Here is a 60,948-nt window from a genome sequence, read left to right as displayed (position 1 = left end):
GTACGAAAGTGGGTGCGCTCTCATGCCGCGGTGCACATAGTTAGTCCGACCTCGCCGGGCGAAGGGCAGCCGCACTGATTTATAAACCCAGCCACGGCTTCTCCTTCGAGCTCCTCCCTAAAGCAATCTTCTAGGCCTAACTTTGGCGCAATGCCCAATGAGCCTGCTGGGCCTTATGGTCCTGCATATCCACGCCCAAGGCCAAGCAGGCCCACTGGACAACGCCCAATTTTTTTTTATGTTGTTTTGTTTCCTTTCTGCTTTATTTATTTTCTTCTATTTATTTTTGAGTAGTTTTTTTTCTATATTTAGAGTTTCTTGGTGAATATTTCTGCTTTAGGTACAAAAAATTACAAAGTTTCTTTGTGAATATTTTTGCTGTATTTAGAGAGTGTCCAGTTTGTACACGAAGTGAATCTAGTTTTTGTCGTAACCCTCTCTACTTTTTTACACATGCCATGTAGGTGAAATGATGATATCATGCCAAGTTTCAACATTTTCAGAGTTCATTTATAGTGCTTTACAATTTCAGGGTCATTTAGCTCAAAACAAATCATTTAATGCATGAAAAATAGCAAATGAAGGCACAAAGGGTTGAAAGTTGACGACATGGATGTGAATGGTGCATAATCAAGCACAAAATGTCTGGAGTTGTAATAAGTTTAAAAAAATGAAGTGCCTTTGTAACAGATGAGTTTTCGTCCGAAACCCTGATTATTTCGAAAGAGAGTGTGTAGTTTGTACACGAAGTGCATCCAGTTTTTGTCGTAACCCTCTCTACTTTTTTGCACATGCTATGTGGGTGAAATGATGATACCATGCCAAGTTTCAAACTTTTCAGAGTTCATTTGTAGTGCTTTTCAATTTCAGGGTCATTTAGCTCAAAACAAATCAGTAAATGCATGAAAATAGCAAATGAAGGCACAAAGGGTTGAACATTGACGACGTGGCTTTGAATGGTGCATAATGAACGCACAAAAAGTCTAGAGTTGTAATAAGTTTAAAAAATGAAGTGCCTTTGTAACAAATGAGTTTTCGTCTGAAACCCTGATACTTCGAAAGAGAGTGTCTAGTTTATACACGAAGTGCATCCAGTTTTTGTCGTAACCCTCTCTACTTTTTTGCACATGCTATGTGGGTGAAATGATGATACTATGCCAAGTTTAAAACTTTTCAGAGTTCATTTGTAGTGCTTTTCAATTTTAGGGTCATTTAGCTCAAAACAAATCAGTAAATGCATGAAAAATAGGAAATGAAGGAAGAAATGGTTGAAAGTTGATGACGTGGCTTTGAATGGTGCATACTGAACGCAAAAAAGTCTGGAGTTGTCATAAGTTTAAAAAATGAAGTGCCTTTGTAACAGATGAGTTTTCGTTCGAAACCCTGATACTTCTAAAGAGATTGTCCACTTTGTACACGAAGTGCACCCAGTTTTTGTCGTAACCCTCTCTACTTTTTTGCACATGCTATGTCGGTGAAATGATGATACCATGCCAAGTTTCAACCTTTTCAGAGTTCATTTGTAGTGCTTTTCAATTTCAAGGTCATTTAGCTCAAAACAAATCAGTAAATGCATGAAAAATAGAAAATGAAGGCAGAAAAGGTTGAAAGTTGATGACGTGGCTTTGCATGGTGCATACTGAACACAAAAAAGTCTAGAGTTTTAAAAACATGTAAAAATATACATAAAAAATACATTAATCATTAATGATCTTTTTGTGTAGAATCTGAATTGTCAATAGGAATCTTCCCCGGTTTAAGAACCTGCGAAGATTCCTATTGCGGCCACAGATCCTACACATAGAGTTCAATGAAGACCAAGTGGTTGTGATAGTTTGAGCAGTAACATATTTAAGGTGGTAAAAACCCTCTTAGGGTAGCGAGGTGGGACTAAAAAACCGCTGCATGGCGAAACTTTAGTACCGGTTTGTGACATGAACCAGTACTAAAAGGGGCTGGTGGGGCCACAGCCTGCCACAGACTCTTTAATACCGGTTCGTGGCACGAATCGGTACTAATGAGCGCTGCCCACCAAGCCGTTTGAACCGGCACTAATGGTCACATTAGTGCCGGTTCAGCTACAAACCGGGACTAATGTGCTTCACATTAGGCCCTTTTTCTACTAGTGAAAGGTCGTAATTTGCTTACACGAAATGGTCGTAAAGCAAACAACGCTGCTCCGTTGCCTTATTTCCAGCTAATAGCGACCAATATAGATGGTCATAGCCTTATAAATTGTGGTGCATTGGTATGACTAGGCGTCACCTCATCAGTTTTGCCTATGTGTCATGTCTATGTATCAATCTTTGCCCTCGGTTGTGAAGCAGCCTATATTTCTATCATTCCCAAAATACCCAAAAAATGGGCATTCTTTAATATCAAAATCATTGCCTCATGACAATATTCAGCTCCATTTGCCTGGTAAATCTTCCTCGGCAAATTTTCAAAGTTTCTATTCAACTAAAACCGTTGTGAAGGAAGTACTAGCTAGGAATATCCTAATGAGCTGAATTTTTGCCACACCTTCTATATTCCCAAATTATAGCTCTCCACAAAAATTAAGCCCCATCTAGCAATCCATGTGAGCACACCATCCAATCTTCACGTCTGGTAATATTTTCAGTTTGTGAAGCAACTATATTTTATGTTAATTTATAATTGTTGAACATTTACCAGGACATGACCCTACCCATATAACCCCCCTCCACCAAATTTTAGCTCATTTAATCTAGCCAATTTCCCTCAACATTTTTCCCAATTTTCTGTTCAATGGAGAGCCCTGTGAAGGAAGTACCATTTTTATTTATCCAAATGGTATGAAATTTTTACAGTGCCTTCATAGGCCCAAATTATCATCCTCCTCTAAATTCCAGATCAATCTATTCATTAATTTGAGTCCAGATTCAAAATTCATATTTCTGTCTAGTGTGGTACTTTGCAAAGCAAGTGACACCTAGGCTCCTCCATTTGAGCTCCAAATTTTCCAAGAAAGTTTCCTTAGTAGATGATCATCCTCGGCCAAACCTCGGGCCCGTTGGCCATGTGCATTTTCCCTACCACTAATCAAAAACTTGGCTGCTAATTCATGTTTGAGCTTAGTTCAGTCTCCTCGTGAGATTATTCGATTGCCTTCTTCTTCCTAACACCTACTTTTGGAGTGTCCAACCCACTAGACATTCCTAGGCCGCCCAGAACGCGTGGCAATGCCACGGTCACGCGTGACCACTTAGCGGGCATGCGAGTTTAAGCACTCTGGAGTTGGGGCCCTCGACCACCGTCGAAACCTCAATGTATCACCACAAAACCATGTATTTCTAATTAAATAGATATTTATGTACCTATAAATGATTTTTGGGGAAAAGAAAGAGCAAACTATGAGGCGGCTGCAGTTCAAATTTGACCCGCTTCCTACTGAATCGACGGAAATTTGTCTTTTTCACTAGAGGTGTATAAAAACATTTGACAACCAACCATTTTCTCAATTGTACATTAAATATGGCCTAATATATTATAAAAATTATATGGTCCCATTTTGCAACAAATATATCGTAGGTCCTCCACAAAAAAACTCATTTTGGGCACTCGAAAAATGGAAAATGAATTTTTCGTCCAAAGAAAATGAAAACTTCCTTAGGCAACATTATTTGCCATTTCAATATGCACCCTTGTGCACAATATGAGGTCATTTGAACAAACTATGCCATGAATGTGGCCATAAGATTGACCATTTGGCTTGAAAGCCATGAATCTTCACACATGATAGTCCATTTCTAAAAAATACTATTTTTTAAAAGAATTGCCTTATTACAAGTTTATTATTTTTCGTGGTAACTTGGTCACATATAATGACACAATGAGAAGGTTTTCTAATTTTTTGATTTTCTTTTAATTTTTTATGCCCTTTTCAAAATGCGGTCAAAACGGCGGGCATGACCGTTCCTAGCTAGTGGTTGAATCTTGGAAAACTTTTGGTGTTTCTCTGATTAAATAGATACTTATGTATCTAGAAATGATTTTTGGAAAAAATAAAGAGCAAACTATGAGGCAGCTGCAGTTCAAATTTGACCCCCTTCCTACTGAATCGGCGGAATTTTTTTTTCCGCCAGTGGTGGATCAAATATTTTGACACCCAACCATTTGGTCAATTGTGCATTTAATATGGCCTAGTATTTTAGAAAAAATTGATTTGGTCCCATTTTGCAACAAATATATGGTAGGTCATTCATAAAAAAAAACTCATTTTTGACACTCGAAAAATGGAAAATTCATAATAACCATATATTGTACTTTTACATGTTTAATATGATGTGGTCTGCATTAGAAAATAAGAGAATACTCTATCTATCCTTGTATACAATGTAAAAAGGTATTGGGTTCATTGTCTCTTCTTGGCTGCATTTTATGCAACAAGACTTATACATTGTATTCGGTACTCCATCCGTAAAGAAATATTAGCAAAAATGCTCGTGAGTTGCAACGGGAAAAATAAATCTTCGCACACGACTGCATAACACGGGTAATGCTAGTTATTTATATGCATAAAAAAGTCATACTGGACAATTATATATAGGCATATTAAACTATAGAGGTGATCAACAAAAGTAACTTGATGTAGTAAAATTGCTTAATTTTCCCGTGATTCCCAAGAGGGATAATAGAACACAGGGAGAATTTTCCGCCTTTTATTATTATGAAAAAGTTCAACAACCCATGTATTAGTATGAGCCAATTACGTAGATCCTATAATATATAATTTTTGAGAAATTTATTACTTTTCTCATTTCATTTTTATCCAGAGTTATAAATATAACAGTGTCACCTCGTCATCTAGCAAACTTTGGCATCATTTAAATATAATCTTTTAAGTGAAGCGCCAAATAGAATGTTCAGATTTGTTTCATCTTAGATGAGCAATGGAATTTTATAGGGGTGGCTATTCGGTATAGGAAAATGCAATGGGTGCAAATACAAATTTAAATGTAATGCAACCAAAAAAAAAAAAACTCCCAGGACCAGATTTTCTTACCAAATTCATTCTTAACTAACGATATACACCTGCAAGTATTCCATGTCAATAGAAATCCTTTACCTAAAAAAAAACTGCTATGGTCTAGCATCTCTATTTCATAATTTTGACACAATAGCTCGGTTCAGTCAGTATGAACAGAAAACTTCAGATATTTAGCACTGGTGATGTAAGAAAAAGTCATAAAACTCAGATTTGTTTTCCATTCACTCATGGTGGACGAATAGATAAGATGTGCTGATGAGGGATAAAGAAAAGAATAAAAAAAAGGATGAAGCCTACCTTCTCCTAGTACCATAGCGGAGTGGCATAGTTGATGATTTGAATTGCAGGTCTTATTTTATTTCTGTCAACATAGGCACATAATAAAATTAGGAGGTGCATGCGTCCGATTCTGACTGGGTTGTTTTGAATTGCAAGGTGAGAAGCACGATCTGGCTAGAGAACTTGTTTGAAGCCGTGGTAGGTGGAGATGTGGTTCCAGAACTGATGACACGGACCTATCTCAAGCAGACAGCGCTCGACCGCGAGCTTTTTTTGCTGGTGGTGCGAGCGTCTCAGTGATGACAACATCATCACGGGTCTCAGGAGCAAGCTAGCCGAGGCACTTGCGCTCCTCCACGTCGGCTGTGCCCAGGGTTCGATGCTCACATTGGCGAGTAACAATGGCGGGTGTTCGTCTTGCAACTGTTGTCTCACGGCGGCATCGTGCTGAGTTGGTGTGCAGCCGAGGAAGACCGGAAGAATGTAACATTTGCCGCCAGCAAACGTGGAGCGCAGAGCGCACAGCCAGGCGAACATTGCTGCCGGCAACAATCGCAGCGAGACGCACAAGGATGAAAATGCATGCACTGAGCACACATCGTCCAGGAGGTCTGACGGCAAGGAGTACAGGCCAGGCCCAAGCAGCTACCGTGACGCCGGGATGAATATATGGGGCAAATCATAGTCCACGATGTCCTCGTGGATGAACGTGTACTCGTCGTCCTCGCTCCATGGTATCATTACTGGGCGAGGAAGCCGGGTAGGAAGGACAGGTGGGCACGCGCAGCTCTCGTCATGGCAGCACAACATGGTGGCGGCGACAGACGGGGGGTTCGCCGGAGCGGCCCTTGGCAGGATTCCAGAGTTTGAGAGTTGCCGGATTTTAATCACGATGGTGCGGTGGAAGGACGAGCGCAACTTCAAAGTTTGGGAGATGCAAATAGTTCGTTGCGCTCGGCCGAGATGATGCAATCAAGGTGGCGGCCGCGATAGTCATCCTCTCGCGTTCCAGGATGCGCGGGGACGTCTTATCAGGAATCCCGCCGTTGTCCCAGCAGGGGGTTGTAGCCGGCGAAGCAGTCGTAGCTTGAGCCGCCCCGATCATACGATTCTAGACGAAATACTATATGGATGTATATATTGACACATACATCTTCATGTACTGTAGGAACTATCGGTCCCTTGCACTGGATGTGTAATACGACTTGGACACGGACTCTTTTTTTGAGCTTTCTTGGACACGGACTTGGTAAGCAATTCCAATGACAACTAATGAAACGTGAGGGCCATGAAGTTTGAGAATAGGTTTAGGGTTTCCCGTGGGGCAAAGCCTCTCCACATCTTTCTATTTATAATGATCAGCATATACAAGTTACATACGTACATAATACGTGTACATGACACGCCAGACCTATTTTAACATACCCCTCAATCTGAACTTCTACTCTGTACAAGGTTTAGATTGGTACTAAATCGGTCTAGCATCTGTCGAGTGGCTAATTTGGTAAATACATCAGCCAGCTGATCATTAGAAGAAATGAACCTGACCTCAAGAGCTCCAGAAGCAACATGCTCACGCACAAAGTGGAAATCGATCTCAATATGCTTGGTGCGTGCACGGAAGACTGGGTTGGCAGTCAGATATGTGGCTCTCAAATTATCACACCATAGAATAGGAACACGCTGCTGGGAAACACCAAGCTCCTTGAGTAGTGATTCTAGCCAGATGGCCTCAGCAGCCCCATTTGCCAAAGCTTTGTACTCAGCCTCCGTACTAGATCTCGACACCGTCGGTTGCTTCTTAGAGCTCCAGGAGATGAGATTCGGGCCAACAAAGATGGCAAAGCCTCCAGTGGATCGTCGATCATCAGGACACCTAGCCCTGTCTGCGTCAGTGAAAATACTAATGCTGGTGGAGACAGCCTTCCGAAACTTCAGTCCAGTCTGCAAAGTTCCCTTTACATAGCGCAGAATGCGCTTAACAGCTTCCCAATGAACATCAGTGGGCTGTGAGAGAAACTGGCATACCTTGTTCACTGCAAACGAAATATCTGGGCGAGTGAGAGTCAAATACTGCAAACCACCAACGACACTGCGATACCGGAAAGAATCATCGGCACCAAGAGGCTTTCCAGACACCCGTGCAAGCTGGTCAGAGGTAGACAATGGTGTGGAAGTGGGCTTACAATTCTCCATGTTCACACGGTGTAAAAGATCCATGGCATACTTCTGTTGTGTCAAGGTCATCCCCCCTGAATTGTACGACGCTTCCAAGCCAAGAAAGTACTCCAACGGCCCAAGATCCTTGATAGGAAAAGTGGCCGCAAGTGAATGAACAAGACCGTCAACTGCACATGGAGAAGAGCCAGCAATAACGATATCATCCACGTAGACAAGCATATAGATCTGAACATCCCGATGGCGGAAGAAAAACAGAGAGGCGTCAGCTCGAGAGGGAACAAAACCCAACTGGAGAAGACGAGAACTGAGCCAAGCATACCATGCGCGAGGAGACTGTTTAAGTCCATAGAGAGGCCGCTGCAACTTGCACACATGAGAGGGATACCGAGCGTCCTCAAAACCTGGTGGCTGCTGCATGTAGACCTCCTCAGACAAGTAGCCATGAAGGAAAGCGTTGCTAACATCAATCTGTCGGAGGATCCAGCCGCGAGACACAGCAAGAGCAAGTACCAGTCGAACGGTGGCTGACTTGACAACCGGACTGAACGTATCACCATAGTCAATGCCAAGCTGCTGTGTGAACCCACGCGCGACCAAACGAGCTTTATACTTATCAATGGAGCCATCCGAGCGATGCTTAGTCTTGAAGATCCACTTGCTCCCAACGACATTAACACCACACGGACGAGGCACAAGAACCCAAGTTCTGTTACGATGAAGGGCGTCGAGCTCATCCATCATTGCTGTGCGCCAAGCATGCTCACGGAGGGCATCACGGTGAGAGACGGGCACAGCGTGAAAAGCACGGCGACGAGGGTCGTAGCGGACAGTTCCATCAGTTGGGACAAGCGCACGACGAGTATGATCTTGGGTACGCGTGACCATGGGGTGACCCGGAGCAGCTGGAGGCGTCGCGGTCGAGGGGACAGGGCTGCCCTCAACAGAAGGCGACGCGAGCTGGTCGGACGGCGAGGAGGGAGCAACAGCCTCCTGCACCGATGGGCCCGGGGAGGCCGGCGACGATGGGCCCGGGGAGGCCAGCACGGTTGATGACGGGGCAACCGACGAGCCGAGTGACGCGGCCGGGGAGGTCGGTGCGTCTGCAGCGGGCTGACCAGCCGAGCGGCCCGAGGCGAGCGGACGCGTCGCGGATGGTGGGCCGGGCGACGAGGCAGCGGACGGGCCGGGCGACATGCATGCGCCATGTACGTCGATCGCTGAGGAAGGAGCGGCGTCCTGGGTTGCCTGCACAGTAGCAATAGTGCCTGGAACAGGCGGATCAGTAGACAGGTAGGATAAGTCATATTTACGCATATGGTCACCCGTAACCGGCTCATTGGAAGGAAACGAGGGAACGTCAGCCAAGCAGGAGATATCGACGGTGACCCCAGGGGTGGCATATGGAAACACAGACTCATCAAACACAACATCACGGAGATGTAGATACGGCCCGTGGAACGGTCGAGACATTTGTACCCCTTATGCAGCTGGCTATAGCCTAAGAACACACACATAGTGGACCGAAAAGCAAGCTTGTGGGCGTTATATTTGCGCAAGCTAGGCCAGCACGCACACCCAAAGGTGCGGAGAAAGGTATAATCAGGTTGGACCTTAAGGAGACGGAACAAGGGTGTATCTTGTCGGAGAACAGGTGTAGGCATGCGATTAATCAGGTAACATGCAGTAAGGAAAGCTTCGTCCCAATACCGTAAAGGGAGAGACGAATGAGCCAGTAAGGCCAGACCTGTTTTCCACAAGATGACGGTGTTTGCGTTCAGCAATCCCGTTTTGCTGAGAGGTGTGTGGGCAGGACACACGATGAGAGATCCCAGTGCGTTGGAAATAGCGGTGTAATTTGTGGTACTCGCCACCCCAGTCTGACTGAACGGATATGATTTTCGTGTGAAGAAGACGCTCAACATGAGCCTGAAAGGCATAAAATACTTGCTCAACGTCAGACTTGTGCTTAAGGAGATATATCCAAGTGAAACGTGAATAATCATCGACAAAACTCACATAATACTTATAGCCTCCGGAAGAGGCAAGGGCAGGCCCCCAAACATCAGAATGAATTAACTCAAGAGGCATAGTAGAAACATGAGTGGATAAAATATATGGTAATTGTCTACTCTTAGCACGCTGACAAGCATCACACACTGAAAAATGACGTTCAGAAGAACACACTAAATCATTGCTCTTAACAATGTTTTGAACAATATTATTCGAAGGATGACCGAGACGCTGATGCCACTGGGACGGAGTGGTCTTGACACTGAGAGACGCTTGACGAGTGGAGGAAGACGACGCGCGACCAAACGGGATGGGGTAGAGGCCGCCACGACTTCTACCGCGAAGAAGAATTTTCTTCGTGGCCGTGTCCTTAACAAGGAAAAAGGAACGGTGAAATTCCACAAAAACATCATTATCAAGAACAAGTCGATAAACAGACAAAAGATGTTGATGTGTATGTGGAAGACGAAGAATATTTCGTAAGCGAAGGGATGAACCGGGTATAGTGGAGTGACCAATATGCGAAATAGACAAACCTGCACCATTCGCTACTTGCACTTGATCCTTCCCGCCATAGCGCTCATGGAAGTGAAGACGATCGAGGTCACTCATCAGGTGGTCCGTCGCGCCGGTGTCCAGGATCCAGTGCGGCGGTTCATGCGTGACGGAGGAGTTGGAGGCAGAGTTGGCGGCGCGGTGGTCGCGGTCATAGTGGCTGCGACAGTCCGACGCCTCATGTCCCCAGTTCTTACATATCTGGCACCTAGGGCGCCAGCGACGGCGGCCACCCCCATTGCCTCCTCCATTGTGGCCGTTGCCGCCGGTGTTGCCGTTGTTACGGCCAGGGGGACCGCCCTGGGCGTTGCCGTAGCTCGCCGATCCAGGCGAAAGAGAGACAGCGGAGGAGCGGCCGCCACTTGGGCGTCCGGAACCGGGCACACGACCGGCGTGGTCGTGATAGGCCGGTCGGGAGGCGGCGTTCGCGGAGGACTGCCAGTCCTCAACTTCCGATTGCTGCTGTTGTAGAGCATCATAGTGGAGGACGCTGGAGTAGAACGCCGGAAATGTGACAGGCACGCTGGCGAAGTTCATCGAAGCAGCGATGGGGTTGAACGCCGAGCCGAGCCCGGTCAACATGTAGTCGATGATCTCGTCATCGCGAAGAGGAGAACCGGCGGTGGCCATCGAATCGGCGAGAGATTTAACCTTCTGCATGTACTCACCGGCGGGTCTATCTCCTTTGCGTAGCGCCTGAATCTGACGCCGAAGGTTGCGCACGCCAGCGCTGTTCTCGGCGGCGAACATGGTGTGCACGGCAGCCCATGCCGTAGCCGCCGTCCTGCAGCCGATCAGCTGCGCGGAGATCTCCACGCTCATGGAGCCGAGGAGGTGACCGAGGACCTTTTGATCAAGAGTTCACCACTGCTCGTATTCGGGGTTGGTGATGGTACGAGCAGCGTCACCGGTGCCTGTCGTCACGGTCGACTCCGGCGCCTTGGCCGAGCCATCGAGGAACCCGTGGAGGCGTACGCCGGCGAAGTTGGGAAGGGCGAGAGCCCTCCACAGCATGAAATTACTGCGATCAAGAGAGACCGCGATGGGCGGAAGGACGGGAGCGGGAGCCGACGCCGAGGGTGGAGCGATGACGGGGGCGGACGTGGTGGTGAGCAGAGGCGGACCACGGAAAAAATTTAAGGTGGGGCGAAGTCTCATTAAGAACACATTAACAATGCACACTACAAACGAATAACCAAATACATTCTCTTTCACTATAGCTTCAAGAGAATCTGAAGTTTGTTCTTCCACTTGTTCTGTTTGTATCAAATTTTCATGCTCTAGTTCCACATAACTCACTTGATCTTGATGAGTGGCATGTGCCGAAACATTGACACTTTTACGGGTACTTGGGTTCAATTTCAAGCTTCTGCCACTACCAAGCACTTCAAAATATCTTTTCAAATCTGCAATTCACAACCAGAGTGTTCACAACATTAATATGTAACTACAATCTGCTTGAATTTAAGGCTTAAAACTACTGTGAAAATTTGCTACAAAAATTTCAAAAAAATTGAGAAATTATCTCCTCCCCTTTCCTTTGGATTTGCTATTCCTCTTCCTTTCCATCTTCTGGCAGTCTGGTCGGAACTGCGCCGGACTCAGAAGTGGCCGGACGCCCGGACGGCCGTTGCTGCTGCTGCCGCTAGGCGCCTAGGCCCTTGCTAGAGCCGCCGCTTGCGCCACTGTCGCTTGCTTCCACGGTGCCGCCGTCCTCTAGCTCCCCATCCTGCCGCCGCGGTTGCCTGCCCTGCCATCGGCTGCGCCGCCCGGTCCTGGGCTCCTGGCGACCTGGCCAGACGCCGCCGCCGCGCTAGATTAGGGATTAGAGTTTTTGCGTGGCGTCGCGTGCAGAGAACAGAGGAGTGGTCGAGTGTGTTGCGTCTCTTCTCGCGTGTACGCTCGAAACCTGGCTGGCTGCCTCGGCTGTTGGCCCATCAGGCCGCTCGCTGCATCGGCCCATCAGGTATTGGCAGCGTCAACGGAACGTATTCTGCTAGCGATCGATGCATAGTAGTTATAATTTTTTTTGCTCAAAATTAAGGTATGTCGGGCGCCATACCCTGCCCACCGGAGAGGTCCGCCAGTGGTGGTGAGGGCGAAGGTGGAGGACGTGATCATCGCGGCGGCCGATGGGGAGGACATATCGGCGGCGGGGGACTTGGACATCGCGGCGGCCGTGAGGAGAGGCTGGCGGCGGCGGCGGAGGGAGGAGAGGCGGCGGCGGCTAGGTAGGCTCTAATACCAAGTTTGAGAATAGGTTTAGGGTTTCCCGTGGGGCAAAGCCTCTCCACGTCTTTCTATTTATAATGATCAGCATATACAAGTTACATACGTACATAATACGTGTACATGACACGCATGACCTATTTTAACACATGATGGACTGTTGGTTACTTGTCAGCCGTATACACCTTGGAATAAAATTGTTGTCAAGCCTGGTGCATCTAAATAGGTATATTTATCTGTTAAATCCCAGCCATCAATATTTATGACTAACCCAAAATCAACGGATATAAAGGGGTAACATATGGAGAACTATGAAAGCTTCCATCTTTTAATATTAGATAGAGATAGAGATATATAAGAGCGTTTAGATTTATACATTTGCTCTTATATTTGTTTAGAGGGAGTACAATACAGTAAACAACAATATGAAGCCGTTTCGATGCATGCCATAGGATGACATGATTCGAATGATTTTGTTTCCCTTTAAGGATTTTAGGCATCGTTAAAGTTGTCGTACTGTAATTGAAAGCAAATTTTTGATGATTTTATGCTGGAAAAATCACTTTACAAATTAATATGCACGCTAGTTAGACAATATCATATTTAAGGTGTTGGGATATGAATGTTAGCAATGGTCATATTTACAAACCACTAGAGTTTAACCCTTTGTATTTCTGACTGCACTAAAGAAGAATTGAGAGAACATAAACTCATATAACATTGGAGGGAAATATTTTGTTAATGCACGAGCCGGGTTACCTTCCTTGAATTGGTATCTGGACTTACGCTATATATAAAGGTTAAGAAGAGCAATTCCAAACCTGTGCAGATGCACGGGTTGACGACTAGTTACTAGTATTAATAACGATGTTATCATTATGTTTTAGATCACATTACACACGTACATATTGGCGACCGTACTATGCCAGACGCACACGTGAGCGGCAGCACGCACGCTTGCATCTGGCTTATTGTAGGGACGCCCAAATTAAGAGTGCTTAAGCAAAGACATGCATGCCTGCAGCATGATATTCTCTATCGATCTTATTGGAATCTATAGGATAGATCGACTTTGGTTGCATGCATGATTACTTAGTTGCAGTAGCTGTTGTGAACGGGCATCCTGTAAACCTGCTTTCCCCCGTAGCTAGGCTGCTTCTGCTCGCGGTGCTCGTGGTACGCGTAGCCACCGGCGCCGGCCGCCGCCACCCCTGCCAGGCCGGCCTCGATCTGGTGCTTCCGCGCGTGCGCCGGGTCCTTCTTCGCCTCATACCCCTCATACTGTACCACATGAAACGATCATTCATGCTGATGATTAGATGGGTTAATTACAATTGGTAGTATGTGATGTTGACCTACAGTAATTAGGTACTACTCCTACTAATTACCAGGGCGAAGGCACCGGCGGCGAGGGCGCCGGCCTCGCCTACGCGCTCCATATTCTTGTGCTGCGTCACCTCCTTCTTGTAGTACCCCTGCCCCTGGTCGCCTCCGCCGAAGGACTCGGTGGTGGTGGTGTACGACATGGTCCCACCGTTGTTCTGCCCGTAGCCGTGACCCTGCCCATACCCGGGCCTGACGGAGTCGAAGCACTCGTCGGTGGTGGTGGTGTACACGGTCCTGCCACCGCCGCCGCCATGCCCGTACATGCTGGAGTCGACCCCAGTGTTGTTGAAGTACATGTTGGTCCCGCCATTGCCATGGCTCTGACCGTGGCCATAGCCGGTACCATGGCCGAGCTTGCCAGCGTCGTAGCACTCCTCGGTGGTGGTGGAGTACACGGTCCTGCCGCCGTCGAAGGACTCCTCGGTGTTGGAGTAGGACATGGGCCTGCCGCCGTTGTAGTAGGCGGCCATTCTAAGAGCGGATGGTGAGCTAAGCTAGCTAGTGTGATGGATACTCGTACGTGTTGATGCTTGCTTCCTTGCTTGGCTGTCACAAATGTGCCGTGGAAGGGGCATATTTATAGCGTGGCGACTGGTGAGTGACAGCGAAGATGGACGGTGGAGATGAATTGGAGAGGAAAGCTAATTATTCCATGATCGCCTCTATTATTGGAATCTCAAATTGTGACTACAGTTGAGCATCGTTTTGTCGCTGCCGACTGGTGTTATATACACAGCCTTGATATGCAAAATTGCAAAGGTTCGTCTCATCAAGTGGTTTCCTCTCTTTTGGGAAAGAGTATGGGATAATTGGACAACCGGAGCATTTCTTTGCAGCACTCAGGAAAGTTATTCTTCTTTCCGCTCCTTTCAACAGAGCATTCATATCTCCATCTCTAGAACCAAAATGAAAATGTGCTTATGTATAGTGACTCTCTTTCTCGTCACATATGCTTCTTATTAACAGTTCAGCGGATGAGTATGAGGAACTGTTAACAAACATACTGTAAAAAATATTACTTTTTGTAAATTTATTGGTTCATGTGTTTATTCGTTTGATGCCTTTGGTAAATGAGACTAAGCATGCATAAGGATGAGTTCTATTGATTAATATACCAAAACTATTAGACTCAGATGTGCCATTTGTTTTTGGAGAAAGCAAAGGCTAACGAGTTAGCTTAGAGATCGTTGGATAAATTAGGGATTTTTTATTGCTTTAATCTAGAAATATATCATGAACATGGCATTCACAATATTAAGCCAGTACTAATATTTAACCATGTAAGCCCATACTAATGTATACTGCATATACATCTATGTAAATAGCAACTACGGCTAACACAGGAATAAACATGAGAGAGATAATGGATTATACCCTTTGTTCGGCCAGGTCAAAGCCGTCGTGGCGGTGGCAGTATTCTCGGCAACCTTCTTTTTGGACTTGTTGGTCTCACTCATGGTGATGTCGAAGGCGATGAGGATGTAGTCAAATTAGTGGAAGAAGAGGAACATCGGTGAGCAGTCATGTCGGAGACACTCCCCAAAAGTCTAGTGACCCTTCTCCCAATGAAGGATCGAAAAGGGCGAGGTCCGGGTGACCTGCTCTTCCGTACAGTCATGCACGCGACTAATATGATGGGATCTCCGGAAGCTACAATAGCGTGTGGAAGGGCGGTGGGTTGTGCGTGATAATGCAAATGTGATCTGATAGGCGGCCGTGGTCGGGAGACGTGGGCTAGACACATCTATTAGTTGGCAACAGCCCACAATCTGACGTCTTAGATTCGTGCCGTGTCCGTTAAGGTCTGAACTTGGCTTGTTCAGCAAATACGACCAGCAGGCAAGGTGAGGCGTGCAGGCAGTGACCAGTCATCTTCTTAAGCTTCAACGACATGTGTTGACGTATATATAATTTGATGCCTAGTCTCTTCTATCAGATCGGTCTATTGGTTGCATTGGCTAGAACATGCACTTCTACATGGTATCAGAGCTAAGAGGTCTTGAGTTCAAGACCCGGCTGGCGCAATTATATTGCAGCCCACTATCACATTCGGGGTTGCCTTCCCACTGAACTACCACATTCAAAAAAGTGATCGAAAACTTCAATTTAGTACTAATTTTGTGACAAAAACTACCATTTTCTTAAAATGGCCAGTTTAGACGATTCAAACACGATTGTGACAGAAGGGGCCCGCTTGTCATGGCTGATGTGGCGGAAATCGTCAACTCCGTTTATTTTGACTGTCATGTTGACCGTTATGACGGGTGGGGCCCACATGTCATCTTCTCCCTCCTCTTTCCCTGTCTGACGTTTTAACAAACACTTCATGTACATCATCCGACAAAAGGAGTGACCGGTGATGTCGTTCAAGCACGCATGTCTGGTGCGGCCATGGGCGCCACCACGACCATTGGCGGGGTGCTCCCCTACACCACCATCCGGAGCAGCATCCCATGGTCGAGCATGGCGTCACCGCTCCGCCGTCGTCGCATCCACCCAGCCCGTCGCCGGAGTGGTCCGTCCATGCCAAAGGTCTCCTCCGCGCGAAAGAAGCCGGCTCCGGCGCCCTCAGGCCAGTGCTCGCATGCGCCACCCATGGGCACCACCTCTCCTATGCTCCGCGCTCTCCTCGACAGCGGGCCCATGCTCTGTTTCACCACGCGGGCATGAACACCAGGTGTTCGTTGAAATGCCTAAGAAAGAAAAAGGATGAGGAAGAAGAAGGTAGATGCTGACATGTGGGACCCACATGTAATAATGGTCAATCTAATAGTCGAAATAAACGGTGTTGACTTTGTCGCCACGTCGGCACTGACATGTGGGTCCCGCATGTCATAAATAGGTTTAAAATCGTAAAAACAGTCATCAACTCGACTTGGTAGTTTTTTTGTCACAAAATTAGTACTAAACTGGAGTTTTCGGTCAATTTTCTGAATGTGGAAGTTCAGTGGGACGGCAACCCCAAATGTGGTAGTTTTTTGTCAAATACTCCAATAACTCAGACCAAAAGGAAACAAGAGATTATAAAATCATCTTTTAAGAAGCATACTAAGAAAACACAGGTACTATGCCACAATCTACTTAATATTTGGCAGAAAATGCCACATTCAACTTGAATGAACATTTAACAGCACAGATTCTAAGTCACAACTCAAAAAAAAACTGAAGTAAAATTTAGTTGTTCATAATTATATATATGATACAATTGGAGATACAAATTTTCCATGCCAATGGTGAATATAGCGAATGGTAACCAGAGGCTCATATATAATTTCACAACAAAGGATTTTTCACACAAAAGGCATTCTGAAAGAGATCCATGGTAGGTTTGCAGTTCCTGATGTCTATACACGGGGCTTCGTGTTGTTTAGCTTCGACGGAGGAATTTACACTAGGATGAAAATTTTCACTCAAGTTATGTATGTCAAAAGCATAGGTAGTTTAACTACCAGGAATAAATATTGCTCTGAAAACCGGGTCCCCAATGTACTACCTACGACTCGTTGTAAAGCAACTCATTCATGTACGCCATCACATGAATGCCCCATGATACCTTCCACTCTCGGCGTTGAGAACAAGATGCCAACATCACCGGAAATTATTCTGCCCATCAATAGGTAAGTTCTATTTTTGAGAAATCTCCAAAATGTCTTTAGTTTTGTGATTTTATATAATCTGAAATAACACATCGAAACAAGAAAAAAAATCATCTATGATACTACTCTATCATACTATGCATTATGAACCTACTATCATACATTATTATTATATGCATGATACTAGTATATATGATACTCCTCACTATGAGTAGACTAAGGGCACGGCCACAATGTAGTCTTGGTAGTCACCAAGGAGTATCTCGTGCAGTCTTGGTAGTCACCAAGGAGTATCTCGTGCAAAGCAACTGGTTTCTCCTTGGTGCATGTGTTGTGTGCGTGGCGCGACTTCCTGGCTGTGATGAAGGCCAGGAGGAGATATGTAGGCTGTGTTTGTTTGGGTTTTAGAGAGCAGTTTCCGGTAGAAATAAGCTAAAGCTGTAACAAACAGCTAAAACGGGGCAGTTTTTAGCTGATAGTCAAAAACGGTTTCAGGTCTTTTTACGTGGTATAGGGCGAAGCGAGGCCAGTCATGCTTTCACCAGGAAACTGATTTCCCTCGGTCAAATTTCCACCGACGCCCTTGACAGTTCAGCGCAATTACGAAAGGAATGCCATCGAGCCCTGTTTCAATCGATCCATTCGTCTTGTCTCCCTCATCGCAAGCCCACGCACGAACAGAGACAGCAAGGGGGAGAGGAACCTAGGGTTCCGCCGCCGCCGCAAGAGCCGCCGCCGCGGCCTCCACTCGCCGTTGCCCGCCGCCGCCTCCTCCACTCGCCGTCGCCCGCCGCCGCCTCCTCCACTCGCCGTCAGTAGCCGCCGCCTCCACTCGTCCTCGCCCACCGCAAGAGCCGCCGCCGCCGCCTCCACTCGCCGTTGCCCGCCGCCGCATCCTCCACTCGCCGTCGCCCGCCGCCGCCTCCTCCACTCGCCGTTGCCCACCGCCGCCTCCTCCACTCGCTGTCAGTAGCCGCCACCTCCACTCGTCCTCGCCCACCGCAAGAGACGCCATCGCCGCGGCAAGAGCCGTCGCCGCGTCCACTCGCCGTCTTCGCCGATCCCCTTCACCGTCCAACGCATGGCCTTCTCATCCACCACCGGAGAACGACACCCACTCCCTCGAGCAACGATGTCGTTGTCAGTTGGGGTGAGATTTTCTTGGCAGAAATTTCTGTTCTTTGTGGATGCCCTGCTTGATTGATATGCTGCATATTGCTTGATGTGGATGCTCTGGTTGATTGAGGCTTCATACATGATGCTGATATTTGATGCATAGTTGTTGTTCATTGATGGGTAAATTAATATTTGAAGCTTGTTGTGGATGCTCTGCTTGCTGGATGTACATGTAGATGCTCTGCTTGGGTCAAATGGCTATGCTTGTTTCATGATGGACATATCTTTTTCTATTTGCTTGCTGGACATGCTTGTTTGCTATACATAGTTCTTCCTTGTGTTGTATTCTAGTATAAATTATGGTGAAAATGAACTAGATGGAGAAGGCAGCGAAGAAGGCAGCGAAGAAGGCAACGAAGACAGACAAGGCAATTTGGGATGCATACCATACTAGGGTATTTTTTCGAGTTGTGTGCGAGGGAAGTTGAAGCAGGCAATAGGCCGGGAGCGTTCTTGAGTCCTAGAGGATATAAGAATTTAGGGGAGAGTTGGTTGCAGATAACTAAGAAAAGTTATGTGAGGATGCAATTCAAGAATAGATGGGAAAATCTCAAAACTATGTATTGTCAATGGAAACAACTGCAAATTGACGCATCTGGACTTGGATGGAATGCTAAGCTAGGAACCATTGATGCTGATACTGATTGGTGGAACACTCACCTAATAGTAAGTTCATGTTACTCATAACATTTACATTGGGTTTATATTATCTTAATTATCCATTTAGCTGACCGTTTGTTCTTTTGCTATATTTCAGAAAAACCCGGAGCATGCAAAGTATAGGAATGGAGGACCACCCAACTTGGCTGAAATGGACCTCATGTTTGATGACCGTCATGTCACCGGTGCCGAGTCAGCTATCCCCGGTGAGATACCATTGGACAAGGAGGATGTTAGTGATGACACTGATAGTGCAGAGGATGATGATGAAGTCATCAAAGCAAAACCAAAGAAGCAGCGAAAGACCAAGTCCTGTAAAGATGATTTTTCTGCTCAAGATGAGAAGAACCCATTTGTTCGGATGTACAAGAAGGCTAGTGATGCGATATGTGTAACGGCTGAAAGTATAAAAGAAGCATCTAGGTCCAGCATGGCTCGTCCTCCCCCTCCTCTGGTTGCTCCTCCCCCTACTCCAGTTGGCCCTAGTATGAATGAGGCAATGGAGATGGTTCGTGAATGTGGAGTTGAGGAAGGAACTCCTCTCTTTTTCTCTTCGAGCATGCTATTTATGAAGGCTGAGTATAGAGAAATGTTTGCATCGGTTCAGACCAAGGAAGGAAGGTTTGATTGGCTCGAGAGAGCGCATGATTATGCTATGTAACTTCTCGTTTAGAATAATTGCTTAGTTCTTTGCTTGGATTATGCTATGTTGTTGGTCTGTACCATTTGCTTATTTGAATGCTTGGATTATGCTATGTTGTTGGTCTGTACCATTCGTGTGTGAACTATTGGCTTTGCTGGACATGAACCATTTGCTTATTTGAATGCTATTTTCCCATATGTATGAATAATGGATATGACAACTAATCTTGTTGTCATGTTCCATTTGTAGACTGATGGAATTGACGGCGGAGGTGGTGAAGATGATGATGCTAACATAAAGACAGTGCAACTTCAAAACTTGCTCAAGTTAAGTACTGATCTTGCAACCTTGGGCCAAATGGCTATGCACTACAGCAAAACTTGTTTGAATAAGCAACCTAGGTAGCCTAGGAGGATTGCAGTACAAATTGGTCATGAATTTATTCTCTATGGATGTAGATATGTACTACCTTGTTGATTCTGGTTATCCTAACCGGGTGGGGTATCTAGCTCCTTATAAAGGGACAACCTACCACCTTGCCGAATTTCGGTCTGGCCGCCGCCCAGCGAGTGGTAAATTTGAGGTGTTCAATTATCTTCACTCTTCTCTTCGGAACGTGATTGAACGCACATTTGGTGTGCTCAAGCAGAAATGGCGCATCCTAAGGGATGTGCCACACTTCAAGGTGGGAAGTCAGACGATGATTATCAGTGCTTGTATGACGCTTCACAATTTCATCAGGGACAGCAAGCTACGCGATAAAGAGTTTGATAAATGTGATGATAATGAAAATTACATGCCTGCAGTCTCACGGTCAACACCTTTGCTTGGCGATGTCGTTCCCACTTCATCCGATGAAGGCAACATGAACGACACGTGAGATAGGATTGCGAGCTCTTTGTTTATTGCGCGACAAGCTACATAGATTAGTATTTGTACGGACCTCTAATTATATGTATGAATTATTAGTTATATGGACGGTCTAATCCTTTAGCCCTCTTTTGTACGGATTATTAATTATATGGACTATCTTTTGTATTGTATGGGCAAATGTATATATGAGCAAGAAAGTGAGAAAATTATTATTATGAAATATTTTATGCATTAACATAGAACAAATCATTCCCTCTCAGTCAAAATACCATTTAAAAAATCTATTAACACTGAATCAACAAGTTACACTGATCTTAGTGCTCTAAGGGCATTTCAGGCTTTTCACCAGCTCACAGTCGTTTTCACAGCTGCGTTGCCAAACAGCTAACCTTCACTACAGATGTTTCCTCAGCACAGTTGTTTTGCCAGCATAGCAAGCCCACAGCTGAATCTGTTGAAACCGAAGCCCAAACAAACACAGCCGTAGTCTCTGTGTTCGTGTGTGTCATGCATACAAAGGAGAAAAGTAATCGGCGTTCGTCGCCGGAAGGGCCGGCAATTCAGTGCTGTCTCGAGTTCGCTCCTGGTGTGTCCAATCATCGCTTGAGTTCAGCGTTCATCGCCGAAGGGCAGCTCCAACACTGGTTACAGGTTTTGCTATATACGGAAACGAAAGAGATGCGAGCGAAAATTCTACTGCTGCTCCGGAGGTGCTGACACTTGCGGGATTGCATGCATTGTAATGCATGGCAGAGAATCCTTGTCTGCTTCCGTACCCCCCCCCCCCCCTTCTTAATGTATAAAGGCATTTTGGGTATACGGTGCTTAACGTATCCCGCGCCGTATGCGGTGCACCCATACAGGTAGAGCCGAGCGCACGGCTCGAGCCCATACGGCCGGCTCGCATCTACCCTCTCCCCGTCGTGCGAAAAAAAAACCCACAACCTGCATTGATCACGCGGCCCATTCCAACGTCGCCCCGCCCCGCCGATCGCCTCCCTTACCCGCCGATCGCCGCCTTTCCCCGCCGATCTAGCCGTGATCACGCTGCCAATTCCAACGTCTTCCCGTCCGGCCAATCGCCGCCTTTCCCCGCCGATCGCCGACCATTCTCCCCGTCTTCACCCGGGATCTGGCCAGCACGGACGTTGTTGGAGTCTCCCGCCGTACGTGATGTCGCCTCCGTGCAGGTTGTCGCGGTGACGTGGCCTACGTGGACGCCGTCGCCGCCCGCAACTCCGTGATCAACCTCTCCGGGAACGTCCTCGCCGTCCGCAGCCACGCCAGGCCGGCCGAAGTGCACGTGCATGCCATGTAAGCCGTCTAGTTTGTCAAAAAAATTGTATCTGTAAATAATGATGTGCAATCACTTGTTAGATAAAAAGTTCTCATCTGTATGATCGTAGTACATTTAATTTGATTTAAAATTGATAGATCAATTTTTATTATAATATTGCAGTGTTGGTTGTGAGATCATTCAATGGGAGGCCTACATGTTCTATAATAACTACGCCAAAGACCGTGGATTCAGTATTAGAAAAAATAAGGTGAAACGACGAAAAGGACTTTCAACCATTGTTCGGTATAGGCGATACGTTTACTCGAGGGCAGGAAAACGTCTCAGTAAATTTTTAAACCTGGAGGGCCGTACCCGCAGGCTAAGACCTGAGACTCGTTGCGAGTGTGGCGCACATTTAGTCGTGAAGTTGGACAAAGGACGTGGAGTTCGGTTCATGGCAGCTTTTATGGATGATCACAACCATTTGTTGGCTAGACCAGATGAGGTGGTATTTCTGCGGTCACATCGAGTGATGGGAGATCACCAGATAGTTGAGATCTTGGCGATGGAAGGAGCTGGGATCAGAAAGCATATCATCGTCGACAACTTCATTAGCAAGTATGGCTCGTATGATAAGTGTGGGTTTCTAAGACGAGACGTGTACAACCTAAGTTGCCGAGTAAAAATGAAGTTGATTGCGAAGGGTGATGCTAACACGGCAATCAAGATTATGAGGAGCAGAAAGGAGATGGATCCAGACTTTTTCTTTGAGTGCGTGCTCGATAAGGAGGGCCGTTTGAAGAGCATGTTCTGGTGCGATGCACAGTCGTGGCGGGACTATCAGTTGTATGGAGATGTGACTGTGTTCGACAGCACGTATAAGATGAACAGATATGGTATGCCGTTCATCCCCTTTGTTTGAGTAAATAATCACCGTTGCACCACAGTTTTTGGTTGTGCCATTGTGTCCGACGAGACCGAAGCGACGTACGTGTGGCTGCTCCAGACATTCCTGAAGGCCAATTGTCAGAAAAAGCCAAGGTCAATCATCACAGATGGAGACGCTGCAATGATACGAGCTATTCGTTTGGTTTTGGTTGATGTGTTGCACCGTCTCTGCTCATGGCACGTGGAAAAAACATGCATAAGCACCTTAATTACAAATCGCTAAATGAGTTCAGGGCACTCTTGTACTACTCCACCTCTCCAGCCAACTTTGAGGCGAGATGGCACGCTTTCGTCCGTAAATGGAAGACTGATAAAACAGAAGAGTGGCTGAGTAGGATGTACAGGAAGAGGAGTCTGTGGGCAGCATCATATCTGTCAGATGGTTTTTTTCTAGGTATGCGCAGTAATCAGAGGAGTGAAAGCCTTAACTCTTGTCTTCACCTTCACCTAGACGGCGGTATGACTATTGTTGACCTAGTTGTGCATTATGAGAATTGCATAGTTCGATTACGTGAGAACGAGGCGCATGATCACTGTGTTTCAAATCAGTCATTGCCACCATCAGTCACAGAATATAAGGATATTGAGAAGCATGCTGCCCAAGTATTCACTCATTCCAATTTTTATATTCTTCAACAAGATCTGAAGAAGAAGGGAGAGCTTGAGATTTTTGAGACGCTAGTGGGAGTTGACTGCCACACCTTCATCATGACATGGAGAAATAACCGCAAATTTCAGTTCAGCGTGAATTATCGAGCTGAAAACTCTGTGAATACGATAGACTGCAGTTGTGGACGAATGCTTCGTAAAGGATTGCCTTGCAAACACATTCTGTATGTGTTGTTTCATCTGAAAATATCTAAAATACCTAAGTGTTGCATCCTTAAGAGGATGTCGAAAGTTGCGAGAGGTGGGCTGCCTGCACAGCGAAAGAGTGACATTTTTGGCTGGGTTGGACAGGGACAGAGCAGCGTGCTCGCTATAGTCAACTCAGTATAACAGGAGCTGAAGCTTTTCATGTTGCTTCAAATGATCCATTCGTCTTTGTTGAGTTGATGTAGTGTCTATAGAATATAATAGCGAAGAAAAAGGTCCCTGATAATGATGATGTTGGTAGTAGAAGAAATGTGCATGAGGAGCCACGTCAGTCGGAACAACATGTTGATGTCATAGGTGATCCCGTGAAAGTTTCCACGAAGGGCGCCCGTAAACAAAGCACGACAGGGCGGGCAAAGAAAGATCCAAATGTTACAAAAAATGGAAGACCAAAATCATTTTCTGAGGAAAAACCCGGTCCTCTTTGTGGCATTTGTAAGAAAGAGGGTCATAGACGGCAAACGTGCGCTGAGAATGAAAAGTAAGTTTTACATTATTTTAACTATTTTTTGGTTCTCTCTTTACAATTGTCTCGTGAGTTGTTTACAATTTGTTATATAGGAACCGTGCATAAAGATAAAGTATTCATAATCAATTGAAGGCACTCGCAATTTCAGTTTATTTGTTTAAGGATAAGAGACATGGCACTTTCAGTTTATTCTTTAAGCCACCTTGCTCGATGGAAGGCACTGGCACTTTCAGTTTATTTGTTTAAGGATTAGAGACATGGCACTTTGAGTTAATCTTTATGCCACCTTGTTCGATGTTATGAGACATGCGATTTCTATTATTATGTGTGAAACATGATATATTTGTATGAGTGTGTTACTGCTGTCATGACTTTGTCAACTGATTAACATTTTTAAATTTAATGTATGTGAAAAAAATATTTGAAAAAAAAGCCCAGCCTGGCTGGGCGCGCGCACGGACAATATACTACAACGCCTTCTGGGAGGCCTTTCGGCTGGCGAGCAGGGAGGCCACGGCGTACGAGAGGGCATTCATTAGTGTTCTGTAGCGAGCTTGTGAGAAGGCGAAGACGCGGGTATATAAACCGGTCGGCGCGTCTCTCCGCGGGCGAGGTGGGACTAAACTTAGTCGGCACAACGCGCCAGCGTCCCCATCCGCACAAGAAGAGGATCGGCCCACGCGCCCGACGTGCGTTGTTTATGGGCCGACAGATCGCCATATTCCCCCTCGGGATCATTGCATGTGCCCGCTGGGTGGGGCGGGAAGGGACCTTTTCCACCGGGCGCGCGGCTGTCGGTTGGTCGGCTGCTGGGCCAGCAAACCCGCGCGTGGCGCACGGCAAATCGCGCTAGCCTGCACTAGCTGGACTGCGCGGGCCCGCCACTGCCTCGGCTGTCGGCACCGCACGGGCTGGGCTAGAATATTCGTCAGATCCAGCGCCGCTGCTGCCAGCAGAATCGACGTGGGAAATTGTGTAGGTTTTGTCCACATGGCGCCAACTCAGGACGGCGGGGATATTTTCTAATAAATGAATGACCGCCGCGAGTAGAAACAACAATAGTACATATAACATCGCAGCCGCAAACTGATACATTTTAGGACAACAAAAATATTACTTGCTCACACGCATTTAAATGTTTAGTCTCACACGAAAGCGATAAATAAAACGTGAAAAATTGTCGAAATCTATCCCAGTGCCATGTCGCATTACAATCGATCAAAGTATCTAACAACGGTAGGGAAACCTTCTACGGGACTAAAACCCTACCGATGCTAATACCTATTCCTTCTCCATGATTTTAACAATTTTCATCTTGACCTTCTCTAATTTGTTCACATCTGAAAAAATAATTTCCGCGACAATACGTGGCCTTGACTCATTAATCTCTTCCTTGTCAAATTAATGTGTCCAGCGATCTCCGTCCCAGTATTTTATGCACCACATCACAAAAAGTCCACAAGACACTCTGCAATAAACATGTGTGATCAGCTTAGGATATAGCATGCACTTCCTTGTACTCATTTAACTTACCCATCTTTTTGTCTCGGCATTTTATACTCATTAATTGGCCACGATGAGACATCTGGAAATTTTTTTGATTCAAGAGTAGAGTTGGCCTCCATAATATCCTTAGAAATTTCAGCTCTCTGAAACAAATTAACAAACCAGAATTTAATGTATGACTCAATATTTTTCTGAATGTGAGTGTGAAAATTATAGCGTATCAGGGTGGCAATCATATTGCGAATTCTTTGGCTAATTGCGCCTTTAGAATTTGAGTCAAGAACTTGAAACTCCTCCTTGACGGTGTGCATCACTATGGTTATCCAATGATTATCATTAATGTGCATAGGAAAATACACCTACATAGTAACCAAATGATGTTAGTGCAATTAAATAGTAATGTCTAATAAAAACAAATAAATATGAAAGCAATACCTTGTCCTCTCTGAAATACTCATCCATTACTCTTGCGATGACTTTTGTTTTCTTTGTAACATGTTCTGAGTCTAAATCATTTACTGACTTGGTCTTTCCCCTTGCCCTACTCAACATAAATTTGGGGAACCACGTTGTTGATATGTAACGATTAGAAAAATCATGGTGTTGTAGGTGTTTACAATATGCATTGATGATCTGCATACATAAACAAAAAATTTCTATCAACTTGTGAAGTACAAATGAGAGATTTGTTAAAACCAAACTCATACTTACAGCGCCATGCAACCATTTAAACGTCAGGACATCGTGAAGCATAGCTGGCATGCATATGTCCCCATCTGGTGGCGGCATATCGACCACGGTTCGGTGTGCATGCTTCTTTGTCGATGCTAGAGTCTCAACAAAAACTCTGGCTGCCTCTATGTGATCTGGAGTCATATTAAGAGAACTTTCTAGAATTGAATGTGGTGACGATGCAAACAGATTTAAAACGATGCAGCTACAGTCACTAAAAATGATAAAAAAAATTACATAACGCATGAATGAATTATAAAGTAGTACTTGACTTACTTTTTTTAACACGTTTCTTGCGGGTAATGAGAATGTCGTAGGGGGGTTGGCAATATTTCGACTTTTTTCTTTTGCGCTTACCATCATTTTCCTGACTGCCTTCACCATTACCTATGTTGCTCTCTGCATGAAACTCTCAAACGTGTCTTCGGACTTTATTGGTGACAAAGCATCCATAGACTCACCAGAAATATCAGCATTTTGCGGGGTTCGGGACATAGACGGGAAGTATTTTGTACGTACAGTTGATGCCGAAGATGGAGAGTTTCCATTATCGTCTATAATGAAAGGATCAGTAGCTTCACCTTTACCCGGTGTCGTCGCCGGAGCACCCGTGTCATCAACGGGCACGGAGGTACCATTGATACCCGTGAAAGATGTTCCTACCTTTACGTCGGTAGGTGAATCAATATCTGGCCAATATTTTGATGAGTTGTACTGGCCATTCTCCATCCCAACTCCTTCACCTACATTATTAAATTCGTCATTGTTGTCCCTCTTATTGGGTTTGTACAGCACACCTTCCGTGTTCAACCTTTCCATTACCATCTACAAACACAAATTAAACATGATAAGTAGTTGAACAATTAAACCATGTTCACTACAACTTCTAAATTACCTATGCACATCTTTCGAGTATATTGAGAACCTCCTTGCGAAGCAGCTTTATGTATGTCATCACACGGTCCATACTACAAGTCGTGTTCGATGAAACCGCAGACGTGCTTGGCTTTCTACTCCTGCCACCACCTTTCCGTTTAGGTTTCTTCGTTTCTTCCTCTGGGACAGTCCCTTCACGTGCTACCTTAGCACGTCTGTACTCTTTGCTAACGCAGTTTTCAATCTGTACAACAAACAAAAAAATAAATTAAATAACAAATATAATTAATTACTATGTGCAACCAATAAGAGCTATACTTATTGACTTACATTGCCGGAGCCATGCCCGTGCATGTTGTCATAGTCGTCTCGCTTTTTCCCTTCCATTTCTGGCCAGTTAAGCATTAGTGGGTATTCACGAGACAAAGGATCAAATGTATCCACACCAATTGGCTCAACTTTTTCCCAGTATATATACTGCATGATAGTAAACATAACTAGTCAGACACATAGATCACATAAAAATCATATGTACATACAACTATTACGAAATGACTTGTACCTGAAGAAGAGCCAAGTTCCCGATAGGCCACTTGAATTTTTCAAGATCTTCGACCGATTTTTAATAGCATCCATGCACACCCCCAACGTGAAATCGTTCCAATTGTATGACTTGATAGCATTCACGTCCTCCACCATTTTGTAATAACGATAAGGAACAAACTTGGTGGATTGTGGTGCTAAGACTATACCCATAAGAACCACTAGTAGAAAACAGGGCTTTGGTCCAGGCCGGGTCAGCCCATTAGTCCCGGTTCAGTCCAGAACCGGGACCAATGGGGGCATTGGTCCCGGTTCGTGAGCCCAGGGGGCCGGCCGGGCCACGTGGGCCATTGGTCCCAGTTCATCTGGACCTTTTGGTACTGGTACCGGTTGGTGGGATGAACCGGGACCAATGGGCCTCGCTCCTGGCCCACCACCATTGGTCCCGGTTGGTGGCTTGAACCGGGACCAAAGGCTCCCCTTTAGTCCCGGTTCATGTCACCAACCGGGACCAATGAGGTGCCTATATATACCCCTCGCTCACGAGCAGAGCACCCCAGTGCTCTGTTTTTCTCTGGCCGAGGGGGAGAGGGCTTGGTGGTGCTCTAGCTCACCTCCTATGCACACAAGGTGTTCGATGGAATGCCCGAGCCACACTACTTAAGCTTTCTCCTCTCCAAGCTCGACCTCCAAGCTCCATTTTCCATAATATTTGTCTAGGTTTAGCGGTCCGTCACGCCCCGTCCCCGTCTTCACCGCCGTCGATCACCCGCGCCGAGCTCATCGCCGGCACCACCGTGGTGAGCCTCTTGTTCTTATCTTCTTTCTGAAAGGAAAAATATTCTTACTTGTATGTTTACATAGATACTTGTATTATTTTCTTACTTTTATTATTGCATCTTATATAGTGTGATGGTTTTGGTATCCGCCCCCGTCGGCCCTCGTCCTGTCTATGATTCGGATGTGGTATATATATTATCTTTATAACTATTGGTTCATTTATTGTTTATGAAAATTATGCCGACCAACGTGACATAGATTTTATTTATGTAGGATGTATGTGAATCAGAAATGCCAACCGACCCTATTGTCGAGAGCTTAAATTTAGTTGAAGAAGAAAACAATTTGTTGAAGGAAAAAATAAAAAAAATTGAGGAGGAGAAGATGATATTGGAGTTGCATGTTGCGGATGTCGTCGATGATCACAAGATCAAGATGGATGCAATGCGCTTGAAGATTAGAAAGATTAGAAAATATGCCATTCATACCGAGGCTTGGTATCATTATGCCATTGGATCAATTGTTACCTTGGTTGCAATTATGATCGCATTTGTTTTCGCATTGAAATGTTTTACATGGTTTCAATGTATGGTTTAATTAATTAGATGCTCTGGAGAGCTATATGTTGTTAGATGAGAACTATGTATGCACTTTGGTTTTAATGTGATGATGAACTTCTATTAATTTGGACACTTAATTATATATAATGCACGCAGATGAACCGGCAATGGATGTACGGTGACAGACACACCTGCGAGTACATTAAGGGCGTGCATGAGTTTCTCGATGCGGCTGAGGCAAACAAGCAGAATGGTTTTATGTGTTGTCCATTCACTGAATGTGGGAATACGAGGTCTTACTCTAACTGGAAAATCCTTCACTCCCACCTGCTTTACAAGGGTTTCATGCCACACTATAATGTTTGGATGAGGCACGGAGAAATAGGGGTTATGATGGAAGGCGGCGAAGAAGAAGAGTACGATGACAACTATGTGCCCCCTAAATACGGTGATGCTGCAACGGGGGGAGATGGTGAAGATCAAGAGGAACCAGACGATGTGCCCAATGATGCTGCAACGGGTGAAGCTGCTGAAGATCAAGAGGAACCAGACGATGTGCCCGATGATGATGATCTCCGCCGGGTCATTGTCGATGCAAGGACGCAATGCGAAAGTCAAAAGGAGAAGCTGAAGTTTGATCGCATGTTAGAGGATCACAAAAAAGGGTTATACCCCAATTGCGAAGATGGCAACACAAAGCTTGGTACCGTACTGGAATTGTTGCAGTGGAAGGCAGAGAATGTTGTGGCTGACAAAGGATTTGAGAAGCTACTGAAAATATTGAAGAAGAAGCTTCCAAAGGATAACGAATTGCCCGACAGTACATACGCAGCAAAGAAGGTCGTATGCCCTCTAGGATTGGAGGTGGAGAAGATACATGCATGCCCTAATGACTGCATCCTCTACCGCGGTGCATACAAGGATCTGAACGCATGCCCGGTATGCGGTGCATTGCGGTATAAGATCAGACGAGATGACCCTGGTGATGTTGACGGCGAGCCCCCCAGGAAGAGGGTTCCTGCGAAGGTGATGTGGTATGCTCCTATAATACCACGGTTGAAACGTCTGTTCAGAAATGAAGAGCATGCCAAGTTGATGCGATGGCACAGTGAGAACCGAAAGAAAGATGGGAAGTTGAGAGCACCCGCTGACGGGTCGCAGTGGAGAAAAATCGAGAGAAAGTACTGGGATGAGTTTGCAAAGGACCCAAGGAATGTATGGTTTGCTTTAAGCGCGGATGGCATTAATCATTTCGGGGAGCAGAGCAGCAATTACAGCACCTGGCCAGTGACTCTATGTATGTATAACCTTCCTCCTTGGATGTGCATGAAGCGGAAGTTCATTATGATGCTAGTTCTCATCCAAGGCCCTAAGCAACCCAGCAACGACATTGATGTGTACTTAAGGCCATTAGTTGAAGAACTTTTACAGCTGTGGAATGGAAACGGTGTACGTACGTGGGATGAGCACAAACAGGATGAATTTAACTTTAAGGCGTTGCTGTTCGTGACCATCAACGATTGGCCCGCTCTCAGTAACCTTTCAGGACAGACAAACAAAGGATACCACACATGCACGCACTGTTTAGATGACACTGAAAGTATATACCTGGACAAATGCAGGAAGATTGTGTACCTGTGCCATCGTCAATTTCTTCCGACCAACCATCAATGTCGAAAGAAAGGCAAGCATTTCAAAGGCGAGGCAGATCACCGGAAGAAGCCCGCCATGCGTACTGGTGATCACGTACTTGCTATGGTCAATGATTTACACTACGTAATCTTTGGAAAGGGTCCCGGTGGACTAGCTGTTCCGAATGACGCTGAGGGACATGCACCCATGTGGAAGAAGAAATCTATATTTTGGGACCTACCCTACTGGAAAGACCTAGAGGTCCACTCTTCAATCGACGTGATACACATGACGAAGAACCTTTGCATGAACCTGCTAGGCTTCTTTGGCGTGTATGGGAAGACAAAAGATACACCTGAGGCACGGGAGGACCTGCAAAGTTTGCATGAAAAAGACGGCATGCCTCCGAAGCAGTATAAAGGTCCTGCCAGCTACGCTCTTACGAAAGAAGAGAAAGAAATCTTCTTTGAATGCCTGCTTAGTATGAAGGTCACGACTGGCTTCTCGTCGAATATAAAGGGAATAATAAATATGCCAGAGAAAAAGTTTCAGAACCTAAAGTCTCATGACTACCACGTGATTATGACGCAACTGCTTCCGGTTGCATTGAGGGGGCTTCTACCGGAAAACGTCCGATTAGCCATTGTGAAGCTATGTGCATTCCTCAATGCAATCCCTCAGAAGGTGATCGATCCAGAAATCGTACCAAGGCTAAGGAGTGATGTGGCGCAATGTCTTGTTAGTTTCGAGCTGGTGTTCCCACCATCCTTCTTCAATATCATGACGCACGTCCTAGTTCATCTAGTCGACGAGATTGTCATCCTAGGGCCCGTATTTCTACACAATATGTTCCCCTTTGAGAGGTTCATGGGAGTCCTAAAGAAATATGTCCGTAACCGCGCTAGGCCAGAAGGAAGCATCTCCATGGGCCATCAAACAGAGGATGCTATCGGGTTTTGTGTTGACTTCATTCCTGGCCTTAAGAAGATATGTCTCCCTAAATCGCGGTATGAGGGGAGACTGACTGGAAAAGGCACTCTTGGAAGAGACTCAATAATATGCAGGGACGGATATTATTGGTCTCAAGCACACTACACAGTTCTATATAACTCTATCTTGGTGACCCCGTATGTCGATGAACACAAGAACAGTCTGCGCTCCAAACACCCGGAGCAGTGCGACGACTGGATTACATGTGAACACATCAGGACTTTCAGCAGTTGGTTGGAAACACGTCTCAAAGGTGACAACACTGTTTGTGATGAGTTGTACTTGTTGTCCAGGGGACCATTTTTGACTGTATTGACTTACAAAGGATATGAGATAAATGGGAATACATTTTACACGATCGCCCAAGATCAAAAGAGCTCCAACCAAAACAGCGGTGTCCGCTTTGATGCAGCAACCGAGAGCGGAAAGGACACATATTATGGTTACATAGTGGACATATGGGAACTTGACTAAGGACTTGATTTTAAGGTCCCTTTGTTTAAGTGCAAATGGGTCAATCTGTCAGGCAGCGGGGTACAGGTAGACCCACAGTACGGAATGACAACAGTGGATCTGAAAAATCTTGGGTACACTGACGAACCGTTCGTCCTAGCCAATGATGTGGCACAGGTTATCTATGTGAAGGACATGTCTACCAAACCGAGAAAAAGAAAAGATAAGGAAGCGAATACATCATACGTTGAGCCAAAGCGCCACATAGTTCTTTCAGGAAAAAGGGACATCCTGGGAGTGGACGGCAAGACAGACATGTCTGAAGATTATGAAAAGTTTCATGAAATTCCTCCCTTCAATGTCAAGGCTGACCCAAGCATCCTGATAAACAATGAAGATTATCCATGGTTACGGCGCAATAAGCAAATGACACAAGCGAAGAAAAAGTGAAGACTTTCTGCCGCAACTATTATGATGATACCATGCCAACTTTGTAACACACGAACATGCTACCATTGTCCGTTTTGTACATGCACATGCTATGTGGGTGAAATTATGATACCATGCCAACTTTCAACTTTTTCAGAGTTCATTTGAAATGCTTTCATGTCTTATGGTTCGGCCCTCGTAATACCATTATTCAAATTTTAACTATTCAAATTTGAAAACTAATGGCACTAACAGAAAGTTTATAATTTTTTCTAAAACTAATGGCACTAACAGAAAGTTTATAATTTTTCTGACCTAAAAGCAAAAAAGAATTAAAAAATGCAAAAAACAAAAGAAAATAAATAATGCAAAAAACAAAAAAAACTGGAAAAAGTAAAGTTAATCACAAACTTGTGATTCAAACAAATATCAAAGAATTCAAATTTTAACTATTCAAATTTGAAAACTAATGGTACTAACAAAAAGTTTATAATTTTTGTAAAACTAATGGCACTAACAGAAAGTTTATAATTTTGCTGCTCGCCGCTGGCCCATGACCATTAGTCCCGGTTTGTGCCACAAACCGGGACTAAAGGGTTGGTCCTCGTTGCGGGCAGAGTATAGTCCCACCTCGCCAACCGAAGGGGGCTCACACCGGTTTATAAGCCCTTCCCTCTCTGCCTTGTTGAGCTCCTCTCAAAGTGAAAATAGATGCCCTAATAGAGAAAAGTTTAACCTAAATTCATAGTGAATTTCTCTGAAATTCATAGAAATTTAGTATGAATTTAGGTTGAATTTTCTCTATAAGAGCATCTATTCTCATTTTTTAGTAAGTTAATCACAAACTTGTGATTCACACAAATTTCAAAGAATTCAAATTTTAACTATTCAAATTTGTAAACTAATGGCACTAACAGAAAGTTCATAATTTTTCTAAAACTAATGGCACTAACAGAAAGTTTATAACTTTGCTAACCTAAAAGCAAACAGAATTAAAAATTAAAACAAAAAACAAAAGAAAATAAATAATGAAAAAAACAAAAAACTGGAAAAAATAGCAACAAAAGTATTTTGTTGTAATTAGAAACTAAATAAAATAAATAAAGCAACAAAGAAAACAAAAAAAGTGTTTTCAAATTTGAAAACTAATGGCATTAACAAAAAGTTTATATTTTTTTCTAAAACTAAAACCAAAAAGAATAAAAAATAAAGCAAAAAACAAAAGAAAATAAAATAAAGCAACAAAAAAACAAAAAAGATGCCACCTACTGGGCCCCCACGGCCTGAATACGACTAGAAACCCATCCAAGGGCCAGGATTCAGGCCCGCAGGAGGCCCAGTAGGCCCACAGGCATAGCAGTGACAACTAGGCCCGTAAGCCTGCAATGGAGAGAAGCTCGAGAGGGGTGCGACAGTGGGGCTTATAAACCACCGCGCCCCCCTCTCAACTAGCGAGGTGGGACTAAACTTTCGACGCCGCAGCAGCACAAGGCCTTTGGTCCCGGTTGGTGGCACCAACCGGGACTAAAGGGGCCATTGGTCACGGTTGGTGCCACGAACCGTGACCAATGCCCCCCTTTAGTCCCGGTTTTTGCTACCAACCGGGACCAAAGGCCGTCGCTTCCCGCCCTTTGGGCTGCTGAAAAGAGGCCTTTGGTCCCGGTTGGTGGCACCAACCGGGACTAATGCCCACCTTTAGTCCTGGTTGCTGCCACGAACCGGGACTAAAGGCTCTGTTATATAAGTCCACACTTAGGAAATTATCACTCTCATCTTGCAGTTGCCGCCCCCGCTGACGCCGACGCCGCCAGGCTGCCCCGACACCGCCCGCCCCGGCACGCCCCCGTCGTCGCCGTCGCCCGCGCCCCTGCCCCGACGCGCGCCGCCCCGGCCCGCCCCCGTCGCCGTTGCCCGCGTCCCTGCCCCGACGCGCGCCGCCCCGGCCTGCCCTCGCCATCGCCCGCGCCGGCCCCTTCCCCGACGCGCGCCGCCCCGGCCTGCCCTCGCCATCGCCCGCGCCGGCCCCTTCCCCGTCGCCGTTGCCCGCGCCTCCTACCCCGAGCGCGCGACCACTGCCCCATCGCCATCCTCGCAGCCGACCCCGCGGTCCTCCTGGTCCGGCCGGCACCCTCCCTATCTAGTATTTTTTTTTCATATATATGCTTTTTTTCTTATATATGCTTGTTATATATATATGTATATATGTTCTCTGTGTATATATATGTTCATGTATATATGCAATAGTTTTTTTAGAAAAAATAGGATTTTTTCTGTTCATAGATTTTTTTGGTGATATTAACTATTGTAAATATGCAAATGTTTGTATATTCATATGAACAATGAATTAGGCAATACTACTTCATGTATTTTTAAGAAGGAAGAAGAAGAAAAAGAATGAGAGGAAAAAGGAAATAAGAAGAGGAAGAAAGGAGAAGAAGAGGGGAGAGGAAGACGAGGAGAAATAAATAAGAAGAAGAAAAAAGAAGAAAAAGAAGAGGGGAAGAAGAAAGGAATAGAGGAGAAGAAGAGAAAAATAGAATATATATTATTTTTTCTTTTTTCTCCTCTATTCCTTTCTTCTTCTCCTCTTTTTTTTCTTTTTTTTTCTTCGACGCGTGGGGGGGGGTTCGAGAACGTCGGACATTCATGAGAGAGGCGAGGAAGAAGGGGAAGAAGAGGGAGAAGAAGAGGAGAGGAAGAACAGGAAGTCTTCTCCTCTATTCTTTCTTCTCTTCTTTTTTCTTCTTCTTCCTATATGTATTAGTTTTTTTATTTAGGTTGTTAATTAGTAGATATTAATTTTGTTCATATATGTATGGATGCATGTGATATGTATGTATGTATGTATGTATGTATGTATGTATCGGGTATGTCGTTGTCGATATACCCCCTACCCGATAACTTCGACATGAGGGGGTCGAGAGGGGGTCTAGGGTCGCCGAGGGGTCGAGGGTCGTCGAACATGAGAGGAAGAAGAGGATAAAAAAAGAAGAGGAAGAAGAAAAAAAAGAGGAGAAGAAAGAATAGAGGAGTTCTTCTCCTCTATTCTTTCTTCTCCACTCCTCTATTCTTTCTTCTCCTCTTTTTTTTCTTCTTCTTCCTCTTTTTTTATCGGGAACGAGGGTCGTCAAGGGTCGCCGAGCGGTAGAGGAAACCCTAAATAGAAAGTATCGTCGGTGTGAGATACATGTGGCCGTCGGTGTCGGACACTATATCCACGTCCCACAAGTGGCGTGGGCTTCGACGCCCACGTCACTTGTGGGACGTGGATGTAGTGTTTGACACCGACGGCCACATGTATCTCACACGCACGATACTTGCTATTTAGGGTTTCCTCTACCGTTCGGCGACCCTGACCCTCGACGACCCTCGTTTTCGATAAAATAAAGAGGAAGAAGAACACAAAAAAAGAGAAGAAGAGAAGAAGAAGAAGAAGAAAAAAAGAGGAGAAGAAAGATTTCTTCTTCTCTTTTTTTTTCTTCTTCCTCTTCTTCTCTTTTTTTTTCTTCTTCCTCTTTATTTTATCGGGAACGAGGGTCGGCGAGGGTCAGGGTCGCCGAGCGGTAGAGGAAACCCTAAATAGAAAGTATTGTCGGTGTGAGATACATGTGGCCGTCGGTGTCGGACACTACATCCACGTCCCACAAGTGGCGCGGGCTTCGATGCCCACGTCACTTGTGGGACGTGGATGTAGTGTCCGACACCGACGGCCACATGTATCTCACACCCACGATACTTGCTATTTAGGGTTTCCTTTACCGCTCGGTGACCCTCGACGACCCTCGTTCCCGATAAAAAAAAGAGGAAGAAGAAGAAAAAAGAGGATAAGAAAGAATAGAGGAGTTCTTACTCCTCTATTCTTTCTTCTCCTCTTTTTTTCTTCTTCCTCTTCTTTTTTTATCCTTGAAGCGTTGTCGAGGCCACCCCAAACCCTAAAGAAGCAGCGTCGAGGCCACCCCAAACCCTAGAGAAGCAGCGTCGAGGCCACTAATTAATATTAGTTCTACATTTGCCACTAATATATCCATCTGTCATGTTTGAATAATAATTGCCATGTTGTCAATATTTATAGAAACTATGGACACCGCCCGAGATGAAGTACAAGAAGAGTTGTTGGGGAACATAATCGCACGAGGAAGTGATGCCGTCGTCTCGTTGTTTCTCAACGACACCGATGGTCTGGAAGGGCTGGCTATGATTATGATGGCTCCGGTGACCTAATGCCGGTGCAAGAAGGAGACCGTGAGGACGGCTCCGGTGACCCAATGCCGGTGCAAGAAGGAGACCGTGATGACATCTCCGGTGACCGAACCGAGTCCGGCCAGGTATATATATTAGTTAAGCTTCTGCTGACTAGCTAATTGATGCATTCATTATTTTGGTATGTACACATATTAATTAAGTCTTTGTTCTTTTTTCTAGCCCTCCGGATCGAGCACAACTTCGGTAAAGAGACGAGGCCCGAAGAAAAAGTTGAGCCCGGATGAAAAGTTTGAGATCATAGCAATCGCGCCCGACGGCCAACCGATTGAACCCCTCCGGACAAAGAGCGCATTTGTTGCTCAGTGCGGGGTTTTGGTTAGGGACAAGATCCCGATCAGCATCCAACAATGGTTAAAGCCGGCTACAGAAGACCCTGAGGTGTCTTATGTCAATGATATGTAGAAAAATGATCTTTGGACTGAGCTGAAGTCAAATTTCACCCTACCGCCAGAGGATGAACCAGAGAAGCCAGTTAAAGAGCAATTAATCAAGTCTTTTGCTCTTAAGAGGATGACATAACTATTCAGGAGGTGGAAGAAAGAGCTGAATAAGTTTGTCGAAAATAAAGAGACACCAGAATTCAAGGGCAGATATGAGAAGAACAGAGATCACTGGCCCGCATTTGTGGCCCACAAGACATCGGAAAAGAGTAAGAAGATGTCGGCGACAAACAAGCAAAATGCTGCGAAGAAGAAGCATCACCATCGCACGGGGTCAAGTGGCTACCTCGTAGCCCGGCCTAAGTGGGCCAAGACTGAGAATGATCTGGTTGATAAAGGGATCGAATGAGAGACAATTAACTGGCCAGACCGTTGCCGGACTTGGTTCTTCGAGGCTGGCGGAACCTTGGACCCCTTAACAGGGAAGTGCATTTGGACGAACGATCAAATGGACATACCAGTCAGGAAGCTTCAGCAGTATATCGAAGTAGCGTAGCAAGGGACGTTCTTTCCAGATAGAGAGAATGACGAGCTCACAATTGCCCTCGGGAATCCTGAGCACCCTGGACGGACACGAGGCACGCCAGGCTGCATTCTGTGGAAGGTTGGTTTCCGGACGCAGGCGGTTACAAATCCCAGGAGAGGAGGAAAAAATTGCAGCAGACCCGAATGCAGGCGCTGCAGGCAAGGGTACAAGCGATGGAGGAACGAGAAGCAAATCGCAGCAAATGTACTGCCGAAACTTCCCCCGAAGCTACCCCGCCATCTCAGCGGAGAAGCAGCGTGGCTTCCACTGAGCTGCTTCAGCCGGAGTATGCCTTGACGGCTCCTGCCAGCTATCCCGTGGATGCTATCATGGAGTCCCAAAATTGCCACCTTATGACGCAATGGATGAATTTGAAGGTCAAGGCGGCTGTTGGCTCTGTTTATCCTACTGAACCCGGCGCAACTTTTCACTGCCGGCCGATTCCAAAAGGATATGCTAGGGTGATGGTGGATGAAATAACGGAGGGATTTGAGGACCTCCAGCTTGACCACCCTACCGGTGAAGGGGAGACTAGGCTGGGGTCTGCTCTGAAGATTCCATGCCTATGGCGGAAGGAGCTCATAAACCTTCCGAACTGGACGCCTCCGCCTCCTCCTCCTCCTCCGGCAAGTCAGGGCACTCCGCCTCCTCCACCACCTCCTCCTCCGGCGAGTCAGGGCACCCTGCCTCCTCCACCGCCTCCTCCTCCGGCGAGTGACGATCAGGGCACTCGACCGGCTCCTTCTCCGGCACGTGGCGGCACTCCACCTCCTTCTCCGCCTGCGCCGACGCGCCCGAGGAGCCAGCCTCCTCCTTCTCCGCCTCGGCAGCAAGGGCGGAAGAGACCTGCTGCCGCTACGGCTGCTCCGGCGCGTCATAGTCCTTCTCCTCCGCCTCGTAAGCAAGTAAAGAAGACAACCGCTCCGTCTGCTCTGCCGGCGTCTAGCAGTATAACCAGAGGCGGGAGGAAATACAGATTCGGTCCTTCTCTGAAGACTCCAGAGAAGTTACCATACGAGAGGACCCTAGAGGAGAACGCCGAGATCGCACGAGAAGAAGTGAGGAACTACTTTGAAGGGGTAAAAGCAAAGAAACATCCACCTCCGGAGGAGAAGGTAGATCCGGTGAAAGCGAAGCGCACTCTGGCTGCCCTGACAAAACCACCCAAGTCTCCGCCGAAAGGAAACTATGAGCGCATTATTGGAAAGGAATTTGCCGAAGCAGAGCGGTCGGGAAGTACTGTCAGTGATCAAAGGCTGAAAGAACGACGAGCTGGGAAACAAATTGCCCAGCTCGGCGAACAAGCGAAGCAATCATGCCCCCCACTCAAGGTGCCTAGCGACAACATCGCTAATGATCCGAGGATGGTGCCCGGTTATAGCAATATTGGCGATTACCTGCCCGACGATGTACATTATGATTTCATGGAGGTGCAGATACCAAGATACGAGTACGGGAAGCCTCTCGTCAAAGATGAAAGATCTCTATCAACGATGATGCGAAGATTGCATGATTGGTACTTTGTATGTGAAAGTTAAAAAGGAGCATGACCTCGTTGGAATTGAACTGTTGCCTGTTCCATTTGAGGAGTTCTTTCAGTTTTTCAATCAATTGGCTCTCGATAAAACAACGGTCACCTGCTACTGTCTGTAAGTAGTACTACTTCTGTCATTAAGTCTCTCTATATAGCTCAGCTCTTTCATTGCATGTATTTATAATCATCCTCACTATATTATGCAGATTGAAGATCGCCGAATTGAAGAAAAGACAAGTCGGTGATATTGGGTTCATTAACACATATCTCATAGATGCAACTCAGGTTAAATTTCATGCCGCAGCTACCGAGGCCAACTTGCTACGATCGTTGGTAATAAATGAAAACAAAGATATAATACTCTTTCCTTACAACTTCAAGTGAGTGTTACTGTCTTGTGCGTATTCGGTTTCCCTTATATATTAGTCAAGGTTATAGTAATGTAATTGATGAGGTATGCAGGCGTGTGCAGTTACCACTATATTCTCCTAGAGATTAAGCTTGAGCAGGGACTAGTAACCGTCTTAGACTCAAGACGAAGAGATCCCCAGGACTATGCGGACATGACTCAAATGCTCGAGAAGTAAGTTAAATCGATCATTATCCACCATATCAGCAACTTTGTTCATTTCCTGATATATCAAGTAATTGTTTTCTTTGTCTGGCAGGGTTTGGAAAAAATTCTCCAAAAAAGCTCCAGGACTTCCGAAGAAGCTGCAATTTAGACACCCGAAAGTAAGTACTATAGTAGCATGTTCCGCGCATCTCCTATTGATTTGGCATTCTTGCTTATCAGTTTGATTGACCTCTATTTCTTGTAAAGTGGTTGTGGCAGGAACAAGGGAATGATTTCTGTGGATACTACGTTTGCGATTCCATCCGCCACACGACCTGTGAGCGGGGCTACACTGACGAACAATATGAAGTATGTAAATAACAAAATTCACAATTTTATTTTATTACCATCATTTGTGTTGAGATTCATTCATTCATATATATATATATGTATTGACCCCCTTCTTCAAATTAGATGTTTCGGAAGCGGGATGAACTCCTAGCACCAGCTCGCATGCAAGCAATTCAAGAGGAATTGGCGGCATTCTTTCTTGACCACGTGATCGCTGAAGACGGAGAATACTATGTGGACCATGAGTCCGTATGATTATATTTGTAAGAGATAATTATTGTATATATGTAGCCGGTAGTGTCGGATAGATATACGAGAACTTGTTGTTCGACCAATCTCTCAGAGAAGGAGAGGTGTTCGATATCACTTCTCTCTGTATGCATATATGTTCATGACGATCTTCTGTTTCCTTCGTTTGCTTACTAGCTAGCTAGCATGTCTAGTCCTCTCTATACGTATGTATAGTACGTAGCGTCGACCAAGCACGGACATAAGAGAGGACACTTCTCTCTATTAATTATAGCTAGCTAACACAATATATGAAACACCTAAATTAACCCCCCAAAACCCCCAACCCCCCCCCCCTTCAAAAAAAACAAAAACCCCAGCCACAGAAATGCTGACGCGTGGATGCCTATTGGTCCCGGTTGGTGCCACCAACCGGGACCAAAGGGTCTCCTGCCTGGGCTCCGCGCACAGGCCACGTGGAGGCCCATCAGTCCCGGTTCTAGATGGAACCGGGACTAAAGGGACAGGGCATTAGTACCGACCCTTTAGTCCCGGTTCAGAAACCGGGACAAAAGGCCCTTACGAACCGGGACAACAGGCCCTTTTTCTACCAGTGAAGCAGTACGGCCCTTCTCACAAAATCATCATCATATGACTGAGTATCAACAATATTTTTTATCAACTCATCAATGAGGATTAGGCCTGTTCTTTTGTCTAGAAACCGATTCGGAACAATTTTTTTGGCATCTAGTTGTACTGTTGCTATCATGCTACTGACATCATCACCCTCGTTACGTAGCCTGAATATGTCATAAACATCTTCATTAAGCACACTGATGCCGTCAGTATTTGGCCGAATAATAAATAGCTTTCTACTACTATCATACGTTGTAATCATAAATTCCAATAAATTTTTCCTCAATTTCACTGAAGGAATTCTCAACATACTGTCCAAATTTGTGCCACGTAGCATCATGCGCTGTCTGGGTGTGATTTTTCCCACCAATTCGCACCACTTCTCAACCGAGCAGTACACATCTCCCAATTCTTGCATTCTAAATAAGATGACAGTTATCTAACTAGTTACGAGATTCAAAAAACATTACATATGGTTTAATACCATACCTTCCGGCGTCTCGACGTGCACCGGCAACCGCCGTTGCCTAACCACACCCGGTGTGGGTTAGTCGTGGCAGCCACGCGCCCTCTGCCCACACCAGCGCGCTGGCCGATGGCCCGTCCTAGGGTTTAGGGTGTCGACAACTTTGCCGAGACGGCACGGCCGGGCCTGAGATCCAAGTCGCGCGCGCAGATGCCGGATTGTATGGCCGCCGTCAGGCCGGTAGGGGAGGGAGTTGGGACGGCCACGGCGGTGCGACCATCGGATCGGGGAGGGGTGAGGACGTGCGTGTAGGCGACGGGGTTAGGCGGTCCTGGGGCGAGGTAATGGCGGTGTGGTTTCCATGCCATGCACGCACGTATGGCGTCATAGACGTGGTCACGCCATAGTGGGCCACTTGGCCCGTCCTGTAAAACTACCGCCGGCTGGCCCATGATGCATTTATTAAAAACATGCATTGTACTTTAACATTTCAGTTTAATACCACATCGCTAAGCCGGCGCGCCGTTGACTCCTTTATATAATTTTCTTTTGGTCAATGCACAAACATCTCAGTTTGTGGGACTCTATTTGGAGGATATGCAGGATCGATGTGAGTCTTCACCTGCTCAGAGCTTGTGAAGGTTCACATGGATCATGCATATTCTTCAAAAAGAGAGCCATTATCTCCGATATTTTTTTAACGTCAGAAAATATTAATGCAATTTTTAATGCAACCATTCAAATTTTTTGCACGCGCACTCATCACTAGGGCCATTTTGCGTTCTCTTTTCTGACTTAGCTGGTGGACACCAAACTTTTTGCACACACACTCATCGCCAGGTCCATCATGCGTGCAAGTTTTCATAATTTTCCGGCACCATATGAATTTCCTATGGTTTTCTCCGTGAAACGCACCGAAAACACTGACCGGACGTGACGCAACGTGCGTTTAGTGTCCGGATTCGTTCAAATCTTGCGTGGGGCCCTAAGATGGGCATGCCCACTGCCTCCCAAAATTGGGTGACGTTTCGTGCATGCCACCTCGTACCACCAATGCAACCAGCACTAATCGGATATGAACGATGTCAGCCCCGTACTGCATTCCCTTTTCTGACTCAGCCGGTGGACCCAAAAAAATTTGCACACGCACTCATCGACAGGTCCATCATGCGTGCAAGTTTTCATAATTTTCCGGCACCGTATGAATTTCCTATGGTTTTCATCATGAAACGCACCGAAAACACTGACCGGACGTGATGCAACGTGTCCGAATTCGTCCAAATCTTGCGTGGGGCCCTAAGATGGCCATGCCTACTGCCTCCCAAAATTGGGTGACGTTTCGTGCATGCCACCTCATACCACCAATGCAACCGGCACTGATCGGATATGAACGATGTCAGCCTCGTACTGCGTTCTCTTTTCTGACTCAGCTGGTGGACCCCAAAATTTTTGCACACGCACTCATCGTCAGGTCCATCATGCGTGCAAGTTTTCATAATTTTCCGGCACCGTATGAATTTCCTATGGTTTTCTCCGTGAAACGCACCGAAAACACTGACCGGGCGTGACGCAACGTGCGTTTGGTGTCCGAATTCGTTCAAATCTTGTGTGGGGCCCTAAGATGGGCATGCCCACTACCTCCCATAATTGGGTGATGTTTCGTGCATGCCACCTCATACCACCAATGCAACCGGCACTGATCGGATATGAATGATGTCAGCCCCGTACCACGTTCTCTTTTCTGACTCAGCCAGTGGACCCCAAACTTTTTGCACACGCACTCATCGCCAGGTCCATCATGCGTGCAAGTTTTCATAATTTTCCGGCACCGTATGAATTTCCTATGGTTTTCTCCGTGAAACGCACCGAAAACACTGATCGGGCGTGACGCAACGTGTGTTTGGTGTCCGAATTTGTTCAAATCTTGCGTGGGGCCCTAAGATGGGCATGCCCACTGCCTCCCAAAATTGGGTGACGTTTCGTGCATGCCACCTCGTACGACCAATGCAACTGGCACTGATCGGATATGAACGATGTCAGCCCCGTACTGCGTTCTCTTTTCTGACTCAGCCGGTGGACCCCAAACTTTTTGCACACACACTCATCGCCAGGTCCATCATGCGTGCAAGTTTTCATAATTTTGCGGCACCGTATGAATTTCCTATGGTTTTCTCCATGAAACACATCGAAAACACTGACCGGGCGTGACGCAATGTGCGTTTGGTGTCTGAATTCGTTCAAATCTTGTATGGGGCCCTAAGATGGGCATGCCCACTGCCTCCCAAAATTGGGTGACGTTTCGTGCATGCCACCTCATACCACCCATGCAACCGGCATTGATCGGATATGAATTGTTTTATGGTTTTATCCGTGAGTTCAATTCTATATTAAGTAATGTTTTTAACATAATTACATAATAAATTATATATTAAGTATTGTTTTTAACATAACTACTAAATAAATTCTATATCAAGTAGTGTTTTTTAGAAGGGTATTTTCCAAATTATTATTACTTATAAATTATAACAAAAAACTCTTTACTATTATGAAAACTACTTTAGCCATTAATGCAAAACACATAAAAAAATAATGAACATTACATAAATTATTGAACATTTGTACAATACGAAGGACTTTTCATTATTATTTATACAATACAACATTTATTAAAAAACTTAATATTATTTTTGAAACAATAAACAAATAACAAAAAAACAATGACACCGCGCGTTGGCCGGCCCAGTGATTGTGCGCGAGGGCGCGCGTAGGCTGACTCGTTCACTGTGCGCGCGGTGCGGGGGCAAGGTCGGCGGGGGTCCCGACTAAACTTTAGTCCCACCTCGCCCGCCGAACGACGCCGCGACCGCCTTATATACCTGCCTCCCACCTCACTTTTGAACTCATCTTATTCCTGTCCCGTCCCGCCACTGCCCCGTTTGACTGTGCTGCAGGACGTAGTTGGGCCGAAAGGCCGGCCCTTTCGCCGCCTGGTTTGATTGGGCCGGACCGATTAAGCGCAGTTGCGGCATGCAAGCACAGGCGGGCTTATTTTTTTTGCATCACAATTTTATTGCCTTCTATGAGTCATGGCGTGGGGGGAGGCGGAAGGGGTGCTTTTTTAGTCCCACCTCGCGCGCCAAGGGACGCCACGATCGGCTTATATACCCATGTTCATGCACATTGCTATATGAGACAGTTAGTAATAATTTGGTTTGACTTTGCACTGCTAGGGGCGGCACTGCCGCACTGCCCGGACAGTGTAATGAGCTCATTACACTGTCCAGGCAGTGCGTCCATACTGCGAGCAGTATAAACTCAAATCATATCATTACTATCTGTCTTATTTTTTTATTATTTGCCACACTATGCAAATTTCATTAGTGTTGTCTACAATATTTTTTTGACATCCTTCAAATGAACCCATATTACATTAGTAATATCTACCATCATATGTATAATGTCAATATGAAATAAATTCTGTATTAAGTACTCTTTGTAATATAATTACTTAATAAATTCTGTATTAAGTAGTGTTTTTAATTTCACTACTTAATAAATTCTATGTGAAGTACTGTTTTTTATGAACGGTCGTTTCCAAATTATTAGTTATAGCAATAAACTTATTAATATTTTTAATAAGCTGAAAAATATTAGGCATTAACACAATACTCATACAAAATTAAAATATAAACTGATTATTTTTACCTATAAATTGTAATAAAAAACTCATTATTCTTACTTATAAATTATAAAAAACAACACATTAATATTATGTAAAAACAATTAGCCATTAATGCAACACATTACAGTACTAAACTTTGCATATATGTTAAGTATTTTTTAGACATTAATTAACATTACATAAATATTAAAAATGTAATTACTAATCTACACAAATAATTGATTAAAATAGTCATTACAAAAAAACTCATTATCAAAAAACTCATTATTGTTTTAGCAATTAATTATAAAAAACTCATTATTTTTTCCTATAAATTGTAATAAACAACTCATTATTATTATAATAAATATAGTTAACAATTCTATATTACGTATCGATTTTTATTAATTATAGAATTTTTTTATATGATAACAAAAGGCATAAATACCTAAAAAACATAATACTATTATTTTTTAAAAACAAATGTCTTGCCTGTGCGCGACGGCCCAATGACTGTGCGTGATGGCGCTCGTGGGCCGGCCCATTGAGTGTGCGCGTGGTGCGGGGGCAGGGTCGGCGGGGGTGAGGACTAAAGTTTAGTCCCACGTCGCCCGCCGAACGACGCCGCGACCGCCTTATATACCAACCTCCCACCACCGTTTTGGACTCCTCTGATTCCGGCCCCATCCCGCCACTGTCCCGTTGGCCTGTGCTGCAGGCCGTAGCTGGGCCGAAAGGCTGGCCCTTTCGCCACCCGGCTTGATCGGGCCGGACCGATTAAGCGCTGTTGCGGCATGCAATCACAGGTGGGCTTATTTTTTTGCATCACTATTTTTTTGCCTTCTATAAATTTTTTATAGTGTTCCACCATCATTACTAGGATGCATGCCAAGTTTTCTATATTTTTTATCACTTTATGAATGTTCTATAATTTTTTCGGTGCAAACAGCACATAGCACACCCCGGACATGACACAACATGTTTTTGGTGTTCAAATATGTTCAATTCTTGGATTGAATGTTAGGGAAACCATACAAACTCACTTGCAAAAGTTGAGGTCATTCCGAATATGTTGAAAAATTAACCTCCTTCTCCGGAGACCGTTCGGGCAAGACTGAAGGACCCGTCCGAAAGGAGTTTTTTTTTCGACATCCTTGAGATGAACACAAATTTTTTCCATAGTGTTCCACCATCATCACTAGGATGCATACCAAGTTTTCTATCTTTTTTATCGCTTTATGAATTTTCTATAATTTTTTCGGTGAAAACAGCACATAGCACACCCCGGACGTGACACAACATGTTTTTGGTGTTCAAATACGTTCAATTTTTGGATTGAATGTCAAGGTGACCATACCAACTCACTTGCAAAAGTTGAGGTCATTTCGAATATGTCGAAAAATTGACCTCCTTCTCCGGAGACCGTTCGAGCAGGACTGAAGGACCCATCCGAAAGGAGTTTTTTTCGACATCCTTGAAATGAACTCAATTTTTTTATAGTGTTCCACCATCATCACTAGGATGCATGCCAAGTTTTCTATCTTTTTTATCGCTTTATGAATTTTCTATAATTTTTTCTGTGAAAACAGCACATAGCACACCCCGATTGTGACACAACATGTTTTTGGTGTTCAAATACGTTCAATTCTTGGATTGAATGTTAGTGTGACCATACCAACTCACTTGCAAAAGTTGAGGTCATTCCGAATATGTCGGAAAATTGACCTCCTTCTCTGGATACCGTTCGGGCAGGACTGAAGGACCCGTTCGAAAGGAGTTTTTTTTCGACATCCTTGAGATGAACTCAATTTTTTTCCATAGTGTTCCACCATCATCACTAGGATGCATGCCAAGTTTTGTGGCTTTTTTTACTTTATGAATTTTCTATAATTTTTTCGGTGAAAACACCACATACCACACCCCCGGACTTGACGCAACATGTTTCTGATGTCCAAATACATTCAATTCTTGTATTGATTGTGGGGGTGGGCATACCAACTCACTTGCAAAAATTGAGGTCATTCCGAATATGTCAAAAAATTGGCCTCCTTCTCCGGAGACCGTTCGGGCAGGACCGAAGGCCCCGTCCGAAAGGAGTTTTTTTCGACAGCCTTCAAATGTACCCATATTTTTTCTATAGTGTTCCACCATCATCATTAGGATGCATGAAAAGTTTTCTGGCTTTTTTACCGCATCCTAATGATGATGGTGGAACACTATAGAAAACCCCTAAAACTAGACTACTCGTCGTCGCTGGCGCCGATGAGGTCGACGACCAGCGCCATAGCGCCGGCCTCTCCTTTGCCGCCATCGTCGCCACCGTCGTCGTCGTTGTCGCTGAAATCCCACCAGTTGTCTTCCCGCGCCTGCTGCTCCAGCACCGCCGCTATGGCCGCCAGCCGCTCTCGTTCCTCATGAGTGGCCGCCGCCTCCTCCTCTGCCGACCGGGCCAGCACCGCAAGTAGCCCCGGTGTGTCGTCGGGGTCTTCGTCTTGCGCGAGGGCGGCCTGCGCCGGCGGGATCTCGACCAGCGCCGAGGCAGGGGGCGCCTGCTGTGCCGGGGCAGTGGAGGCGGCTGGAGGTGGGCCGTGGCGGCGGCGACCACGGGAAGTGCCGGCTGATGAAGCTATGTACCTAGGGTAGGGTCATGGACCTGTCCAGCATACCCTCCCCAAGGACATCTTTACAAAGAATCATAAGCAGTCGAAGAGAAATCATCATCCACTCGACCGTGGAGATGTGCTCACTCGACCACCTTGAAGACACTCGACCACCAGAAGATGAGGAACCCTCCACTCTGCAACGGTTAGGACTTAAACCATAGCATTATGAGCATTTATGACATTTTACTGTAGACGTTACCAGTAACGCCTTTCCTTTATGAGCATTGAACCCTGTGTAACGGAGGGGAGCTGGGGTCCTGCCGCACTCTATATAAGCCACCTCCCTCCTCTGGGACAAGGGTTCGCACTTTTGTAAACTCACACACACACATATAATCCAGTCGACCGCCTCAGGGCACCGAGAAGTAGGGATGTTACTTCCTTTGAGAAGGGCCTGAACTCATAAAACTCGTGTGTACAACTACTCCATAGCTAGGATCTTGCCTCCTCATACCTACCCCCCATTCTACTGTCAGTCTTAGATCCACGACAGTTGGCGCCCACCATGGGGCAGGTGTCTTAGAGACTTATTGGAGAAGCTGCAATTTTTTCGATCCCCATCATCATGGTTCCAGGCGGAGGTTTGGCTGAGGGCCGCGAGATCCGTCTCGGCGCGCTTGTGTTTGTCGCCGACGACTCCGCTTGGCTTCAGGAGGCACCACTCGACATCGACGCGCTCCCCGCCTGCGGGGCGACGCACTTTCACGCGTGCGTCCACGGCGTCCTCCTGCGGCAACCGTCGACCCAGTACCAATCGACTCCTACGGCTTTCCCCCTCCCTGCGACCCGCCGGAGCAACGCACCGGCCGGTCGAGGATTCAATGATGGGTGAAGCATGCGGTGGCCCGCCAGTCGGCCACCCCTCAAGTCGTGGCGCTCGAGCCCGAGGAGTCTCTCTACGGCCTGTTCGATCTGTTGACTGGCTCCGTAGAGACTGCATCCGAGTGCGGCAGCAATGACTCGGCAGCGGAAGTCCTGATGGTCAATGGACCACGCGGTCTTCCTAGTTTCGATCGTGAAGACGGAGGTGACGGGAACGGCGATCGGTCGCGCGTTCATGAGGAGTACCGCCCCGAGCCTCTCTCCTCGCAGCAGAGAGAAGAACTTCGTCGCTGAAACATGGATGCCCTGCATACTCCTATAGTTGGAGAAACGCCCGAGGCCCAGGCCTTGGAACAGGCTCGCTTGGCTAATCTGGCTGAGCGCACTCGGCTGGAGAACCTACAGCGCGCACTTGACGATCGCGCTCGTCAACGTGCTCCTGAGTCCAGCCGACGCCAACTTTTTCCACCTCCGGCTCAGGTATACCGGACACCGATCCAAAACCTAGCAGCTACTGCCCGGATAGGAGAGTCGATTCAACCTTCCCAGTCAGAAGCTGGCCGAGGTCTGGCGCAGATCAGGGCCTTGCTCCGGGCAGCAGGAGAGCAGAATACGGCCGTGTCTCAATCGCGGGATAGGATCCATAGCAGATCGGTGGACGCAGATACGGTCCAGTCGGCCCATAGCCCGAGATTGCCCCCGAGGCGTGAGGGACGTGGAAAGCGGCGTGATCAATACAGAAACCAGGAGCAGTATGATCGTCGAGCCGATCGCGATGGTCGCCGTCGAGTGCCCACGCCTCCTCCAAGGAGTGGGTCATACGTGTCGTGGCCACATGAAGACATGCGCCCTAACAGCGTCGAAAGAGGTATTCCAGTCGACCCCAGGGAGCCAGGCTTTCATGCGAGATCTATTCTCGTACAAGGCTTGGTCGACAGAAACAGAGCTCACCGAGATGGCCATGACAGAGGCCCGCAAACCAGCAATAGGGTGCATGTCTCTGGCCCAGAGTGCTTCGGCAGAGCTATCAGAGCTGCAGTAATTCCCCCCAACTTCAGGTTGGCGACTAGAGTCAGTAAGTTCACCGGAGAGTCCAAGCCTGACACCTGGCTCGAAGACTACCGAGTGGCTGTCCAGATTGGTGGCGGCAATGATGAGGTGGCCATGAAACACCTTCCTCTGATGTTGGAGGGCTCGGCTAGGGCGTGGCTGAATCAGTTGGCACCTGGCAGCATCTATACTTGGGAAGATCTTGCCCGAGTGTTTGTCAGAATGTTTGTGGGTACTTGCGAGCGGCCAGCAGGTTTGACAGAATTATAGTGTTGCGTCCAGAAACCGAATGAAACTTTGAGAGATTATATCCAAAGGTGGATCACCCTGCACCACACGGTGGAAGATGTGTCTGATCATCAGGCAATTTGTGCTTTCAAGGAAGGCGTCAGGTACCGGGAGTTGAACCTGAAATTCAGTCGGACAGGAAACATGACTCTGACTCGTATGATGGAAATCGCCACCAAGTATGCCAATGGTGAAGAGGAGGAGCGAACCAGCTGCTCCGGGTGAGGCCTTGGCTGTGGTTCAAGGAAAGTTCAAGGGGAAGCCCAAAGGGCCGTGGAACCCCAAGAAAGTAAAAGATCAGGATGGAAATGACGTGTTGGATCTGCCGTGCCATATCCACACCAAAAAAGACGAAGAAGGTAATTTCATTTACCCGAAGCATACCACTCGACAGTGTCGGCTCCTGATCCAGCAGTTCCGAGAGAAACAGCCCAAGGAAAAGGAGAAGGAGGTAGACAGGGCTGAGAGTGAAGGTGAAGATGATGATGGTTATCCTCACGTGAATTCCACTCTAATGATTTTTGCTGATGTTGAAAACAAGATTCGATTGAAAGTCATCAACAGAGAAGTGAACATGGTCGCTCCAGCGACACCCAGTTACTTGAAATGGTCGCAGACATGCCAGGTGTTCCCAGGGGACTAGCTGAGCATCGTTTGCGAGTTGACCTGAAATTGAAACCAGTCAAAGAGCATCTTCGATGGTCCGCCGTCCAGAAAAGAAAAGCAATCGGCGAAGAGGTGGCTCAGCTTTTGGCAGCTGAGTTTATCCGAGAGATTTACCACTCCGAGTGGTTAGCCAATGTTGTCATGGTCCCAAAGAAAGATGACTCATTCCGCATGTGCATCGATTTCAAGCATATCAATCGGGCCTGCCCGAAAGATCACTTCCCTCTCCCTCGCATCGATCAGATAGTCGACTCGACTGCTGGGTGCGAGCGTTTGTCCTTTTTGGATGCCTACTCCGGGTACCACCAGATCCGTCTGTACGGACTCGACAAAATAAAGATAGCTTTTATCACCCCGTTCGGGTGATTCTGTTATGTCACAATGCCATTCGGCTTGAAGAACGCCGGAGCCACATTTATGCGAATGATTCAGAAGTGCCTGCTCACTCAGATCAGTCGGAATGTGGAAGCATACATGGATGACATTGTGGTCAAGTCACGTAAAGGTTCCGACCTGCTAACCGACCTCGCTGAAACCTTTACCAACCTCAGAAGGTATGATATCAAGCTCAATCCATCAAAGTGCACGTTTGGAGTGCCAGGCGGAAAGTTTCTTGGTTTTCTTGTTTCCGAACGAGGAATCGATGCTAACCCAGAGAAAGTAGGCGCTATACTCCGAATGAAACACCTTGTGCGTGTGCATGATGTCCAGAAGCTTACTGGTTGCTTGGCCGCCCTAAGTCGATTCATTTCTCACCTCGGTGAAAAGGCGCTGCCTCTTTACCGACTGATGAAGAAATCAGATAAGTTCGAGTGTACTCCAGAAGCTGATACAACATTTGCAGAGCTAAAAGCCCTGCTTTCCACCCAGCCAATGCTTGCTTCTCCAATCAGCAAAGAGCCTCTTTTGCTTTATATAGCAGCCACTGGACAAGTCGTCAGTACAGTACTTACGGTCGAGCGGGAAGAAGAAGGAAAAGCGTACAAAGTTCAACGCCCAGTTTATTATATTTCTGAAGTCCTGACCCCATCAAAGCAGAGATATCCTCACTATCAGAAGCTTGTCTATGGAATTTACATGACCACGACAAAGGCTGCACACTACTTCTCAGATCACTCTGTTACAGTCGTCAGCGACGCTCCATTGTCAGAGATTCTGCACAACAGGGATGCAACTGGTCGAGTGGAAAAATGGGCGATTGAACTCCTTCCCTTAGATATCAAGTTTGAGGCAAAGAAATCTATCAAGTCCCAAGCAATAGCAGATTTCCTCGCCGAGGGGATCGAACAGCAACTGCCGACTCAAGTTCACTCTGAGCACTGGACCATGTTCTTTGACGGATCCAAGATGTTGAACGGTTCTGGTGCTGGAGTAGTTCTGGTATCCCCCCGAGGAGACAAGCTCAGATATGTCCTCCAGATTCACTTTGATTCCTCCAACAATGAAGCAGAGTATGAAGCACTCCTGTATGGGTTGCGCATGGCCATCTCACTTGGCGTCCGTCGCCTCATGGTCTATGGTGATTCAGATTTGGTAGCTAATCAAGTGATGAAGGAGTGGGACATCAGAAGCCCAGCCATGGCTGGTTACTGCAACGCGGTGAGAAAGCTTGAGAAGAAGTCCGAGGGATTAGAACTCCACCACATCCCCCGATTGAAAAATCAAGCAGCCGATGAATTGGCAAAAATAGGTTCCAAGAGAGAATCCTACCCAGCAATTTGTTCTTGGAGCATATTCACACGTCGACAGTTCAGGAAGACCCTTCACTGAAGAGCCCCCACAACCCAAGAGCACCACGGATCCGACTGAAGTCAAGGTCCCAGCTGTGGTCGACCTAATCATGGAGGTTCTGGCCATTACTCCCGACTGGACGATGCCCTACATTGCGTACATCCTCAGGAAAGAGCTCCCAGAGGATGAAGAAGATGCTCGACAGATCGTCTGCCGATCTAAAGCTTTTACTGTGATAAGAGGGCAGCTGTTTAGAGAAAGTGTGACTGGAGTCGGTCAGAAGTGCATAACACCAGAAGAAGGTCGAATGATCCTCAATGACATCCACTCAGGGACCTGTGGCCACCATACGTCCTCTCGGGCCATCGTGGCTAAAGCATACCGAGCTGGATTCTATTGGCCACGAGCAAATGAGATGGCGAAAGATATAGTCGACAGATGTGAAGGCTGTCAATTTTACTCCGATATGTCTCACAAGCCAGCGTCAGCCCTGAAGACCATTCGCCTCATCTGGCCCTTCGTTGTTTGGGGACTAGATATGGTTGGACCGTTGAGGACCGGCAAAAGCGGCTTCACTCACGTGCTCGTTGCAGTCGACAAGTTTACCAAATGGATCGAAGCCAAACCTATCAAGAACTTTGACGCTAGCACCACTGTCAGTTTTATCAGAGAATTGACATTCAGATATGGAGTCCCACATAGCATCATCATGGATAACGGATCGAACTTCGATTCTGATGAGTTCAGAATTTTTTGCGCCTCTCGGGGCACTTGAGTCGACTATGCTTCTGTTGTTCACCCGCAGTCGAACGGACAAGCAGAAAGAGCCAATGGCCTAATTCTCAAAGGACTGAATCCCCGACTGATACGTGATCTCAAACACGCAGCAGGTGCTTGGGTTGATGAACTTCCGTTAGTTCTGTGGGGTTTAAGGACAACTCCTAATCGGTCGACTGGAAGAACTCCTTTCTTCTTAGTCTATGGAGACGAAGTTGTTCTGCCAAGTGACTTGCTCCACAACGCACCCCGAGTTGAACTCTTCTCCGAAGCAGAAGCAGAGCAGGCCCGGCAAGATTCAGTCGATCTCTTAGAGGAGGAAAGAGAGATGGCCTTGATCTGTTTGACCATTTATCAGCAAAATTTGCGTCGATTCCACGCCAGGAATGTGAGGGGTCGGGCCTTTCAAGAAGGAGACTTGGTTCTTCGAGTGGATCAGCAGAAACCACACAAGCTCGCTCCAACTTGGGAAGGCCCCTTCATTGTCACCAAAGTTCTCCACAACGGAGCATACCATCTTTACAGTATCGAGCATCAGAAAGACGAGCCACGGGCTTGGAACGCGGAGCTGCTCCGCCCCTTTTATACTTAAACACTCGTTTGAATAAAATGTAATAAGCAACACCTTTTGTAATTCGTTTATCAAAGACAAGAGCTTACGGTTCTCTCATTCGATTGTGTTGTTCTTATTTACTCCTAAAATCCCCCAGTGGGTGGGCTTAGTCGCGAATCCGTTCCGCCTAAGTTCGAAAAATCCTACCGAGTGGAGAGCAATCCTCCCACTCGGGGGCTTAGCTACAGTCGAGCACTCGCCTAAGTTCTCTCACTAAGAAGCTTAATGGCAGTCCAGCACTCGCCTAAGTTTGAAAAAATCCTACTGAGTGGAGAGCAGTCCTCCCACTCGGGGGCTTAGCTGCAGTCGAGCACTCGCCTAAGTTCTCTCACTAAGAGACTTAACGGCAGTCCAGCACTCGCCTAAGTTTGAAAAAACACTACCGAGTGGAGAGTAGTCCTCCCAGTCAGGGGCTTAGCTGCAGTCGATCACTCGCCTAAGTTCTCTCACTAAGAGACTTAACGACAGTCCAGCACTCGCCTAAGTTTGAAAAAATCCCTACCGAGTGGAGAGCAGTCCTCCCACTCGGGGGCTTAGCTGCAGTCGAGCACTCGCCTAAGTTCTCTCACTAAGAGACTTAACGGCAGTCCAGCACTCGCCTAAGTTTGAAAAGATCCTACCGAGTGGAGAGCAGTCCTCCCACTCGGGGGCTTAGCTGCAGTCGAGCACTCGCCTAAGTTCTCTCACTAAGAGGCTTAACGGCAGTCCAGCACTTGACTAAGTTTTAAAAAATCCTACAGAGTGGAGAGCAGTCCTCCCACTCGGGGGCTTAGCTGCAGTCGAGCACTCGCCTAAGTTCTCTCACTAAGAGACTTAACGGCAGTCCAGCACTCGCCTAAGTTTGAAAAAACCCTACCGAGTGGAGAGCAGTCCTCCCACTCGGGGGCTTAGCTGCAGTCGAGCACTCGCCTAAGTTCTCTCACTAAGAGACTTAACGGCAGTCCAGCACTCGCCTAAGTTTGAAAAAACCCTACCGAGTGGAGAGCAGTCCTCCCACTCGGGGGCTTAGCTGCAGTCGAGCACTCGCCTAACTTCTCTCACTAAGAGGCTTAACGGCAGTCCAGCACTCACCTAAGTTTGAAAAAATCCTACCGAGTGGAGAGCAGTCCTCCCACTCGGGGGCTAGCTGCAGTCGAGCACTCGCCTAAGTTCTCTCACTAAGAGACTTAACGGCAGTCCAGCACTCGCCTAAGTTTGAAAAAACCCTACCGAGTGGAGAGCAGTCCTCCCACTCGGGGGCTTAGCTGCAGTCGAGCACTCGCCTAAGTTCTCTCACTAAGAGGCTTAACGGCAGTCCAGCACTCGCCTAAGTTTGAAAAAACCCTACCGAGTGGAGAGCAGTCCTCCCACTTGGAGGCTTAGCTGTAGTCGAGCACTCGCCTAAGTTCTCTCACTAAGAGGCTTAACGGCAGTCCAGCACTCGCCTAAGTTTGGAAAAATCCTACCGAGTGGAGAGCAATTCTCCCACTCGGGGGCTTAGCTGCAGTCCAGTACTCACCTAAGTTTGAGACCCATTCCTATCCGCAAGGACGACGAGGTGCAGGTCGACTAAAACCTTCTCCTTCGGAGCTGTGGCACAGATACAACGTCCGCTCCATCCCTATCCGCAAGGACGACGAGGTGCAGGTCGACTGCAACGTTCTCCTTCGGAGCTCCGGCACAATACAACGTCTGCTCCATCCTTATCCGCAAGGACGACGAGGTGCAGGTCGACTGCCACCTTCTCCTTCGGAGTTGTGGCACAAATACAACGTCCCCTCCATCCCTATCCGCAAGGACAAAGAGGTGCAGCAAGCAAAGTCCATCCGAAGGAAAACACAAGCACATTCGAAGATAAACCAAATTCAGATAAATATTAAAAGGTTCCAAGCAGCGAATCAAAGGTACTCGGGCACCAAGCCCGAAGGAGTTTAACGGTTACAGAAACCACTCGGCATTCCGAGGCAAATTTAAAGCGTATCCAAGTTTCATAAGATTGTTCACTCGGCCGGAGGAGGGCTGGCAGGCTCCACGAATGAGTCCAGATCGATCCCATCAGCGATCCGAGTGGCGGCAGCAATGAAAGTCTCCATGAAGGACTGGAAGTCGTGCTTTTTGGTGTTAGCGACTTTGATCGCAGCCAGCTTGTCTTCACGAGCCTCCTTGCAATGGACTCGCACCAGGGACAGCGCCACATCAGCACAACACCGGGCGGAGGATTTCTTCCATTCTTGCACTCGGTCAGGGATCTCGTTCAGTCGAGTCATCAGAGATTCCAGATCATTCTGAAGCGTCGCCCCCGGCCAAAGCGTCAAGTCGATTCGAGAGACAACCTCGTTCAGGCGTGCGAGGTATCTTGTGGCGCTGGCGATACGGGACTCCAGTCGGAGCACGTTCATCGCAGTTTCGTCGCAGACCGGGGAAGCGATAGGGTCCAGACCCGTCTCGACCCTTCCAGTTTCTTCGTCAAAGTCTTGACAGAGTTCTGCAGCCAAAAGTCAGTTCAATCAACCGAGCAAAATCTGATGGCAAGCATCAACACAGTCGGATTAAAAGAAATACCTCCCAGCACAAGATAAAGCATCTTGGCGAGGATCCTTAGATAAGCTTCCATGTCATTCCTCTTGCGGATCGCAGACTCCAACTTTTCGTTCAGGACGACCTTATCCTTCTTCAGGCTGGTCACTTCGCGGTTAGCTTCATTAAGACAAGATGTCAGTCTAGTCACCTCTCCTTCAAGCGTTCCGACTGAAGCAAGCTTATTGTCTGCGAGAACGGTTTTGTCTTGGGCTGCTTTTTGCGCGGAGGCGAGGTCCGAGTCCTTCTTGTCCAGAGCCAACTTCATTTTCTTTGCAAAAGAAATAATCGAATCAAAAAAGAGATCAAAGAGATATATTGAAGTTCAGTCGGCAATCAGTTACCTTCCATACCAGCGGCCTCGTCTTGAGCTTTTTTCAGATTTTGCTGAGCCAATTCCAAGTCTAAGTTGAGTTGCCTCTGCTTCTCTTCGAGTTCGGCAAACTTGGAGATAAGAGTACAAGACTTCTGCAGGAAGCAAGAGATAGATCAATCGATAGGTTCGAAGGCAGTTCATTTCCGAGTGAATAAAACCTAAAGAAGTGGACAACAAGCTGTTCAGACCTCAGTCGACTGCCAGCAGTCGACCTCGGTCTCGGGGACTACACCCAGTGGGTGCACTTGGCGTGCCCCCACCAATTCTGATCCCACTCGACCGGCCCGCCGGAGTCGAGTGCAAGGAGTAAAAAAAGAGAGAGAAAGAGCAATTGCATCGTCAAGAAAGAAGAACTCAGACCACAGTCAACTGCCAGCAGTCGACCACGGCCTCGGGGACTACACCCAGTGGATGCACTTGGCATGCCCCCACCGATTCTGATCCCACTCGCCCAGACCGAGTGGAAGAGCGAAACTACCAAAAATGACAGCAACACCCAGTGGGTGCTCTAATTCAACGCGAACAACAGGAGATTGTGCAGAAGAAGATTTTTCGAGAATAAAAATAGTCGGAAAGTCTACTCACATGGACGTTGGCCCGAAGGGCGGCACTAGCATCGTAGGCAGCCTAACTGCTCTCGTGCACTATCTTCACCCGCTCCATCATCATATCAGCCTGTCGGATGGCTTTCGCAGCCACTTCCGACTAGTTGTCTGGGACGGGGTAGCTGGTGAAAAAATCTGCAGATGACCCAGGTGCGGCTGCTTGAGGCTCCGTGGTGTGGAGTTGGATGGTTGAAGGAACCACAGGCGCGGTCGACCGCGTGGGATGCCCACTCGGCAAGGGTGCAGCGAACATCACAGTGGCCCTGCCCGCGTCTTCAGCTTGACAGACGGGAGGCATTGCAGTTGGTTCTTGCCGAGCCACCCTGCCAGCTGTTACCTTCTTGCTCTTCCTAGGCTTAGGAGCCACATATTCATCGTCGTCCGGAAGGTCAATGATGTTGGGTGGAGCTGCAAGATAGAACATTCGACCCCAAGTGAACCACTCGACCCTAAAAGGATCAAGAATCGAAATCGTAAGAGTTCATACCTGGGTTAGAGGTTACCGCATCCTCCATTTCCTCGTCCTGGTACTGGTATGAAGAGGTCCCTGACGTAGCAGCACTGCAAAGGCCCGCATTCAATCGGTTACACCCAGTTAATCGAATCCACATAAAGGACAAGTCAGATGGTTACCCGGAGGTAGTAGGAACGGTCACTTTGATCTGAGGCAAAGCTTTGGGCGGTTTGGAAGAGATGGCTTTCGGCACTTTCGGTGCTGGAAGCGGCGCGACCTTGGATTGCTTTGGAGGCTTCTCAGTCGGCATCGGGGAAGATGTCCTGGGGCACTTCGAGGATTGCCCGATCGGCGCAGCCACCAAGTCCGGAGCGCGTGCCGGGTCATGAGTGTGCTTGGACCTCCTCTCCCTGCGAGGAGGCGAGTCGACTTCTTCCTCATCGGTCGATTCATCGCTCTCCTCGTCCTCCTCGGCTTCTGAATGCTCCTCGCCGCTCTCGCCCCCGCTCCCTTCTTCTTCAGTGCCTGGGTCCTGCACTCCGTTGGGCATCGAGTACATTTCAATGAGGGCCTGAAAGGGTAACAATCAAAAGACATTCAGTCGACCACAAACGGGACATCACGTGGTGAATCGGAAAGATACTTGATAAAACAGAAATATACCTGCTCCGGCTGGTGCGAGTTGTCAAATGGAATCACCCTCCTGGATCCCCGAGGGTTGTCTTTGTTGCCAGTGATTCCCCTCAACCAGTTCTCCAAGATATCCTCGCTAACCTCCTCCGGGTGGATCCGAGTGGTATCCTCGAGCCCAGAGTACATCCACATCAGATGATCGCGCGCCTGAAGAGGTTGGATGCGTCGACCGAGAAAGACCTCCAGCAGATCCATCCCGGTCACTCCGTCGCGGACAAGCTGGACGAACCATTCAACCAGCTCCTTGACCTGCGCCTTCTCTTCTGGAACTACCTTCAGGGGAGCAGGCTTCTCCACTCGAGCCAAGGAAAAAGGAGGAAGTCCAGTCGACTGGCCAGGGGTTGGCTGATCCTTGCAGTAAAAGCAAGTCGACTGCCAGCCCCGGACCGAGTTAGGAAGGATCATCGCTGGGAAAGTACTCTTGCTCCTCATCTGGATCCCCAGACCACCGCACATCTGGATCACCCGCGTCCTCTCGTCACTCGACTTGTCCTTTTTGACCGACTGGGAATGGCAAGTGAAGATGTGTTTGAAAAGCCCCCAGTGCGGTCGACAGCCCAAGAAGTTTTCGCACATGGACACGAAAGCGGCCAGATAGACTATGGTGTTCGGAGTGAAATGGTGGAGCTGAGCCCCAAAGAAGTTCAAAAAACCCCGGAAGAAAGGGTGGGGAGGCAGTGAGAATCCGCGATCTATGTGGGTTGCGAGGAGGACACACTCACCCTCTCTAGGACGCGGCTCGGTTTCGTCCCCCGGGAGCCGAGCCGACTTGTGAGGGATCAATCCCCCCTCCACCAGGTCGTCGAGGTCATCCTGCGTGATTGCCGAGCAGATACAGTCGCCCTGGATCCAGCCCGCCGGCAGGCCGGACCTCGACAAGGATCCGCCCCGGCTGGTCCGCTTGCCCTTCGCCTTCGCGGTCGCCTTCTTCGCGCGTTCCAGCGCCGCCGTCTCATCCTTCCCCATGGTGGCGGATCGAGCTCGAGCGGAGGTCCGGCGACGAGGCGGAAGCGAGAGTGGCGGAGGGATCGGGAGAAAGAGAAGAGAGAATGGGAGCGTGCGGAGCAGAGGCCTGGCCCGAGACCTTTTATAAGGCCTTCCACCGAGTGGCTGACTAGTGGACCCAAGCGATCTAAACAAATCCCGCAACAGTCGCGCACGCAGTGCGTGGCGAAAAAGGTGGCGCGGGGATCGAGGAGACTTGCCTAATCCATCCCGATAACCTCGGTTCCTTCCGTCTGGCGCACTTCCCAAAATTTGAATCCCGCGAGATCCGCTGAGAGCAGAACAACCTGTTAGACTGAAGATAAACACCCTCTACATCATCATTCGGAATTCTACCATGAAAGTTCACTCGACAACAACCAAGAATGGACCAAGGCGATTGAGAAAGGAGTCGACGTCGTCTCCTCAACTCATTGTTTCAGGACAAGGCATATTCATAGCGCAAAGAGTGGGTCGGAAGTGTTCTCAACCCCTTCCTCACTCAAACCCTGATCCATTCGGGGGCTAATGATGAAGCTATGTACCTAGGGTAGGGTCATGGACCTGTCCAGCATACCCTCCCCAAGGACATCTTTACAAAGAATCAGAAGCAGTCAAAGAGAAATCATCATCCACTCGATCGTGGAGATGCGCTCACTCAACCACCTTGAAGACACTCGACCACTAGAAGATGAGGAACCCTCCACTCTGCAACGGTTAGGACTTAAACCATAGCATTATGAACCATTTTGACATTTTACTGTAGACGTTACCAGTAACGCCTTTCCTTTATGAGCATTGAACCCTGTGTAACGGAGGGGAGCTGGGGTCCTGGCGCACTCTATATAAGCCACCTCCCTCCTCTGGGACAAGGGTTCGCACTTTTGTAAACTCACACACACACATATAATCCAGTCGACCGCCTCAGGGCACCGAGACGTAGGGCTGTTAGTTCCTCCGAGAAGGGCCTGAACTCTTAAAACTCGTGTGTACAACTACTCCATAGCTAGGATCTTGCCTCCTCATACCTACCCCCCATTCTACTGTCAGTCTTAGATCCACGACACCGGCCTTGCCGGTAATGTCCCCAACGGTGCGGCCGGCTGCCGCGTCCCTGAACGCGCCGAGGACAATGTCGAAGTTCTTCCCGCGCCAGAACCTGCGCCGGGCCCTCCGGTTTACCGGCCGCCAGGGAACGCGTGGAGCTGCTCCCTCGTCGGCGGCGGTCCCATGGTGGGGATGCCGTCTGCCCCGACCCGCCATGGCCCCGGCACCATCACGCCGTACCGGGCCAGATCCTCTGTGTCGCCGATGGTCAGGCTCAGCGGCCAGACGCC

General features: G+C 47.1%; 2 protein-coding genes and 1 pseudogene across 2 annotated transcripts; 1 reads left to right on the top strand and 2 right to left on the bottom strand.

Moving 5' to 3' along the window:
* Positions 1–9,815: 9,815 nt before the first annotated feature.
* On the bottom strand, positions 9,816–10,696 carry LOC147982223 (uncharacterized). The gene is made up of 2 exons (XM_087517293.1): positions 10,018–10,696; positions 9,816–9,850 (listed from the first exon to the last, which is right to left on the bottom strand). The coding sequence occupies exons 1-2, from the start codon at positions 10,694–10,696 to the stop codon at positions 9,816–9,818; spliced, it is 714 nt and encodes a 237-aa protein (XP_087373419.1).
* Positions 10,697–13,118: 2,422 nt separating this feature from the next.
* On the bottom strand, positions 13,119–14,198 carry LOC125528601 (uncharacterized). The gene is made up of 2 exons (XM_087514256.1): positions 13,654–14,198; positions 13,119–13,546 (listed from the first exon to the last, which is right to left on the bottom strand). Exons 1-2 carry the CDS (start codon positions 14,119–14,121, stop codon positions 13,358–13,360), a joined length of 657 nt encoding a protein of 218 aa, XP_087370382.1. The 5' UTR covers positions 14,122–14,198; the 3' UTR covers positions 13,119–13,357.
* Positions 14,199–22,947: 8,749 nt separating this feature from the next.
* On the top strand, positions 22,948–24,187 carry LOC147982222 (protein FAR-RED IMPAIRED RESPONSE 1-like; annotated as a pseudogene).
* The last annotated feature ends 36,761 nt before the right edge of the window (positions 24,188–60,948 follow it).

Source organism: Triticum urartu, chromosome 3A (genome assembly GCF_056163025.1).
Source record: "Triticum urartu cultivar PI428250 chromosome 3A, HENAU_Tu73, whole genome shotgun sequence".
NCBI classification, from domain to species: domain Eukaryota; kingdom Viridiplantae; phylum Streptophyta; class Magnoliopsida; order Poales; family Poaceae; genus Triticum; species Triticum urartu.
The sequence above is the reverse complement of the archived record's forward strand: the minus strand, read 5'-3'. Positions and strand labels throughout refer to the sequence as shown.

Excerpts from the sequence above, each read along its gene's own strand:
- LOC147982223 (XM_087517293.1), bottom strand. The coding sequence starts at position 10,696 with ATGCAGAAGGTTAAATCTCTCGCCGATTCGATGGCCACCGCCGGTTCT. Across the intron at positions 9,851-10,017 it reads GCAAGTAGCGAATGGTGCAG|GACACGGCCACGAAGAAAAT; the intron begins GTTTGTCTATTT and ends TTCCTTGTTAAG.
- LOC125528601 (XM_087514256.1), bottom strand. The coding sequence starts at position 14,121 with ATGGCCGCCTACTACAACGGCGGCAGGCCCATGTCCTACTCCAACACC. Across the intron at positions 13,547-13,653 it reads CCGCCGGTGCCTTCGCCCTG|TATGAGGGGTATGAGGCGAA; the intron begins GTAATTAGTAGG and ends CATGTGGTACAG.